At 44.4% G+C, this 72089-nt stretch overlaps 2 protein-coding genes across 3 annotated transcripts in view; both read right to left on the bottom strand.

The window, feature by feature from the left end:
- Nucleotides 1–13537: 13537 nt before the first annotated feature.
- On the bottom strand, nt 13538–38337 carry LOC308082087 (GTPase IMAP family member 8-like). Its single transcript, XM_080423697.1, has 10 exons — nt 38310–38337; nt 22149–22199; nt 20695–21396; nt 19430–20125; nt 18105–18223; nt 15815–16502; nt 15165–15349; nt 14684–14755; nt 14306–14380; nt 13538–14201 (listed from the first exon to the last, which is right to left on the bottom strand). Exons 2-10 carry the CDS (start codon nt 22177–22179, stop codon nt 14154–14156), a joined length of 2616 nt encoding a protein of 871 aa, XP_080279823.1. The 5' UTR covers nt 22180–22199; nt 38310–38337; the 3' UTR covers nt 13538–14153.
- Nucleotides 38338–60711: 22374 nt separating this feature from the next.
- Nucleotides 60712–72089, bottom strand: part of rbl1 (retinoblastoma-like 1 (p107)) — a 34275-nt gene continuing 22897 nt past the window's right edge. The window contains exons 16-23 of one of the 2 annotated variants that reach the window (XM_080423693.1): nt 70082–70281; nt 67848–68024; nt 67496–67567; nt 67238–67328; nt 65029–65177; nt 62594–62758; nt 61916–62296; nt 60712–61818 (exon numbers count right to left, since the gene is read on the bottom strand). In XM_080423693.1, the coding sequence (XP_080279819.1) occupies nt 62090–62296; nt 62594–62758; nt 65029–65177; nt 67238–67328; nt 67496–67567; nt 67848–68024; nt 70082–70281 (1061 nt within the window). In that variant the 3' untranslated portion in view covers nt 60712–61818; nt 61916–62089. The remainder of the gene's footprint in view (nt 61819–61915; nt 62297–62593; nt 62759–65028; nt 65178–67237; nt 67329–67495; nt 67568–67847; nt 68025–70081; nt 70282–72089) is intronic. The other variant, XM_080423694.1, reaches the window with a different exon arrangement.

Genomic DNA, 72089 nt, shown 5'->3' with positions numbered 1-72089 from the left:
TCATGAAACAGTTCGAGAGGCTCATCAAGTCAGAGCTTGTGGCTAAAACTGAGAGCCTTCTAGACCCTTTTCAGTTTGCTTATAGGGAAAGCAGAGGTGTCCAGGACGCAACTGCCACTCTTCTCAACCTAGTTCTTAAGCATCTCGAGGGCAGTAAAAAGCATGCCAGGTTGCTTTTTGTTGATTTCTCTTCAGCGTTCAATACAATCCAGCCCCATGTTCTGGCTGAGAAACTATTGAACACCTTCAGGGTAGACCCATGCCTGGTGGGCTGGATCCTTGATTTCCTAACTAACAGATCCCAATGTGTAAGGGTGAATGAGACAATGTCTAGCCTTTTGTCCACTTCCACTGGTTCGCCACAGGGCTGTGTTCTTTCCGCTTTCTTGTTTATTTTGTACACGGATGACTGTCGCAGTAATCACGACAACCGTTTTATTATAAAATACGCGGATGACTCAGTCATTGTCAGCCTTCTAGACAATGACGAGGTCGGACATGGTCAGGTCACAGAGGACTTCTTGTCCTGCTGTAGTGACGCGTTCCTTGAATTGAACATCTCAAAAACAAAAGAGCTCTGTATTGACTTCAGACGTGGTCCCCATCCCACCCAGAACACTGATATCTGTGGCCAACCGGTGGAAATCGTACCCAGTTACAAATACCTGGGCACGATTATTGACAGCAAACTGAAATTTGATGTAAATACTGACATGCTGTGTAAGAAGGGACAGCAACGCCTTTTCTGCCTAAGGAAATTAGCCAGATTTAATGTTGACAGAGACTTGATGAAATTGTTTTACAGTGCCTATGTACACTCTGTTATCTCCTTCTCTATCATCTGTTGGTATGGTAACCTCGCCATTAAGGATAAAAATTATTTAGGAAGGATAGTGAAAACTGCCTCCAAAATCACTGGCATCCAACTGGAGAGCCTTGACCCCTTCTATAGCAGACAACTGCTCTTGAAGACCAGGTCCATTCGACAAGATAGTGCACACCCACTCGAGCCAGAGTACAGGCTGTTGCCATCGGGCCGTCGTCTGAGTGCCCCTGGTGTCAAAAACAATAGATTCAAGCACTCATTTGTTCCTGCCTCAATTCGGGCAATCAATGTTGCCAGGGACCGATAGAGGATAATGTTACTGATGGTGATGGAGATGATTAAACAAGCACTTTATGCAGGCACCTTATATTTCTGAATGTAGCCCTTTATTTATCTTACCTCTTGCACTTTACTGTGATGATGATGATGATGATGATGAAACAAGCACTTTATCTCTTTATCTCTTGCACTTTACTGTGATGATGATGGTGATGATGATGAAACAAGCACTTTATAATTCCTTTTTATCTCTTGTGATGATGATAATGATGATAATGAAACAAGCACTTTATCTCTTTATCTCTTGCACTTTACTGTGATGATGATGGTGATGATGATGAAACAAGCACTTTATGCCGGCACTTTATAACTCCTTTTTTATTTTACCTATGTTTTTATGCTATGGTGTTTCATGTCTGCTGTTGTCCTGTACTGTCTGTATGTTTTAAACCACTACTCTGGCTGTAAACCCAATTGCCCTTCTGGGACATTAATAAACTTGAACCTTGAACCTTGAACCTTGTGTCATAGTAAATACATACATAGAGTCATAGTAAATACATACATAGTGTCATAGTAAATACATACATAGTGTCATAGTGTCATAGTAAATACATACATAGTGTCATAGTAAATACATACATAGTGTCATAGTAAATACATGCATAGTGTCATAGTGTCATAGTAAATACATACAGTGTCATAGTAAATACATACATAGTGTCATAGTGTCATAGTAAATACATACATAGTGTCATAGTAAATACATACATAGTGTCATAGTGTCATAGTAAATACATACATAGTGTCATAGTAAATACATACATAGTGTCATAGTGTCATAGTAAATACATACATAGTGTCATAGTAAATACATACATAGTGTCATAGTAAATACATACATAGTGTCAAAGTGTCATAGTAAATACATACATAGTGTCATAGTGTCATAGTAAATACATACATAGTGTCATAGTAAATACATAAATAGTGTCATAGTAAATACATACATGGTGTCATAGTAAATACATACATAGTGTGTCATAGTAAATATATACATAATGTCATAGTAAATACATACATAGTGTCATAGTGTCATAGTAAATACATACATAGTGTCATAGTAAATACATACAGAGTGTCATAGTGTCATAGTAAATACATACATAGTGTCATAGTGTCATAGTAAATACATACATAGTGTCATAGTAAATCAGTGTCATACATATTCTGAAGAAAACCTGGAGACTGACACTGTGCTGGTGGACTTGACAGGAAGCAGCGTATTAACCTGCGGCCCCCACCTTCACTTAATGTGGGCCGCAGGTTAATATCGATATATTATTGATTTCAGCTGTTCCAATTCCAAACATGTAAACATGACCCGCTTTAATTACTTAAGTCTATATTATAGTAGCTTAATGACTAGTATTACAATTCTATTGTCTTTTTTATGTCCAATGTATTTGTATTTAAGTTCATAAAGTTAACATAAGTATAACTAAATGCATTTGAAATTAAATAAAACATATTTCAGGATTCCAATTCAAAAACGGCAACAAAAAAAAATCAGGATTCCAATGAAAAAATAGCAGACCTACAAGCTCAAAACGCGTCGCACTGCGACGCGACGCGCGTTGAGCTTGTAGATTGGCTATTTTTGCTACTTTTGTGTGACAGAATGGCGAAGAAAATATGGAGATAAGTAGGTGTGTCTGCCCGACACTATATGCAATGTGGCCATCTGGAGTGAGTGTGGAAATATAGTGGCCCTCTCCATCATCAACGTTGCATCACCCCTGCTGTAGTTTTTTGCAAAGAAGCCATCAATTGTTGAGATGGAATATGGAGTCAGAGTCAGGGGGTAGGACATTGATTGATTGAATACGTTATTTAGAAAGACATGGAAACAGTACATGGAAGTACAATTCACAATACAAGGTCCTCTAAACTGGATCGCTCATAAAAGCACAATGGCTTATTTAAAATGAGATCCCTGTGCACTCACATCATGATGACATTTAAGAAAACAGACAGATATACACTACTATACAGAACATCATACAATCAGCTTGCAGGTTACTGGTACAGTTTGGAATTGCAGCATCAGGTCAGAGATGCTAATTTGTGACCTTAGTAGCTGTGATTTGACGAAGATCTGAAAGATAAATCCACTTGTCGCATTATACTGGCTCACTTTCACCTTGTGTGCCCCATCAAGCTTCTGAATCAGCATTCGAAGTTCATGCCGATCTTTGCTGCAGTGAGGAACTCTTGGGAGCTTGATGAGCTTGTGCTAACTGGTGTTGAAGAGTTTACCTGTCGCCTCTATGGCTCTGGTCCTTGGGTGAAGCATGTGGATGAAGCATGAGAGATTAAGGTGAAGAAAATGTGTGGCTCAAGCCTCGAGCTTCGGCCAGGTCTCTCCATTGACCTCTCAACTTTTCCACCATGCAAGAGGGTCCTCTTTCAGCGATTCAAAAGAGTAAACTTCCGGCCTGGGCGGTTGGCGCACTCCCGATCCCGACGACCTTTGCTGTGTCCCCCCTCCCCATCTCTCTTCCCATTTACTGTCAGTCTACTGTTCCTATCAATAAAGGCAGAAAAACCCCCACAAAATATCTGAAAAAATATGCATCTGGAAGAGGGCTCATGAGAACAACCCAGAAATCTCATCACCTCTTGACCATGGATTTCATCTGAACGCAGAAAATGGCAGACTAGAGCCTCTATGGTTTGAAGGTGACGTTATCCCCAAAGCCCTCATTGATGTATTGTGTGAAGAGGAGACAGATGAGGATGACCTAGAAGAAAATATACACATATGAGGAGGAGGAGGAGGAGGAGGAGGAGGAGGAGGCGGCGGCAGATGAATATGATGATGATGCTTAAAGTAGTTCACAGTAGGGTATGTGGTGAATTTAAGGTGTAAAATTAGATGTGGCAAAACAGTTATTTTGTCACAAGTTGTTTTTTTCTTTTTATGCCAAATGATGAAAAATGTAAAGAAAAGAAAACAAGGACTTTGATGCCCCCCCTGTCCTTGACCTATTCTGTTGTTTCTCCCCTTGTCTATATTTACTATTTTAAATACTTGGTCTGTTGTTAAATTTGGATGCACATTGATTTGCTATATTGTATCTATAACTATTGATATGTATTGCAACAAGCTATATTGTGCATATCCAACATATTTTTATTTATTTTGAATACCATTTAAAAGCATTTGTTTTCCTGCTGTAGTATTCACTTTTCATATTTCAAACTTAAAATAACAGTATTAGCAGTAAATATGAACCTATTGTTAGATAGGCTTCTGGAAAGCTACTGACCATTTTCTCCAATTTGAGGTACAGTGCGAGAATTTTGGCTACAGAAAGAGTAATTTTCAAGATGCAAAGGTCATCTTGGGCTCAAATTGAAGCTTAGGGACATGGGAGGTTTTCTTTATACAAGTGAGGCTGTGATATTCACCATAAAGTGCTTGAAAATAATCATCTTTGTTGTTATTTGTCAAGCGGACAGTATTTTGTTTTTGTGTTTCTGGGGATGTTGTACAGTAGGTCATATTTAAAAATACAATGGTAGCCAGCCCCAAAATCTTAGTCTGCTACTTACCCCCTATGTGTCAGGATACTCCATGCCAAATTTCACACTTCCATGTCTATTTATGTCATTTTAGTGAATTCATATTCTGCACAACGCGTCACGTCGCGATGCGACGCGTTGTGAGCTTGTAGATCTGCTATTTTCAAACATTTTAGTACTTTTACTTTTGGTACTTTAAGTACATTTTGATACCAATACTTTTGTACTTTTACTCAAGTAAATTTTGAATTCCGGACTTTCACTTGTAACAGAGTACTTCTACATTGCAGTATTGATACTTTTACTTAAAGTAAAACATGTGTGTACTTTTTCCACCACTGACTGCACCCTGATTGAGCCTCACGCCCTAGGAATCAGGGGAGGGAGGGTTTAAAGGGAGGGTTTAAACCCTCCAATTGTCGGGTCAGCCTCCCTCTCTCACAAACACCCACCGACAAACACACACTCACACAGCTCTGCAATGTTTGGAAGTAAAAAGAGTGAACTAAACAACTTATAATGTAACGTTACTCGACATGAACGTTGAGCAGAGTTGTCAGTGTTTATCAGGGTGGTAAAAAAAAAGCTGCTAAAACAGTGTGACCGGACTGTCTGTGGAAACACAAAGAATTATCTCCAACCGACACAAACTGAGGTGAGTTTCTACAGTAGCCCTGAAACATGACTCATACCATGACAGTCATGGAACCACTATAGGTCAGTCAAACTTTATTGTCTAATGTTGTTTTGGAGCAGTGGTTCTCAAACATGTTTATGTCGAGGACCCCCAACATGTATATGTATTTGGCCACGGACCCAAAATGGGGGTCCGTATGTGGTACACAGTTACATAACATCACAATGACTCTTCTTTTCTTTTTTAGCAGTGGTGTTGTGAGCTTGTATATCGGCTATTTTCAAATAGAGGGCATTTATAGGGTTTAAGTGAAGTGTTTAACTTCACTTAGAGGAAGCCCAAATTAAGAAACAAGCCCAAAACAACTGCCTACAACCAACCAGTTATTCACAAGCAACTTTACAGGGAAAAAAAACAGGCCCAAAGTCGCTTATAATAAATAGACATGGCAACAGTGACAATTAACACCATCCCATAAGCTGAAGGGACAGGGGAGATTGTAATTGGTTAGTTAGTAAGTAGCCTATAGATCCCATATGCCAGGGGTCTTCATTGTTTTTTCAGCCTATAACTTTCTTTTATACTAACATCAGTGTTGCATACATTCATGTTTGTTTGTTTGTTTGTTTGTTTGTTTGTTTATTTGTTTGTTTACACACTATCTTTGACTTAGTGTATTTTCAGTTGTAACCAGTTACCAGTGGTGAAAAGTAACTAAGTACATTTACTCAAGTACTGTACTTAAGTGCAATTTGAGGTATTGTTTTACTTTCTTCAGTATTTACAATTTTCAATATTTTTTTCTACCCCACTACATCTCAGAGGAAAATATTGTACTTTTACTCCACTACAATTATATGAAAACTTTAGTTACTAGTTACTCTGTAGATTATGATTATTATTACAAAACACACTATCACTTCAGCCTATTTTGGCCATTAGAGAATAGCAGATCTACAAGCTCACAATGCGTCGCATCGTGATGTATTGTGAGCTTGTAGATCTGCTATTTTCTAAATATGTTTTAACTTGTGAAATGGGACAATCTGCACAATGAGCACTTTTACTTTTGGTACTTTATATAATATATTTTGATGCCGATACATTTGTACTTTTACTCAAGTACATATTTAGCAGTATTGACCTTTTTACTTAAAGGTAGGGTAAGTGATTTCTTTTTGTATATATTTTTTTTGTTAAAAAGGTTCAAGTACAATATTTTGATAGTAATCATTGCTACAGACAGAGCATTTGTTCGGTCACAGGGGTCTCTCCAGCTCTTTAGTAAACAGAATATAGTACATTTTCAGGTAGGTGACAACATTTGAGCCAATCAGGAGAGAGCACTGAAAATGCATTTTCTGTTTAATAAAGAGCTGGAGAGACATGGGAGACTCCTTTTATGGACAGGACACTCTATAGTAACGAGTACTATCAGAACATGGACCTATTTTGCAATTATTTGAATAATTGCAAATCACTTACCCTACCTTTAAGTAAAACATTTCAGTACTTTTTCCACCACTGCCAGTTAAGCCTCCATACCTACTGCAGTAAACTTGACATTTGGCTCTGTACTTGGTCTGCTCTTCTTCTCTCAACACCAGATCTCTTTGCTGAAAGTAGTGCTACCACCCCGGTCTTGGTAACACATGCCAGGTTCGGTTCCAACAGAACCCTCCTGTCATCACCAGAGAACCTCAAGCACTCCGAACTCACCGAGAGTGCATGCAGGTCACTAACCCTCTTGGCCGTAGACAGGGCCAAGAGAAGGATAGTTTTAGAACTCACTATTTTCAGGCTCGCAGTCTCGAGAGGCTCAAAAGGAGAGAGGCAAAGTGCCTTAGCACCACCGCCAAATCCCAGGCCGGAAACAGAGGCCTGTTAGTCGGCCTGGCCCGTCTGGCGCCGCCCATAAAATGTCGCACCCTGTGATGTTTGCCAACCGTCCCGACATCGAGACCCTCGTGGCAGGCGGAAATGGCCCCCAGGTACACCTTGGCCGCCGAGAAAGCCAAGCCCCGATTTAACCAGCTTTGCAGGAAAATAAGAATGCTGCGCACCGGAGCCCGAAAAGCCACCACCAATGGTGACTGTTCCCGGCATCATGACACAAAAATATTCCATTTAATGTCATAGGCAGCCCTCGTAGATCCGGCCCTGGCCCCCTGAATGGTAGCTACCACATCAGGGGGCAAACCACACAAGTCTACGTTGGCCGTCTCACGGGCCAGACCCACAGGTCTAGGTCCCGGGGGCTGGGGTGCTTGATCTCGTTCCCTGCTTGTCGCAGCAGGTCCTCGATCGGAGGGAGGCGCCACGGCTCTGCGTAAAGGAGAGGAGTTATCACCGATCTCCAAACGCCTCATGCTGGAGTCACCAGCAGTACAGACAGACCCTGAAGTCTGACCCTCTCTAACGTCGGGCGGATCAGCTCCAGCGGCGGGAATGCGTCCAGCAGTTCCCTCGGCCAGTTGTGAGCCAAAGCATCCAGCCCCAACGAGAAGTCCGTCGCCTTCACTGAGAAAAAGCGAGAGCACGCGTTCTCTGCTGAGGCAAACAAATCGACCCGTGACCGGCCTAACCTGGTCCAAATCATGTCCGCCATTTTCGGATTGAGTGACCAATACGTGTACCCAATCTGCCCCTGGACAGTAGATCTGCCCCGCTGTTCAGGAGGCCTGGGACATGGACCGCCCGGATCGACAGCATGCGCGAGTCGCACCACAGTGTCAGCTCGCGTGCCAGGTTGTCCAACACTCGGGAGCCTAAGCCTCCCTGCTTGTTTACGTAGCACATGGTCAATGGCCCCGATTCATAACGAGGGTCGTATATATGGGGTAAATAAAGTTCGTAAAGGCCGGTCGTATTTTGGTAGTCACAAACGGACGTGCAATTCCCAAAGGGGTTCGTATATCACAGAGACGTGCGTATGACCAGGTGTAGGAGCTGATTAATGTCGAAGTCTGCATCCAACAGCATCCAACTTTAACGTCACTTTACGGCACAGTGTTGCCATGTCCGCTTATTATAAGCGAATTTGCGCTTATTTTTCTGTAAAGTTGCTTGTAAATATTGGTATCAGTGGGGTGCGTTTTTTTTGGCTTGTTTCTAAAGTGTAGTTGGTTATTTGGGCTTGCTTCACAATTGTTCAATTGTTTTAACCGGTGGTTCTCAAATATTTTTATGTCATGGACCCCCAAGTTAATATGTAAGCTAATTTATCCCTATAAGCCCCATCTGAAAAAAAATTGTGCCAGCTGGAGGCAGATTTGTGTTGTTAGAATGTTTAAAAAATCTTCCAAATATTCCACATTTTATTACAAGATTTGTTTTTTAATATAGCAGATCTACAAGCTCACAAAGGTTTAATTAAAGTGCTTATAATGGCCTAAGTGCCAGTTGCTTCTTTTGGGCTTATTTTCATAGACCTGGTTGCTTATTTCTCTCACAAAATCTGGCAACACCGGAGTTTAACTTCTCGTCCAGACTTACAGCTGTCGGCCCGGCCGCAATGCCTTGACACTGACAGAGAACTTGAACACCATTCTGATCTGTCTGAAAGCGAGTCCCACTATTGCACGATGGATCAGCTGAACGTTATGTGTAATGTTTACAAGGTTTAACCCCGCCAGCAAATAATAGACTAATAACCTGGAAAGGATATAACATTGCTCACGTTTACTAGGTAAAAAGTAGCCCTAGAATGTCTGTGATCTTACATACATTTCAAGTATTCCAAATACACAGTCATAGATCTCTCTCGGTCCCCCACTGTGTAGTGCCCATCTGCGCGGCCATAAAAGTGCTCTAAACTCCGTCTGTACTCACCCAATAATTAATTCCTAAGACGTGGAGTCATATTTTGTCCTCTAGTTTCATATCCATGTGAAAGTTCTGCCAGAAAACGTGTGTTTAGTCAAATATCTCCACTTTTTCACGAGCTGCACACGGACGAGTTCTGTGCGACGCGAGGGGCCAGGAATGATTGCAGCACTGAATATACGTAACTTCCATAAGGACGCACAAATGTTTGGGACACACAATTGACAGGTGCTTGTGATTGGTGCGGGGTAATGAATCATCACCTGCCAATAAGATGCTGTCCACCGGTCGCCCTGACGCACCGTGCGTAATAACGTCGCGGTTGTCAGCATGCGAAACCTGAATTTTGTTAGAAATATGTAGAGACCCCTCAGATCCAGGATGGGTCGTATATCCCCCCCCTTTTTCTTGACTAGAACATTTTTCGAGTAGAAAAACCCAGTCGTATCTGGTCGGGAGAAAAATCTCTAATTGCGCCTTTTCTTAGGAGGGAGAGAACCTCCCCTCGTAAGGTTAACGCCGCTCATGATTTGTGTGCATGGGGTTCTCATCTTAAACAAGCTTAGTGCTTAATGAGAGTACCAGTTTAGTAGAACTTGTATTGTGAATTTGTACTTCCATGTACTATTAAGTACTGTCATGTACTATTCTCATGTCTTACTAAATAAACTACATCAATCAATCAATCAATCCGCCCCTCGCCTGTGAAAACAACACCTTGTCTGACATGGGGGGTTTTGCGGAGAATCGCATCTTGTAACCCTTCTGTATGGTGCGAAGCACCCAAGGCGACGGGTGAAAAGCTTTCCATTGCGCCAAGCAGCGAGCTAGAGGGTGGGGGAGGAGTGCTGCTGTCACCTGCCCTACAGACCGGCCGGTCGTTGTCATGGAAACCAGTGACGTGACCGATCGCTCCGGTGGGACCATACGTGAGGTGCCACTAGAGACGGTATAGGCGTTAAATGACTGACTGGGAGATTCAAGGAAGTCACGTGACCCCGCACGCGATGCCTCCCTGACGTCAACCTCCGGCCTGGATGGTTTGTAGTCATTGTAGTCATTCTGTCTACCTTCCGTGCGGCCATTTTGTGGAAACCTCTCACTAAAATGGCGTTTTGGCGCCCTCTCTCGGATGGGAGGATTGGGAGGCAAAAATGGCGTGACCTCTGTAGCAAGGTGCAAAGGCGCCCTCTGGCGGACAGGGGTGATACCGAAATTATTACCTGCATTGGTGATTTTTGCATTGGTGTAGAAACACTCAGTAGGTTTGTCCCACAAGTGTTCGGAAAACCGATAAACGGGTTTACCGAGCACTGTGGGCTCATAGGGGGACCACGAGAACAGGAGGTCGCCAAGTAGGTGGCTCCCGTTCTCCCTGGTCCACATGCAGGGTTGGAACAAGACAAGGTTTTGTAACTTGCGGTCTGGACAGGTTGTAAACATCTTGCCTACCTGCCGTGCGGCCATCTTGTGAAAACCTCTCACTAAAGTGGCGTTTTGGCGCCCTCTCTCGGATGGGAGAATTGGCAGACAAAAACGGCGTTGCAAAGTGTGGTATCAGTAATGACATAATGGCACAATGACAAGTAATATAACAATATATTGACATAGTGACAGGCATTCTATGTTGTATACCAACAGTATATGGAAAACCGAGAGCCGTTTTTCCAAATACTCTTGGGCTTAATTACGTGTAAAAGACATATTGGTACAATGACACGCATTATATAACAATATATTGACACAGTGATGGCATAAGTATTATCCAGCAGTGTTTGGAAGGCCTAGTACCGGCCCATTTCTTAGCATGTGGACTTATTTCAACAGGGTTTGAAAAATGCAAGGTTTGGTTCTTTGTAACAAATTTATTGGCACAAAAAAACAGGCATTATATATTGTACCAACCACAAGAATGTGCAAAAATACCCTCATTTTCCTTGGTTGCAGAGGGGTTGTCCCTGACCCTAACCTCTGAGTCCAGTGAGGGTCACTGTCTTTTCCCCAACGTCAACGGGGGGATCCGCTCCCACCCACTCTGACCTAGCAGACCTGGGTGGGACGGTTGGCAATGCTGTGTCTACTCCTAGTCTGTAGACACTTGGAGGAACAGGGTGGTCAACGTCGCGTACCCCGCCCAAGAGGGGATCGGGTGGCGTCGCTACCCTTCTGAATAATGCAAGGTGTGGCAGGTGTAACAAACATGTAGGCACAATGACAAGCATTATGTAACCTCATATCAACACGATGATAAGCATTATGTGTTGTATTCCAACAGTATTTGGGAAACCGAGTACCGGTCCTTCTCCAAGTACCTTTGATGTTAACTTAGCAGGGCTTGAATAATGCAAGATGTGGCAAGTGTAACAAACATGTTGGCACAATGACAAGCACTACATAACAACATATCAACACGGTGAAAAGCATTATGTGTTGTATTCCAACAGTATTTGGAAAACCGAGTACCGGTCCTTCTCCAGGTACCTTTGGTCTTAACTTGATAGGGCTTGAATAAAGCAAGATGTGGCAAGTGTAACAAACATGTTGGCACAATGACAAGCACTACATAACCACACATCAACATGGCAAAAAACATTATGTGTTGTATTCCAACAGTATCTGGAAAACCGAGTACCGGCCCTTTTCAAGTACCTTTGGGCTTACCTTGAATCAAGCAAGGTGTGGCAAGTGTAACAACCATATTCGCACAATGACCAGCATTATATAACAATATATTGAAGTGTTGTGCCGGTGGAAGCAGCCCGTCCCGGGCTACGCATGGCGACGTCCGAGGAGTCCTGAGCAGATGGGAGCTCCTCATCGTCGTATTCCTCCTTGTAGTAATCGCCCTCCTCGTTGTGGTCCCCCTCCATGTAGTAGTGGTCGTCCTCCAGCTGGAGGTTGCCGCTGAGGAACGGTTGGGGGGAAGAGGTGGGCTAGCCTGGTGCTGTGGGAGCTGAGGTCCAGCTACGAGGACAGCGGCAGCCGCTGCGTGATCAACACGGCCCTGTGTAAAGCTAGTACTGACTGCTACGGGGCCTGGTGTGGTTTGGGAGAGTACCGTGGACCCCGCCGAGTGCTGCGAACGGGGAGCGACCCCGCTAGCAGCAGCCGAGGACGGTTTCGGGATGCGGGAGGGTTTCGGGGGAATCGAGCGATTAACGCCAGTGTCTCCTAAACTACCGGCACAGGCCGTGGCCTGGCCATATCTGTAACGAAGCAGCCTCACCGAGTACCGGGCGCATGCTTCGCAGAAAGACTCGGGGTCGGAGAGCGCGTCGAAAGCGTGCGTGACACCGAGACATCCAACACCTATCGAGTGTGCGTCGTCTCCGTCGATATTGGCAGAGCAGTCGGGTAGGCCGCACTGTCTAGCCGGCAGAGGGCCCAGGGTGTACGGGGTGCCTCTGGGGGCTTTCATCGGAGCGGTCATCGTGGGACAAAGAGAGCGACAAAGTTAGGCTAACAGCCCTATTCGGGGAGTTAGCTAAGCGGGAAAGGGGGGTTAGCGCTGTGGAAGTAGCCAAACAGCTAAGCTAGTAACAGCTAGCGGCTAGGCTAAGAAACAGCTAAGGGCTAACGCTGGCTCACAAAAAGGCTAGGCTAACAGCTCTATTCGGGGGGTTAGCTCAGCAAAACAAAGGGCGGTTAGCGCTGTGGAGGTAGCCAAACAGCTAAGCTAGTAGCAGCTAGCGGCTAGGCTAAGAAGCAGCTAAAGGCTAACGCCGGCTCACCACAAGGTAGATTAAAGTTAGTTTACTGGAGTTTAGTTGAACGAGAAAACCCGTGGGTGACTTATCCTAGCCTCCGCTTTTAGGGCTAAAGCTGGTTTCTCACTTTGGGTCCTGAAGAGTAGAGTAATCGTTGATAAAGGTTGAATTCAGTTTTTAACAAGCGTGTAGCCGTGTTATCATCTGCGAACAGAGGAACTGAAAGAGGAAGTTGACGTCACGGCCGGTGCCTCTTATGCCCTCTGGTGGAGGGGAGGGCTGACCGGTCACGTGACATACCCTCTAGCCCATGGAATGGGCCCCGGGAGCGTATTGTGTAGCTCTGTACTCATCGCCAGATGGCGCTGTTTCCCATAGGGAGTGTCTCACTCCCAAAACGAAGAAGAACCACTGATATAGTCAATAAACAACAAGGTAAAAAGTCACATAAGAGATACCAGGTAAACAATGAACCTATATAGCATCTGTCTGAACAACATGAAACACACACACACACACACACACACACACACACACACACACACACACACACACACATACACACATACACAGGATTACGAACTACACAATGTTTGACGTGTTTTGATTGACGTTGATTGATTGATTGATTGATTGATTGAATACTTTATTAACAGTTTGTCATTTCTACAGAGGTACGTTTACAATGACTGTTAAAAGGATAACACAAAAAGCCCTAGGGGCTTGTTTCCATTGTGGTCCTGTGTATTCAATTCATTAAGAGATTTAATGACATACAATACAATAAACAAGACATAATCAACACCAGTAGCAATGAATGTATAGGCCTATGTACAGTAAACATGGGGTCTTGGGGCACCATGTCTACACATTGCAGACAGGTGCTCTTTTATGGCATTTTACCCCATGTTTGTGCCGAATCTGGGTTGAGCGAGATCAGTGGAGCTCCCTTTCATAACGTATCCATAGATCAGATGATCGGTCATTGGTTGATCGGCTTAGTTACCTTTTCACAATAAGAGTCTTATAAAAAAAACGTAATTCATAAAAAACGATGAAAATGTTAAAAAAAATCTTTTGCTGATTTCAAAAACTGTGACCGTGCTTGTGGACGACCAGAAGTGATCGGTGTGCATGCATAAGTTCATATTTCCTACATACCTACTGTTAGTTTGTTTTTTATTTTATAAAAAAAATACAATGAAAAACAAACAGGATGAGTTGCTCCTGTTGGTGTGGTTTCTCCAGGAGCTTCTAGTTCTCCATGAAGAGACGTTTGTTCTCCTCAGATTCATTCTGCAGTTTCTGCTGCATCATCACCTGTTCTCCTGACTGACACCTGATGGAGACACACAGAGACATGACATGATATGAGAGGGACGTGCGTGCGTGGGTGCGTGGGTGCGTGCGTGCGTGCGTGCGTGCGTGCGTGCGTGTTCTCACCAGTGTGTTCATCTCCATGAGTTCCTTCTCTTTCTGCTGCAGCTTCACCTTCAGACTCTCCACCTGCTGCTCCAACTACAACATATGAGAGAAAGAAAGAAAGAAAGAAAGAAAGAAAGAAAGAAAGAAAGAGAGTAAGTGAGTAAGTTAATATTGTTTCAGGAAAAGTACTGGCTCAGTTTTAGTGAGCCCTCATGTTGTGACCAGCAGAGGGCAGTCATAGACAGCCAGTGTTCAGTGATGTGAATGTTTCTAGTGACAGATGACACACAAACACTCTTTATTTGACTTTGGTCCAATTTCATACAAACTCTTGTAGTATCATCTAACTAAGCAGTGTTTGATATAAAACTACAGGTGTATTGTGTGTTCATTTACCAGACTCTTCTCCTCTTTCTCTGCTTTCAGCTGTTCAATAAAGGCCTCCCTCTCTGATAGAAGCATGTGTTCCTGTTTGGAGGGATGAAAATAATACAAATTTAAAAAAGCAATATCTCTGGAACGCCTGGTTGAAATGTCATAACATCTGGCAAAAATGTGCACTTGAACTCTAGGATGAACTAATTACAATGTGGGGTTCAAATGTGAAAGGTCAAGATAACTGTGAACAGTTTTGATTGAATTGAATTGATTCAAGTCTTCACTGATAGAGGCCCTGGAAAATGAGATGCTGCATGTCAATGGGCTTTCCTTTCAATACATTCTAACACATTATGACTATTACATACATGAATGTACATCAATCTTGCTGGTGGACACAACCAGATAAGAATAACGTATTTATCCATTTGGTAAATTGTCAATCACATTAGCATATTTGCATTTCCACCAGAATAGATGAGTGTGATTGTTATCAAACCATAGTTTCATCTCCGTCTATCACAGTCTTAGCATCATCCTCTGTCTTGCTGGGAGCTTCACTCATGGTACCACGTCCTGAAGAGGACACTATTGGTCCAGAAGGTATCTTCAGCAGCCAATCAGAGACCTTGCCAGGTGACAGGCGGTATGAACTTCCTGTTTCAGAAGGTGTTCCACCGCTCACTGTAACACAAGGCACAGCAAGATCTTTACATTTATTCATTAATTAAGTAATGTAACATTAATTAATTAATTAATTAATTATTATTATTATTATCATAATCATCATCATCATAACAATGCACAATTGCATACTTAAATATTAACAAGAAATACAGTTCATGCACTGTTACTGAAAGAACTTCTATTAAAGTCTAGGTAATTTTTTTTGTTATCTGAAATCTTTAGAACAGTGATTCTCAAACATTTGTAATTTCAAAGACTCCCAGAGTGTACAAATGGAACAGAATGGTCCCTTTTGTTCCATGTGTACACTCTCAGAGTCACAGTCCTGTAAGGGTCCATTTGGTTCCTAACTTTTCCGGTTCAATCATTTAGCTGTGGACCCCCTGGAACCACCTCAAGGACCCCACTTTGAGAACCATTGCTTTAGAAAAATCTGTTATCAGATCAAATCTAATGACTCACTGCTTGGAGGCATATGGGCTATGTCTATGCTGTTCCTTCTCCTCCTGACAGCTGGCAGGGTTGGTTCTTCTGGCTCCTTCACCGCAAACTTCAACACCCTGTCTATCATCTCCTCCTCTCTCCTCCTCCATTGCTCCTCTTTGTCTCTTAATGCCAGGTTCTTATCCAGTCTTTCAGACAGAGTCATCTGTCTTGTCTCACGTTCCACCCTGAAGTGTCCTCTGTTCCTCGTCACCATGTCTTCTAGTTTCTCCATCAGCTCTGTCACTTCTGAAATGTCCCTTTTGAAGAAGTCTAGAACATGGTACCTGTAGCCACATTTATCCAGGATCCACCTCAGAGGTTCTCCTTCAGACTCTATGTACTCCTCAACACGTCTCCCTCCCAGCCACCATCCCCATGTGAACAGAACCAGAGTGTGTCTCCAGACTCTTTCCCCCAGCAGCTCCATTTGTTCCTCCACTGATCTCCTGTCAGCTTCAGAGAAACTGGACCTGACATCAACAGTCACCAGGACAGCGTGGGGTCCAGGAGAACACAGAGTCACACCGTGTAGAAGGACGTCTTTGATCTTCTGTGATGGAGGTGTAGTCGACCAGTCTGGACAGTTCACCACACTCACTTTTCTGTCAGCAACTCGTCTCTGTTGTCTGACACATTGTGTCAGTTTAGTCTGGGTTTTAAACTCCTGGAATATGAGGTTTACTGTATGTTAGTATGTGTCATAATAATCAATACATTTGATTTAGGAGTTAAAAAAAAAAAAAACTTAATTAAGTTCATTTAAATAATTCCGTCCCTATATTGAAGAGTTCCACCTCAAGCTTGACAGAAATGAACACATTGGTTTATTATTCTCCATAACTTTTCTAACAGTGCCACTACAAATTAAACAGTAATGAACTATATGGAATCATTCAACAAAAATATACCTGGATGTGGTAAATACTTATTCAGTAAAGTGCTACTATATGGAAGTATGCAGAACATCAAACTGAACTGTGACAGTTTGCTAAAACAGATCCAAGTGAAATGTGAAAATAAAACAGAATGAAAGATTACAGACAGGATGAAAATCATGTGTTAGATTGTGTGTTAATCTGTCAATCAGTTTTTAACCACTGCATGTAAATCAAACGGGCTAAGGATAAAGACAGTTACCATGGTGATGTGACGGACAACACATCACTCATCATCTAATGCAATATAATTATGATTGGCACACCTGAGTGCAATCATGACTGAGTCAGAGACCAGCAGAGCTTCATTCAATGAGCAGCCCAGACAACCGGGCCAGAGCTGTGCATTTGAAAAAAGAAATCAGTGTTTTGTGTGCGTGCATGATGCAGGGAACTACGTTTATTTTAATGTGACAAAGTTTGTTTCCTTTACAATTAACAAATGTGAATGATGTTTGGTTAAATGAGTGTTTTACTGTAGCCTGTTATGTTAGTGATTTGAAGTGCAGCTTAATTCCATAATGTGCCTGTTATTTATTGATGCTTGTGATGTATGAATCTATGTTGACTGTATTTATTGTGTAAAATTCCAAATCTGTGTTTATTTCATTTGTGTAAAGTAAAGTTAATGAGGTACATGTGCCAGGTGTTGCAGATCTATAGCTAATTAGTGCTCCTTTTCCATTTGAAGAATGTCACTGTGATTATTTCCTAGTATTCTACATGATTGTAAACTGTAATTTGTGTCATTTTATTGTCTTTATATTTCTCTGTATTAGATACCACACACACACAAACGCTGCATTCCTTGTACCATGTGCTTCATCAGTAAAGCCTCCTAAACGAATGCTCTGACAGGAGTCTATTCTTTCATACGTGATTAAAAACCATTGTTGCACCGAGGTCCCATCCTCACACAGTGGTTCTCAAACCTTTTCATGTCAAGTTTGTATTTGGCCACGAACCCCCATCTGAAAATATTGTTCCAGGGACCCATACAAGACAATTGCAGATCTACACGCTCAGAACATGTTGCAATGTGACGCTTGTAGATTGGCTATAGCCAATGTATATAGGATTAAATTGGCTCAACTGATTTTGATGCTAGCTTTGCTGGGGACCCCTTGGAACCTCCTCAAGGACCCCCAGGGGTCCCCGGGCCCCACTTTGAGAACCACTGCTCTAATGACAGAACATTCTGTATTGATCACTGACCATTTATTAGTCACATGATTGTCAATCATTAATGACAGCACATACTGTCACATTATCATCAGACAACATTATATTTGATGTGTGTTTACTTCTTTCCATTTCATGTATTTACTCACCTTCCAGTAAGTGAATGTAAACACATAGTCCTGCAGTATAAAGTTTCCAGCTCTGCTCCTTCCATTCTGCTCTCCTCCAACCAACATCAGCCTGACATCTGGAACACTCTGATGTTCTCCTGGAACAAACTCTACATTAGTTCACTGAACACTGATGTGACTGTTTATTATTATATACAGTAGATACAGTACAATGAACACTGATGTGACTGTTTATCATTATATAGAGTAAATACAGTACAATGAACACTGTTTAGGACCTGGATTCACATTCAGCTTTATTAATTATTATTTATAAAACATTCTGACTGAACTAATGTATCACTCAGGATACACAGAATGTTACCATGAGATCAGTTATGTAAATGTGTTGAACATTAATAAACAGATCTCTGAATATGTCATTCCATCAGCATAATGTCTCATATAGAACATGTCATTGTTCTAAATGATGTCCTGTGGAATCTTTTATGTTCAAAATCATTCCTTTTTAATAATCATTTTAAAACATTTTAAAATAGTGAAAATAGCCGATCTACAAGCTCACAACGTTTCGCGATGCGTTGTGAGCTTTTAGATCGGGTATTTTCAATACTTTTGTGCAACACTCTTGTATGATGAAGTACACCATTCATTTATGAAAAAGAGTTGGAATATGAAGGTATAAGGTCTCTGCCTGACAGCAATCATATGAAGATTTAATATGAAAATAATAAGTAATTAATTTAATTATATAACAAAATATTTATAAAACCCACAGACAGACCTAATCACTTTCACTTTTACTTAAAAAAAGAAATCTAGAATAGAAGATCTACAAGTTTGTAGTGAGACTTTTGTGTGAGACTAAAGTAGGGCATTGTTTTATGAACAAAAAATACATAAAATGTTGAAATAAGGAGATACAAGGTTTCTGCCTGACAGCAACAATATGAACAATGCTAAGAATATAAAAGTCCCTCTAGCGGCCCCTAGAGGCCGTTGTACTCCTTACACCCAAGGACTGTAAATGAAGGCCAACATATACTAAAGTAAAGGTCATGGGGTCACACAAATCTATAGGGTTCATCCAGGAATCTGTCTATTAGTTTATGAGATATTTAATGTGTCTATTAGTTTATGAGATATTTAATGTGTCTATTAGTTTATGAGATATTTAATGTGCAAAATTGACATTTTGGCTTGAGGGTTGCTCCAGAGAAAAGGTCATGGGGTCACTAATAGGGGGCATCCTCTGAGGGGCATGAATGTTCTCAGCAACTTACATGATAAAACACCCATTAGATATAAATACATGAATATAAGGAAATCACTGCCACACTCACCTTCAAACAGAGCTTTCAGAGCAGCTCTCTGTCTGTGTGTCCTGGTCATGAATGTCTGGACGTGTTCCTCTATGTTCCTCTTCCTCTCTGACAACTTCTCTGAAACATCTCCATCATCTTCATGGTGTCCACCTCTGTTTCCTGACACCATCTCCTCTATCTTCACGAGCAGCTCTGTGACCTGAGTGTCATCTCTCTTCTGATTGTTGAAGACATGATACCTGTTCCCACATTTGGCAACAAGCCAGCGGAGGTCTTCCCCTTCAGCCTCAATGTGCTGCTCAATGCTTCTGTCTCCCAGCAGGTCTCCGTAGGTGAACAGTACCATAGCGTGACTCCAGAGTCTCTGTGGCAGCAGTGTCATGTGTTCCTCTACTGCTACTCTCTGTGCTTTGGTGAATGCTGCATAAAGAGGAACCATCAGAAGAGCAGCATGTGGTCCAGTAGGACAGAGACACACAATGTTCTGGATCTCCAGTTTGTCCATCTCTGAGGTGTCCTGTAGTGGACTGTTGTAGAACCAGCCTGGTGAGTCCACCACTCTCACATGTCTCCCTGCTACTTCACCCTGTCTCACCTCACACTGCACTGACCTCTGACTAGCTTTAAAAACACTTCCTCCCAGAATGGTGTTTCCTGCTGATGTCTTCCCAGACCCAAACGATCCCATCAACAGAATCCTGAGGTCAGGCAGTCCTGTCAGAGAAAACATTGTTTAAGGCCTTGGTTCTCAAAGTGTGGTCCGGTGACCCCCGGGGGTCCTTGGAGGGATACCAGGGGGTCCCCAGCAAAATTAGTTAATATAATGTCATAATCGTTTTAACCACTTTAACCATACTTTCTAGTTTGGCTATTCAAAAATAGCAGATCTACAAGCTCATAGCGCGGCACCAAGTGCCGCACTATGAGCTTGTAGATCAGCTATTTTTTTTTAATCGTGAAAACTTGTGCAAATCTTTGAATATACTGTATATATATTTTTAAAGCGAACATTTTTAACTCAAATCTTTGCTTCTGGGGGTCCCTGGAACACAATATTTTGAGATGGGGGTCCGCAGCCAAATATTTATCATTTTGGGGGTCCTTGACATGAAAAGGTTTGAGAACCACAGGTTTAAGTAACAAAGCTACAATGTCCATACTGTATACTGTGCGTGCGTGCGTGCGTGTGCGAGTATACAAATGATCAATAAAATGTATCAAAATGAAATACACTGAAAGGTAACCTGAAATATGATTTTGTGTCACAGTAAAACAAAACATACCAATATGTTTTGGAAGTCTAGTTGTTTGTTTCTGAGCATCAGCCCTCCTTTGTTCTGCTCCTCTTCTGATAGTTCTCTCCATCTCCTTCAGTTCCTCTGAGACGTGTTTTTCTGTCTCATAGTGACAACCATTACTAGTCACCATCTGATCTATCTTCTCCAGCAGCTCTGTGACCTGACTTTCATCTCCTCTGTCAGTGATGTTAAGGACATGGAAGCGCCCTTCACATTTATCAGTAAGAGATCTTAAGTCAGAGTCAGATCTAATGAGATCAGGTCTCATGTTGTTTTTATCAGCTACAGTGAACACCACAATAGTGTGTTTCCACACTCTGTAACTGAGGAGAAACCTCACATGCTCCTCTACTGACATCCCTGTTCCTACATGTGGGACGTCCAATGGCATCACTAGGACAAAGGCATGTGGTCCTGGAGGACATAGATTCACACTCTGTTGGATTTCTAACTGAATCAGTTTTGGGGTCAGATCTAGAGGATGATTAGACCTCCATCCTGGAGTATCGACCACAGTGACCTGTCTCCCTGACACTTCCTCTTGTCTCATGACACTCTTATATGTCCTTCTGTTTGTGTGAAAAACATCTCTGCCCAGGATGATGTTTCCTACTGAACTCTTTCCACAGGGATTAAGTCTTCCCCCAATCAGAACTATTCTCAGTTCTGTTGGATTATACTTCTTCCCTGGTTGGAAACATACATGCATTATTCATAAAGATTACAGATATGACCAAACCAGTTGTCATTTTGTCATTTCATGTTTTAGTCATGTATTTAGTGCTACATGAGAGAATCAGAGTGCAATTCTTTTTAAATGATCAACAATTGTCAATATGTCACATGAAGAACAATGACTATAATTTAGGCTATAGGCCTATTAAAATACAACAATTACAAGGGAAAGACATCATCATCATCATGCATTAAAAAAGTACTACTAACTTGTACTGTAGTTCAAAAGGGGTGCAAAAGATTATACGTTTTAGTCTTATAAAGTAGTAAAAATTGTTCTATATGATGGACAACAAAAGGCTAGTGTTTTAATACATATTTATATTTTCTACAGAGGTGAACAGAGACAGAAGGTAATTAACATTAATTACACACACACACACACACACACACACACACACACACACACACACACACACACACACACACACACACACACACACACACACACACACACACAGACAGAGTTGTGTGTTTCATTTGATCACAGAAGTGACACATTGTATTCCGTTTTTAAATCCACTCTTCTGCTGGTCTCACCCACAGCACAGCTTGTCTTATATCATAGACTGATAAGATACCTTTATTGTAGAGTGTAGATTAGCTATTTTTCATCGATGTGAGTTTAAAGAGTTTATAATACTGCACTCTGGGACCTAATTCAGAATATTAACTGATCATCACTGTGTTTTAATAGAACTCACCTCTGATGGAAGCTGAGGTAACTCTGTACATCTTCTCTGCTGTTGTTTCAACTGTAAAACAATCAAATAAAGAGTCAAATGCTATTTTCTTCTTGTCTTTATTGCGAACGCTATAGTAATGACGAAGCCGCGCCTCCGACCAAGTAGAGCTTACTATGTAACTGTGCTTGGGTTGTGTGTGTGTCTCTGTCCGTGTGTGTCTCCGTGTGTGTCTCTGTGTTCACGCTCTCATTGGCTCGCGCCCCCATGTGACTCACGCTCTCATTGCCTCGCGCCCCCATGTGACTCACGTGCGTGCACTGCCTATTTGCAGCCGCCAGAGTGCGCCAGAGTGCAGGAATTTAGACAATGCTCTGCACACACACACACACACACACATACACGGATTACAAGTCCGTAAATACACAATATTTTCGAGCTGCGTTCGCTTCCAGCGTTCGCGCGTCTTACTTGTGAATAAATAAAGGTATAGATATGTGTAGGTGATCAATCAATCAATCATCACTCAGGCATGTGTCAGTGATTTTAGTGTGTTCATAAAAAACATTCAGCCAACAGGTAAAGTTCAGGTGCATTAAAAGAAGATTAAACTTCAACACAATATCCCTGACAGTGTTTTTACACAATACAATCTACCTGTGACTTTGTACTGCTATTTAAACATGTCACTGCTATTATGAGACTCATAAAATGTTCTGTTTATTATGTAGCAGTGAGTTAAAGGTAGAGTAAGTTATATTTTTGGGTTAAAAGGTTAAAGCTCTATATTGTGATAGTAATCATTACTATAGAGTGTTTGTTCAGTAACAGTATTAAATAGCTCTTTATTGTGATAGTAATCATTACTATAGACTGTTTGTTCAGTAACAGTGTTAAATAGCTCTATATTGTGATAGTAATCATTGTGAATATAGTGTTTGTTCAGTAACAGTGTTAAATAGCTCTATATTGTGATAGTAATCATTACTATAGAGTGTTTGTTCAGTAACAGTGTTAAATAGCTCTATATTGTGATAGTAATCATTGCTATAGAGTGTTTGTTCAGTAACAGTGTTAAATAGCTCTATATTGTGATAGTAATCATTGCTATAGAGTGTTTGTTCAGTAACAGTGTTAAATAGCTCTATATTGTGATAGTAATCATTACTATAGAGTGTTTGTTTGTTCAGTAACAGGGGTCTCACTGTCTCTCCAACTCTTTAATAAACACAAAATACAATTTCATCCAATCATGAGAGAGAATCCATTTATCAGTCTTCTCATTTATTTGTGTCATCACTTCCAATTTCACTTGTTTTACATGTATCCTGTGTGAGTTCTCGATCCTGATTGGATGAGATTGGTATCCCGACCTGAAAATGAATTTTCTGTTTACTAAAGAGCTGGAGAGACAGGAAGACCCCAGTTACTGAACAAACACTCTATAGTAATGATTACTATGTGGAGGATGAAACAGCGAGACAGGAGACGTAGGCACGTTGAGGTAGTTTTCTTAAACACCGTGAGCAGTACACACATTTCATTCATTCACTGCGAGCAGCATAATAACACTACATTAACCCGGAACCGGAAGTGTCTATATTCCCTTGAGCCTCGCTCTTAAAGGGACAAGCCCCCTTTGGTGAATGTCTCTCAATGTCTCTCAATGTGGGTCACCACACAGGCCCCCCCAGAATTCACCAATACAAAAAGTGCAACCACATAATTAGTCAACGTGGTGGGGGACGGATCAAGCGGCCGAAACGACTGCGCTTAACAGGAGGGGAATCATGGGCAAGAAGTGGCCCCTTCCCTGCCACGGAAGGGGCCAGGGCAGGGACAGAGGTGGGGGCTGAAAGCAGAGGGCGCCCCGTACACCGTAGTGCGGTGGATCTTCACCCCCAGGTGCTCAGCTACCGCACTCCAGAGCTACGAAGTAAACTGGGGGGCCCTGTCGCTCGTGATGTCCCCTGGTGTGCCGAAGCGGGCCACCCAGCACCCGATGAACGCCCGAGCCACCTCCGCCACCGTAGTGGAGGATAGCGGAACAGCCTCCGGCCACCTGGTGGTCCTGTCCACCATGGTGAAGAGGTGAGTATATCCGTGGGAGGGGGGCAGTGGGCCCACCAGGTCCACATTCACATGATCGAAACGCCTATCTGGCACTATAAACGGTGCTAAAGGGGCTTTGGTATGGCGGTGCACCTTGGCCCGCTGGCACGCCACACACGAACCAGCCCAGGTCCTAACATCCTTCCGGAGGCCAGGCCAAACAAACTTGACCCCCACCAGCTTAGTCGAGGCCTTCACACCCGGGTGGGAAAGGCTGTGGATGGTGTCAAAAACCTGGCGCCGCCAGGCAGCAGGCACCATAGGGTGTGGTTGGCCGGTGGAGATGTTGCAGAGGAGAGTGGTGTTGGCTTTGTCGAACACCACCTCCTCCAGCTGCAGTGCAGTAGGGCCCGTCCGGTAGGCTTTAATGTCTGAGTCTTGCGGCCTGGTCCACCGCCATGGCAGCATAATCGAGTCCCAAGTGGACTGACCGACGACCGCCCGAGAGAGGCAGTCGGCGACGGAGTTGTCCTTGTCCGCCACATGCTGGATGTCCGTAGTGAACTCGGAGATCGCCGAGAGCTGACGCTGTAGACGCCCCGACCACGGCTCCGAGGTCTTGGCCATGGAGAATGTCAGCGGCTTGTGGTCCACGAAGGCAGTGAACTGGCGGCCCTCTAACAGAAATCTAAAGTGTCTAGTGGCGAGGAACAGACCCAGCAGTTCTCTGTCGAAGGTGCTGTATTTGCGCTCGTTGTCGCGGAGCTGTTTGCTGAAAAAGGCCAGTGGCTGCCAGGCACCGCCCACCCACTGCTCGCACACCGCTCCCACCGCGTAGTCAGATGCGTCTGTCGTAACGGCGACCGGGGCAGTGGGAGAAGGGTGCGCCAGGAGAGCAGCGTTGGCCAGTGCGGTCTTGGCCCCACAGAAGGCTTTGTCCATCACCGGGGACCAGTCCAACTCGTCCTTGGGCCCATTTCCCCGCAGGGCTTCGTACAAGGGGCGCATGAGGTGTGCAGCATGGGGGAGGAACCGGTTGTAAAAGTTCACCATGCCCAGAAACTCCTGTAGAGACTGTACTGTGCGAGGACGCGGAAAACTGGAGACGGCATCCACCCTGGCGGGAAGTGGGACGGCTCCCGGTGGGGCGACGTGGTGTCCGAGGAAGGTGATGGCGGACTGTCCGAACTGGCACTTGGCCGGGTTGACAATGAGGCCGGGTTCGCTGAGCCGCTCAAACATCTGCCGGAGGTGCGTCATGTGCTCCTCTACCGACGCACTGGCTACCAGAATGTCATCTAGATAGACAAATAAGAACGGCATGTCTCGGAGCACAGAGTCCATCAGGCGCTGAAACGTCTGCGCTGCCCCCATAAGGTCAAAAGGCATCCGCAGGAACTCGAAAAGGCCAAAGGGTGTGATGACAGCTCTTTTTGGCACGTCCAGTGGATGGACCGGCACCTGGTGGTACCCTCGCACCAGGTCCACCTTAGAGAAGATGATGGCCCCCGCCAGGTGGGCAGAGAAGTCCTGTATGTGCGGGCCGGGGTACCGGACGGCGGTTGTGGCGTTATTCAGGCGACGGAAATCGCCGCAGGGGCGCCAACCCCCGCCAGCCTTAGCAACCATGTGTAGGGGGGAAGCCCACGGGCTGTTCGAGCGGCGCACAATGCGCTCCATGGTGGAAAACTCCCCTTTAGCGATTGCCAGCTTGGCCGAGTCGAGGCGCCGGGCCCGGGCATAGACTGGAGGGCCCTCGGTGGTAATATGGTGTTCCACGCCGTGCTTCGCCACTGCCGACGAGAACGTGGGTGTGGTAAGGTCAGGGAACCCGGCAAGCAGGCGTTGATACGGATCCCCGGTGGCCAGCGTGTTTAACAGGCAGAGAGCTCCGCCCCCACCAAGCGTACAGCGGTACGAAGCGAAGAAGAGGGCATCGATCAGGCGACAGTTCTTTACATCAACCAGTAAGCACAGAGAAAGTCCGCGCCCAGAAGCGGTGTGGACACAGCAGCCATAACGAAGTCCCAGCCGAAACGGAGCCCGCCAAAACACACCTCCACATACCTGGTGCCATAAGTACATATGGGCGTGCCGTTAGCGGCGTCCATCTGGGGCCCGTGTCCGCCGGCGATGGTGTCCACGGCCCGTGCTGGCAGGATGCTGCGTTGAGTGCCCGAGTCCACCAGCAGCCGCCGACCAGACACAGAGTCGGTGATGAACAACAGCTAGCAGTCTTGGCCAGCGCCCATAGCCGCTAATGAGTGCTGGCCCTGGCGTTTCCCTGCCCCCTGAAACTGCATGGCTTGCGACACTGCTTGGCCTTGGCCCCAAACCTGGCATGGTAATAGCAAAGCCCGTCGTCGGGTTGGCGTCGGGCTGTCACCGCAGCCGCGGTGTCTGTATAGTCCTCCAGGGATGGATTTGATGTGTCCTGGTGGGGCAGCAGCGCATGGACAAATTGCTGCCGGTTGGCCAAGAATACCCTGTCTGCTTCTGCAGCCAGACCTCAATAGTCCTTGGTGGAGGAGTGGGGGGAACTGGCTAATGCTGTGCGCACCGGCACCGGTAGCTGCCGCAGGAAAAGATGAGTAAACAGAAAGGAGGGATCAGCTGATCCCAGCACAGCTAGCATCTTCTCCATTAACTCTGACGGTCTGCGATCGCCAAGGCCGTTGAGGGACAGCAAGTGATCCGCTTTCTCCAGTTCTGACAGTTCGTACAGCTTCAGAAGGAATGTCTTTAGTGCCTCGTACTTGCCGGCTGCCGGTGGATCCTCCAACAGCATCATCGCTCGTGCCGTCGTCGAAGCATCCAACGCCGCCACAACATGGATGTATTTCGTTATATCCTGTGTTATTCCTCTCAGCTGGAATTGGGCTTCGATATGCTGAAACCACGGGCGTGGGTTATGCTGCCAAAAGTCGGGCAGCTTGACGGTGGCGGCGTATATATTAGCCTGCATGTTAGCTCCGTTCGGTGCGGGAGCTGCTGCGTCCGCTGCGGGGGCGTCGTCGCCTAACATGTTCGTTTTTTCACAGGGTCAAAAATGTGGAGGGTGAAACAGCGAGACAGGAGACGTAGGCACGTTGAGGTAGTTTACTTAAACACCGTGAGCAGTACACACATTTCATTCATTCACTGCGAGCAGCATAATACCACTACATTAACCCGGAACCGGAAGTGTCTATATTCCCTTGAGCCTCGCTCTTAAAGGGACAAGCCCACACACACACAGACAGACACACACACAGGAAATAAGCCATTGGATTCTTGGTGCTTTTATCATTTTGATAATGTTGTGATAATATATGTATTCTACTTGTTTTATTATCAATAAAGAGCTACATTATTGATAGCCAGGTACCAAATGGACCCTTACGGGTCTGTAACTCAGATAATGTACAAATGGTTTGAGCTAGTGTTAGCTAGCCAAGGGACTAGTCTAAGGTTCACACCTTTCTGTCACTGTCATCTCATTATTGTGTGTGTGTGTGTGTGTGTGTGTGTGTGTGTGTGTGTGTGTGTGTGTGTGTGTGTGTGTGTGTGTGTGTGTGTGTGTGTGTGTGTGTGTGTGTGTGTATATATATTTATTAAGCCTGCAACGATACATGTATTCGTATTGAACCGTTCGATACGAGGGTCTTGGTTCGGTATGCGCTACGAACCGAACGATATAATATACTTTTTTTCCACAGACGACTTCAGACGATGCGCTCTGTGCTCAAACTACTAACCTACCCTGCTAGTCTCAATGGATTACGGGTCTGTAACTCAGATAATGTACAAATGGAACCCCATGGGTTCATTTGGTTTGAGCTAGTGTTAGCTAGCCAAGGGACTAGTCTAAGGTTCACACCTTTCTGTCACTGTCATCTCATTATTGTGTGTGTGTGTGTGTGTGTGTGTGTGTGTGTGTGTGTGTGTGTGTGTGTGTGTGTGTGTGTGTGTGTGTGTGTGTGTGTGTGTGTGCGTGCGTGCGTGCGTGCGTGCGTGCGCGCGTGCGTGTGTTTGTGTGTGTATATATATTTATTAAAGGTTTCATGACGTTCAGTTTTACCACACATTAAAAGTCTTTGTCATGGTCCTTCAAACGTGTATAGAAAGTTTTAACAAAAAATTCCACTCCATTGATCCATGGCAGGTGTTTTTCTCTCACATTTCTAAAGCCTTTTCAACTGCAATGAAAAAAAGAAATCTTTGCCTGCGGGTGTCGCTGGTGAGGGATTTTGCCTGTCAATCATCGCCTCTGCTCCGCCCCCCCAAAGGAAAGGATAGGGGAGGGGAGGGGCGAGGAGCAGAGTGGGCGGGATTAATCGGCTGTGACCTCACTGCCGAAGGGCCAAGCTCAGATTACTTTTCAGCCTAATTATTCAGAAAACCCCAGACCACAGAAAATCCACTGAATGTTCAAAGTTCAGATTTTTTGGTGTAATTGAGGTCATAAAACCCCCAAAAAAACATAGAAAATAAAAAAAGTGAAAATGAATGTCATAGAACCTCTAAGCCTGCAACGATACATGTATTCGTATTGAACCGTTCGATACGAGGGTCTTGGTTCGGTACGCGCTACGAACCGAACGATATAATATCCTTTTTTTCCCCAGACGACTTCTCTGTGCTCAACCTACTAACCTACCCTGCTAGTCTCAATGGATCTGCGCTCAACAGTGCAACTTAGAGCCAGAGTTGCCTCCCCCCGCTCCCCCACACACAGAGTAAACAAGGTCACGCCGTGGGGTGGAAATTTGAAAGCTGCCTTAAGAGAAGACACGCTGAATACTACACTGTAAAGTTAAACTGTTGCAGAGCTGCCAAGTCTCACCCTTTGAGAGTGAGAGTCACGTAATTTAACCTGTTCTCACGCCACACTTGCCATTTCTCACACTTTTTCCCCCTCTCACAGCAAAAAAAAAAAAAAACGGCAACCGGGTGGAAAACGGAACGCTCGTCCTTAAACACACTGCCCCATTTTTTTCGCGGACCGTGGCCGCCAGATTAGACCCGAGGTGAGGGTGTTTTAGGACGACGGTTGAACTGTCGTCCTTAAACACCCTCGCATTGACGTGAAACGCAGCCCCAAAACACACTCACCCCCATTTTTTTCCGCCGACCGAGCCCGCCGGATATACCCGGGGCGAGCGTGTTTTGGGACCAGGCGTTCTTGCATTCCATCACACCCATTCACTGGCTTGTTTACAAGTCGAATTTGGGGAAATAAAATAAGCTCAAAAACATAATGAGAGGATACAAGAGCTATCTGTGCAAAAGCTGCAAAGTGTACAGATTTAAGCAAGTCTTTTAAAACAGTGAAAGCTACCGAGGAAAAAGAAACAGAAAGTGTTTAGACGACTCAAACTAGCGACCACAGGAGTCGCTAGTTTGAGTCGTCCAAAGTTTGACCAAAACCGAAGGTATTGAAGAGGAGGACACACACAGAGAATGTTGCGGTCATCAGAGGTCAAAGGATTTAGCTGCTGCCATTCAGCTAAAACCAGACAACACTACGACCAGGTAGGGTCCATGTTAGCCCTGGTCCAGAGCGTTAGTGAGTTAGAGAGAACTCACTAACGTTCTGGACCAGGGCTAAGTCCAAGTGTTTCCAAATGGACTGCAGTCTGCACAGAACCCTATCCATCAGATCCAAAGTAGACTAGGTTTTTTGCGACCAAAAGACTATGTATTATGCAAGTACATAATGAGGTTGACCAAAGTTTCTCAGCTGCATTATATTTGTTATTAGTGTCTATATGTCCTCTGAAACAAAGGGGTTTATAGTGAAAACTTACTTAAGCTGCTTTAAAAATAAAATCACTGAAGATGATGGCCAATGTTGATGATAATTGATTGATACAAAATAAATAAGCCCCCCCCTGCAACGTTTCCTTTTTGCCACACATCTACACTTCATGGAGTACATTTTTTGTACCGAATTAACCGAATTAAAGTAAAAACGGAAATAAAAGGGGAATAACCGCGAACCGAACCGAACTGAACCGAACCGAACCAAACCGCGAACCGAAAATGTTGCGGTTATTTCGCGGTTATTACATTTCCGCGCGCGTGCAATGGTCACACATGTGTGACCATGCAACGTGCAATGGTCACACATGCACGCGTGCTGCGCGCGAGTGCATGTGCTTTTGTATCGAAAAAGATCGAACCCTGACCCCAAAATATTGAACTGAACCGAACCGTGGATTTTGTGAACTGTTGCAGGCTTAATATATATATATATATATATATATATATATATATATATATATATATATATATATTGTGGAGTGTCGCTGTCTAGAACGCCAGGTGAGTGCTTCCACCAGGTTAGCCCAAGTTCAGCACCAAGGCCAGGTCCGGCCCCTGGGCCGGCTCATTGAGGGGAGGTATGTACCTAGGTCTGTTTTTAATCAGTTTGATGTGATGACACCTGCCCTCCAACTAACAGGCTGGAGACAGCTGCACTGAGTTGGGTCTGATCAAGCTCTAGCTATAAAGGTGCTCACACTCCCTCAGTTCTGGCTGGCTCTCCTTGGTGGAAGGACTCTGCTCGGGCGGTAAGCGACATACTCCACTTCCTCAATATTAGTTATGTAGTTAAGACATGAAACTAATTTGATGTTTTCTATTTGTTTGTAGGCAACGTCTATGCTCATACCTAATTGGAACGATACCCCGATCCGGGAAGAAGTTTTGTTGGAATTGTTTGATTAATCCCCCCCCCCCACCCTGCTGTTGTAAGGAATCCCCCCAATAAATCTATTATTTTGTGCACTCAAAACCCTCTGCCTCTGTCTTGGTTCGTTCAGTCTTTACATTATGGTGGAGAATACGGGTAAAGACTGATTGCCGCCAACCCCAGACAGCATGGAACACGCACACGCCCTCACCGCTCTGCTAAAAAGTCAGACTGAACTACAAAATGCGGTGCAGGAATTGTTAAAGAAAATTGACAGAGACAATAGAACCCCACGAGCCCCTGTTGATGTGCTCACCAAGTTATCACCTGAGGACGATGTCGAGGCCTACTTAGAGGTGTTCGAGTGCACAGCTGCACGAGAGCGATGGCCAGCGGCCGACTGGGCCGTTATAATTGCCCCGTTCCTGACCGGGGACACCCAGCGAGTTTCCCGTGACCTACCGGTGGCCGACGCAAGGGACTACCCCAAGCTGAAAGCGGCCATCCTTGCCCGACACGGGTATAGTCTGCCGGCCCGGGCCCAACGCTACCATAGCTGGACCTACGACCCCGCTCAGGCCCCACGGGCCCAGGTAGCCGCCCTGGTGCGGCACGCCCAAAGTTGGCTCACGCATCCGGGGGAGCCTCCGTGGATAGAGAGGTTGATTATTGACAGATGTATAAGAGCGTTGCCGCCCGATGCCCGAAAATATGCTGCCCAAGTCAGCCCTGGGTCCGTAGAAGACCTAGTTGCCCTGTTGGAGTACTACCAGGTCAGCCTGGAAATGATGAAGACGATGAAAGTGGAGGCCCCTCGGGGGGGCGCTGAGGAGAGGACCAGCCGAGAACGTAGGCGGGGGACGCCGCCTGCACAGCCACCGCCCTCCTTTAGACCTGCGCCACCGACCAACCGACCGGTCCGGTCATCGCCGAGATGACCGTGGTCAGGAGGACCATATATCGTGGGCCTGCCCAGAGCGAGATGTCACCATGGCCTCCGCAGCGAGCTCCGATACACCACGACGCAGCCTACACACCTCCTCCTCCAACACTCCGGTGGGCCACCGACACGCCTTGCTCCCGGTGAAGGTGGATGGCACCGACGCCCTTGCACTGTTGGACTCGGGCAGTGCGGTCACGCTGGTCCGGGCGGACCTGGCGGGCCCGGCTGGGACCACCACCCTCCCGGTGACATGTGGCAGTATCCGGTCACTCAGGTTCGCATCCAGACGCCCAGAGATGCCACCGTGCCGACTGGTGTGGTGCCAAACCTACCAGTGCCACTCCTCATCGGCTCCGATTGTATCCTCTTTGACCGGTATTGGTCGGCTGGAGTGCGTCGGGAGACTCCAAGGCCCCAGAGACGACGGGCCAGACGGGCGTCCCAAGTCACAGCCATACCTGCCTGCCCCGTGTTCCAGCCGGATTCGGAGGCTTCACGTACTGAAAGTTCAGAGGGAGATGGTGCTGCCAGTGAGGAGGAAGGGGCGACGCCCGCAGCGAACGAGGCGGGGGACCCCTCCGAGAACACAGAGACTGAACCCTTCTCTGAGTTTCCCCGCCTGGAGACGGCGGGCCCAACTCATGCTGGGGGCTTCGCCAGCGCCCAATGGGGCGACCCCAACTTGGAGACCGCGAGACAGAATGTGTCGGCAGTGGATGGCCGACTCGGCGAGGGGGTGAGTGAACTTTCCTCTCCTTATTTTGTTGTGAAAAATTGCCTTTTATATCGGGGAGTGAAAGCTAAGGGGGGGGGACATAATTGAACAGCTGTTGGTACCAAATTCTTACGTCTCTCGAGTCCTCTACCTAGCCCACACTCACCAGCTGGGGGCCCACCTGGGAGTCCAAAAGACGTATGACCGCATCCTGGGCCGTTTCTATTGGCCTGGGGTGAAAAGAGCGGTGGAGGATTTCTGCAGGGGCTGTGCGGAATGCCAGAAGTCCGCCCCACGGCCGAACCAGCGTAATCCACTCATACCACTGCCCATTATTGGGACCCCATTCACCCGACTGGCTATGGACATCGTCGGACCCCTCCCGAAGTCTGCCCGGGGCCACAGGTTCATTCTAGTCATATTGGATTACGCCACACGATACCGTGAGGCCATCCCCCTTCGACTGCCACGGCCAAGAACGTGGCCAGAGAGATGTTCCTATTGTTTAGCCGGGTTGGGATAGCAGAGGAAGTTTTAACAGACCAGGGAAGCTGCTTCATGTCACGAATCATGGCCGCCCTGTGTAAGTGGTTAAAAGTGAGACAGGTGCGTACCTCCGTCTACCATCCCCAGACGGACGGATTAGTAGAGCGGTTCAACAAGACTTTAAAGCAGATGCTCACCAAGCTGACAGACGTAGACGGAAAGAAATGGGACCAGTTATTGCCGTTTGTTCTCTTTGCTATCCGAGAAGTACCCCAGGCCTCCACAGGGTTTTCACCCTTTGAACTGTTGTATGGTCGAAACCCCAGGGGTCTTCCGGACCTAGCTAAGGAAGCCTGGGCAAGCCAACCGTCTCCCCACCGAAGCATTATTGAGCATGTGGACCAGATGCAGACCAGGATGAAGAACGTCTGGCCAGTGGTGCGGGAGCATATGGAGAAGGCTCAAGCGGCCCAATGCCGAACCTACAACAGAGGTGCCCGCCTTCGTGAGTTCCAGGTGGGCGAGAAGGTTCTGGTGCTCGTGCCGAGTCACGAATGTAAATTCCTTGCCAAGTGGCAGGGGCCTTATGAGGTGGTCGGAAAGGTGGGGCCAGTGAACTACCGGGTAAGCCAGCCGGGCCGGCGAAAGGGCCATCAAATATACCACATTAACACTCTGAAAAAGTGGCATGCTGCAGAAGTCCCACCCAACCCGCACTTGTTAACTACTGTGTCTCCTCAGACTCCACCTCCTCCTGTCAGAGGCACTGACCTCTCGCCCCCACAGCAGCAGGACCTGAAAGAACTCATAAGCCGAAGCCGAGATGTGTTCTCGGAACTGCCGGGACGAACGACTGTCATCAAGCATGACATACAAAGCCCCCGGGGGACAGTGGTCCGACAGCGTCCATACCGGATACCTGAGGCCAGGCGAGAGGCAATACGAGAAGAGGTGAAAAAGATGTTGGAGCTGGGGGTGATTGAGGAGTCGTACAGCCCCTGGTCCAGCCCTATTGTAATTGTCCCGAAGCCGGATGGGATATTACGCTTCTGTAATGATTTTAGGAACGTCAATGACGTCTCTCTTTTCGATGCCTATCCGATGCCACGCGTCGACGAGCTCATCGAACGACTGGGGCCCGTTCGCTTTGTCAGCACACTAGATCTGACAAAAGGGTACTGGCAGGTCCCCTTGACGGAGAGAGCCAAGCCAAAGACCGCCTTCGCAACCCCTGACGGGCTTTTCCAGTACACTGTCCTCCCCTTCGGCGTCCATGGCGCCCCCGCCACCTTTCAACGTCTGATGGACCGTGTCCTCCGGCCCCACCAACAATATGCTGCGGCCTACCTGGACGACATTGTGATCCACAGCTCCACCTGGACCGACCACCTGCAGCATCTGGAGGCCGTTCTGGGGGGCGCTACGGCAGGCGGGGCTCACGGCGAACGCCAGGAAGTGTCGCCTAGGGCTGAATGAGACCGACTACCTTGGCTACACCATTGGGAGGGGGTGTGTGAAGCCACAGACGCAGAAAGTTGAGAGAATCCGGAACTGGCCAAGGCCAGTTACAAAAAAGCAGGTAAAATCTTTTCTCGGCCTGGTGTCCGACTATCAGAAATTCATTGCAAATTTTGCTACTGTGGCAGCACCCCTCTATGACTTAACCCGAAACTGCCTGCCCCACCATGTTAAGTGGTCGGAAGAGATGGAGGCTGTCTTCCAGACACTGAGACGGGCCCTGTGTGAGGAGCCGGTCTTGGTGGCCCCCGACTTCACTAAACCCTTCGTTCTACTCACGGATGCATCGGGCACTGGCATAGGGGCGGTCTTGGCAAAGGTCATTGAGGGAGAAGAACATCCCTTAACATTCATCAGCCGGAAGCTGCTGAAACACGAGAAGAACTACTCGACTGTGGAAAAGGAGTGCCTGGCGGTAAAGTGGGCCATACACCACTTGAGGTACTACCTATGGGGCCGGGAGTTCACCCTCGTGACAGACCACGCACCACTGAGGTGGATGTCCACAAATAAAGATAAGAACGACAGAGTCACCCGCTGGTTCCTTGAGTTACAGGACTACAAGTTCAAAGTGGAGCATCAACCAGGAAAGGACATCCAGCATGCAGATGCCATGTCCCGGTTGTACGAAGAGGAAGGACTTGAAGCTCCCACCCCAGGCGGCGAGCTTAGGGGGAGGGTATGTGGAGTGTCGCTGTCTAGAACGCCAGGTGAGCGCTTCCACCAGGTTAGCCAGAGCTCTGAGGGAGGAGTTCAGCACCAGGTCCGGCCCCTGGGCCGGCTCATTGAGGGGAGGTATGTACCTAGGTCTGTTCTTAATCAGTTTGATGTGATGACACCTGCCCTCCAACTAACAGGCTGGAGACAGCTGCACTGAGTTGGGTCTGATCAAGCTCTAGCTATAAAGGTGCTCACACTCCCTCAGTTCTGGCTGGCTCTCCTTGGTGGAAGGACTCTGCTCGGGCGGTACAGTAAGCGACACACTTCACTTCCTCAATATTAGTTATGTAGTTAATGTCACTCCCTCCAGTAGTCATAAACGACACAGTGGTTCTGCATACTGACAGTTTATTAAACCACTCTTGCGGCTCTAATACACCAATGTCGAACTACATAAAACAAAGCATAAACAAACAAACACTTGCATTAACAACAGAAACATGACGTAAACATTGTACAAATAAACAAACACATAACAAACTAAAGCAAATACAAACAAACACACCTTGCTGGCTGCATATAGACTTTAAGAAGGGAATGAGTCCTTGTGCCCACGACAGACTCACAACAGCAACACAACTGCAATACAAATCATTTCATTAACCAAACGTTCAAACCCAAGATCCAGGACACAAACATACCTGTCTCACACTCTCCCTGTCCCTGTCTCACCTCAAGGGAGGAAGTGCCACCACTAACGTGTCCGTGTCCCAGCTCCCTTATAAGGAGTTCCAGGCATTTAACTTACAGTTTCCGGTACAAAATACTACTTCAAATAAAGCGACTCAACAAAATGGGCATGGATAATGGGCATAAATAATTATATTAAATAAGAGCAAAAATAAGAAATAAAAATGATTACAGTTAAGACATGAAACTAATTTGATGTTTTCTATTTGTTTGTAGGCAACATAGGACGCTCATACCTAATTGGAACGATACCCCGATCCGGGAAGAAGTTTTGTTGGAATTGTTTGATTAATCCCCCCCCCCCCCACCCTGCTGTTGTAAGGAATCCCCCCAATAAATCTATTATTTTGTGCACTGAAAACCCTCTGCCTCTGTCTTGGTTCGTTCAGTCTTTACAATATATATATATACATACATATAGCGTACACATATATATACACATATAGCAGTTCCGGTAAGAGACACAAAGGAGACTATTTGTGTCTCCGACCGGAACCGCTGCCGGTCATCAAATTATTGGCTTAGGAATGAGACAAAAATAAAAAAAATATCCATGAAGTCAAGGCTCCATGGGGGGACTAGGAAAAAAGTCATTTTGGGGGTGAACTATTCCTATAAGTCAGTGAGGGTATAGGGTTTGAGGGCTTCGGGCGGACATTGGAATTGAACCATTTTAATGAAGCAGCACACAGAGAAAAACTCAATGGCGCCGCCCTGTAGGGGATGGCAGTGTCCTGGAAAAAGCACCAGGATGATTCATGGTTGGCAAAAATAATAAATAAAAGAGAGGGAGAGTGTGTGGGTGATCGACATACTTATAAAGTGACCTCACAGCTGTGATTAATTTGGTATAACACTCCTTATCACATATGGTTACAGGTTCACCTCCATTCATAAAACCATGTTGACATGCATACACATTCAATTGATATCCAGACAGACATAAAGAACTTTAGATTCTGTGTCATTTGTTAATAGAAATTAATTCAACATCCACCCATAGCAATTCACACAGAACATAAACGAAGGAAGACAGACAGACAGACAGACAGACAGACAGAGCTTCCTCTACCAGCTGAATGGAGAGATAATCATTCATACATTCAAGTGGTTTGATTAATAGTTGATTAAAAGTGATTTTCATAAAAAATATATATATCAGTGTACCCTTCCCCTCCCCCCTCCCCTCCCCTCCCCTCTCCCCTCTCCTCTCCCCTCCCCTCTCCTAACCAGGGCCCATTGAATGTGGAAGGCAATTGAATGGAATCTGAATAATGTGACCGATACATCGTGATCACATGACCACAGAGATGATGGGGCATGATGTGTTTGTGGGAGGTGACGTCACTCACCTGACAACATTCTGAACATAGCACAACGTGTTCTTAGATGAGACAAAGATGGTGTGTGTGTGTGTGTGTGTGTGTGTGTGTGTGTGTGTGTGTGTGTGTGTGTGTGTGTGTGTGTGTGTGTGTGTGTGTGTGTGTGTGTGTGTGTGTGTGTGTGTGTGTGTCTTCTTCTTCTGTCGTATGTCCTTAGACCTTCAGCTCCGTTGCAGCAAGCCAGTCCAGTGTCATTGTCTAGGTCAATTAAACCACGATCACCATTAGTGGCCTGTGTGTGTGTGTGTGTGTGTGTGTGTGTGTGTGTGTGTGTGTGTGTGTGTGTGTGTGTGTGTGTGTGTGTGTGTGTGTGTGTGTGTGTGTGACAGAGGCCGGGTGGGGGGCCGCTCCCACCCAGTACTTTTCCACTCAATGACACTTGTAGTAAGTATGTAGTTGGCCGAATTAAAGTATCTCTGTGTGTGTGTGGGGGGGGGCCAACAACTCCAATTGGAGATCCACTTGGGACCAGCAGGACTGTCCAGTGATCCAGACCCACATCAGGACACCCCTGTCTGCCTGACGCATAGCCATGCATCACATGGAAGTCTTAGAACCACCATCACTGAGGACCAACTCACATAAATATTAAAAACACGGCCCACTCTCTCTAAACGCCTGTGAGAACTCCTGCTGGGACACGGACAGAAAATATATGCAAAACATATAGTCTCGGCCACGCCTTCGGCCTGGTGGAGACAATAATAGAAATCGGAGCGACATAACTAATCACAGGTTGAAACCGTCACCTTAGAATGGCTGCCTGCCAGCTGTGCGTGTGTGTGTGTCTAGCTATAGCATAAATAGTAGTATAATAGTAGTATAAAAATGTTGATTAAACCTGAGCTGCTGAACCATATTTATCAATAAGTATTTAAACATCACTCAACTCCCCCACGTTCACTCATAGTTTAAACAATACAGAACCAGGTTGAATATAAACATGAATCATGTTGTGCATTTATTCCATATTTTCCATTCCAAGCACATCAAGTCTTACCTGTGTTCTTGTGTCGTAAGAAGTGTGTATAGCAGTGTGTCAGCGCATGTATGTAGAAACTGACACTTTTATACTGAAGCTCTCACATGATTGGACACAGGACCTGTCAATAAAGACAACATGTTATCAGTTGAGATTTTGATTGGTTTAGAGCACTGATCAGGCGTGCAGAGTGCGTTCAGGTAGGCATGATGCAACCATAACCTGTTTATAAAAAATAGAAAATAAAACAATAGGGCAAGTAGAATGGGGCGTGTCATCGTGGTATTTATATACACATGCTATTAAAAAGAATCATAAACAATGTTGAATACCTAAAATAGCCGATCTCAAAGCGTTGCATCGCAACACTTAGTGAGCTTGTAGATCGGCTATTTTCGATGTGAGTTTAGATTGTTTATAATACTGCAATACTCTGGAACCTGAATCAGAATAGCAACTGCTCACCAACTGTGTTTTACACATAACTCACCTCTGATAGAAGCTGACGTTCCCACTGTACATCTTCTCTACTGCTGTTTTTTTTAACTGTAAAACCATTTAAAAAAAGTGTTGATCAAAATATATTGTATTCTTGTCTTTGTGAATAAATAAATGTATAGATATGTGGGTACGTAGGTAATCAATAAATCAATACATTATTTTAGTGTGCTCATAAAAAACATTCAGTCTACAGGTAAAGTCCAGGTGCATTAAAAGAAGATTTCCCAGCTGAGGTCTAGTTAAGATGTCTCCCTGATTAACCTTTTATCATTTTTAATCTAGCGCTTATCTTTTATTGTTTTGGGGTTTTTTCTTGGTAAAGTTGGTTGTAAAGCAACTCATAGTGCTCATAGCGCGGCACTCTGAGCTTGTAGATCTGCTATTTTTGAATAGCCAAAGAAATCTAAAATGACACAGATGCGTCCCCGAATTGAATTGAGTCCAGTTTTTTTCGAGGGAGTTTACTGGAGAAATGATTACGAGCATCACTTCCTGTTGTCAGTCATTCAGTTCATTTGAGTGATCAGTGTCAGTCAACAATAATGTGGAAACACAACCTGACAGAAACAAAGAGGTCATACTATTATCTGCCTATGTGGGCGCAGACAGGTCGTGACTTATGACCCTGGCCTGCTAAACTAAATTGTATTACTAGAGAAGGTACTGGAAGAAGTGGACTTCCATTTCAGTTCCAGTCCATGTCCAGTTCCAGTTGATTTGTCAGTAAATCGAGATAAGCTGCCCACTCCTCTGCCCAGAAGTGGGTGTAAACCAAAAGAATACTATATGCCCAGAATGGGAGGTAAATCAGGCAGAGGAATCTCTCTACTGACAGCGAGCATCCCTACTGACAGCGTATGACGAACAAGGTCCACAGCTGAGCACAGCTGGTTGGCGCTTGATTAGGGGGCAACCAAGGAGCGCTCGTGGCCCAGTAACCTTAGGCCTATAAGAAACAACGTAGAAACAACTAGAAGAACACATAAGGGAGGGGGAATGCCTCGACACGGAGGATCAATTACTCGTTAAAAGATACGAGTCATGTCAAGATGACTTGACAACTAAGCAAGCAAACAACAGGTGGTGTTCGACACTGTGGTCCCATGTGGGACACAGTGGAGAGATAACAAATATTTGTATGATGAGAGGATTACGGGTGATGCCCAGTGATGACGATGGTGCCCAGATATATTAGTAAGATAGACGGAAAAGGGGCAGAGATATTAGGGAGACCTGCGAGTGAACATCGTTGCTATACAGATGCTGCTTTGCTGTACTTATGCTGTAATAAACCACTTCTACTGATATAACTAACTTCAAGTTTGATAGTGCTTCATTCTACCAATCCATCACTGGGAAGACTTAAAGATCCCAAGGTACTATATACTCACACCTACTTACCCCACAAGATCTCCCTCCACACAGCTGATTCTAATTAATGATCAATGCTTATTCTCAATCACAGAACTGTTTACTGTACATATTATAGTTTTTGTTTTCTAACTGTCTATATGATGTTTTGCATAGTAGCATTTGTCTCTCATTAAATGTTTCGATGAATTGAGTACAAAGGACCCCAATGGAAACAAGCCATAGGCTTTCTTGGGTTTAAAATCCTCTGCTGACCTTTATTGACCTGTACTTTACTGTGCTTTTTTTTGCAAACTGCTAATAAAGTATTCAATCAATCAATCAATCAATCAATCAATCAATCAAAACTTAACAACAGCAGCCAGTAAGAATGAAACACAGGACAGAAGTGAGGCTACTGCTAAGAGCAAGTGTGAAGACATAGAGAGACTGAAACAGACAGACAGACAGACAGACAGACTAGCCTCGGAAACCCAGGCTTTTTTTTTTGTTACAAAAGAAAAAAAGCCTGGGGGAGCGATGCAAGAACGATGGTCTTGGACCTTGTTATCTCCTAACCAATCAGAGTGCAGAGGGGCGTCGCTCTAAATTTGGTGACGTCAGCGTGCTCCGTGCATAGGCCGAGGGGGGGAGGGGAGGGGAGGCGGGGACATAGATTGGTGAAGCAATAGGAAGCCACGCACAAATCCAGGCGGCTGTGTTTGGGTCCGCCCTTCAAGACCATGGATTGAGCTCGTAGCCTCAGGCTACAGACAGACAGACAGACAGACAGACAGACAGACAGACAGACAGACAGACAGACAGACAGACAGACAGACAGACAGACAGACAGACAGACAGACATGCCAGTGAGCAGACCCTGCACCGGGTGAAGGTACCAGATTAGAACACCAAAATTGCCCCCTACTGGCTAGAAGGTGCCAGAGTATGTCCATAATTTTCTACATAATGTGAGATATCATAATCTCTGACACAGACATTTATCTGCCTTCATTCCAGAGTCATGTCATGTAATGTCACCAAAAGCACCCAGGAATGTAACGTGGTCATCACCATTCTACCTTAACCCTTTTTTTAAAAAATATTTTTAGTGTGAGAATGAGCCAGATATCATGGGGGGACCCTATAAAAAAGCAGCAAAATTGGTGAAAAATGTAGGTATTGTTAAAAAACTATTAATGAAAAAAAGAAATGGAACTAGAGATTTTCCTTTGGTTCACCCATTCCTGAGCCTTGTGCAGTGAAGGCACAGTCTAATTGCATCAGCTGACCATTAATTTTTTACCGTCTATCACTAACGTTGGGTGAAATTCAACCGAAGACCTGCCTGTAGAAAAATAAATCAATCTTCTATGACATCAATGAGCATCCTGAAGGTACATAAGGACCCACCCACCTCAGACATCAGCATCATTATCACATAATTGCAATTGTTCGGGTGAAATTCTAGCCTGGTAAACCCCCCTCCCTCCGGAAATCTCATTTGCATTTGATTTCAGGTAGGCTGTGAAACAAAATGTGTGTCGCAAGCTTCTTCCATTTGACGGAGTGAGGTTAGTGAAATTCACCCATGATTAGTGTTCTAAGGTTAAGCACTATTTTCATTTTGACTTTTCTTTCTTTTCTTTTCTTTTTAGAAACAGAGAAATGTTTTTTAAAAAATCTTTCTTTTTTATGGCCTATAATGTTCTGGTTGGTGGAAAAATAAACAACTATAATTCACAGATGGATTGCACTAGTTAGTTAGCCTGGTAAACCCTCCCTCCGGAAATCTGAGGGAGGGTTTACCAGGCTAGAGCAAACTCTGATTTTAAGAGCAAGTCAGATCTCTAGTGGACAAAAGGAGAAAAGACATGAGGAAATGTTAATAAAGGCAGCAAGTTGCCCTCATTTCAGTCAATGGAGATGAACTCAAATCGGATTAATGATAATAATATCATTATTATACAACTATCCTGAAAAGGAGCCCAGACTAAGTATTGAGTGCATAAATTAACATACTATTCAGAAGTTGATATTTCTGTATAAATCCTTGTTTTGATTCATGTTATCTTGTAATATTATGAGCTACTGGATTTCTTAACATTTTAAATCAATACAAAAAAGGCTTTAAATATTTCACTTCATGTGTAATGAATGTAGGATACTGGACCAGGAACCGATCTACTCAGGAACGATGCAAATTGTGAACGCTAAGAAACTTGCTAGGTCTACTTAGACGACCAAAAGGGTCAGGCTGTAATCGTTTAAGCTATGTAGCCTAGTTTCTTGTCAAATTCTCCGTAACATACTCACTATGGGATATCAGCGCCTCCTGGCGATGAACAGAGCTACATACCATAAACTCCCGGGCCATTCATTGGTATGTCACGTGTCCGGTAGACCGGAAGAGGTATAAAACCTCTTGCGTGACGTGGCTCATCCTCTTTCGCTTCTCTGCATGGCAGATGCAACAGCTCAAGACATACCTTAATAATAACAAACGTAACTTTGATCAGGACAGAAACCAGCTTTAGCCCACTCGGTGGTACTAGTACCAACCAACGGGTTTTCCTCCTATTAAAAAATAAATAAAAAAACGTATTATTATTTCCGCTCCCGCGGCTATCTTCTGTTTCTTTCTTTTACTTCTAAAAGCAAGTTTTCCTCCTTTGAGTTTTCCACGCTCTTAGCCTTGCGGCTGAAAGCTAACAGGTTAGCTCGAGATGGAGGTTCCACGTCCCTGCGGATTGCTGCTCTGCCGCTTGATGATCGCCGGGGATGACCCTCATGGGTTCTGCATCTCGTGCCTCGGACTCCACATGGACGAGGCATTTCCGAGATGCACAACACATTCCGAGATAATAACAACACATTGCAGTGTTGTTTTTTGGTGCAGCACGTAGCCAGCCCGCTAAAGCAACACCACGGTGGCCACCTACCACCGCTACCCTTCCACGGTCTCTAACAACCCCGCACGTGCGGGTCCGCTGGATCACGTGGCGACATCACCGGTCCAGTTGGAAACGTGTGAGTTGTCCGCACTGGGTGACATCAGAGCCCCTCCTAACTCGCTGGCTGAGTGCGCAGCTTGTTGGAGAGTTTGCAGTCCGGAACTGTTTACTATCCCGGTACATCAGTGGTACACTTTGTGTGTACGGGTTTTTTTCGGTACAGCAGTGACACACTGTGGTTGTACTGGTCAGCTCCCCTGATCCACAACAACACACTGTGGTTGTACTGGGGTGTTTTCCACGTGCCTTTATGCATAAACCTCCTATGTCAGACACAGTGTGGTTTCTCTCATGCGGATGGTAATGCGGCCATGTCTCTGAGAGAGGAGGTTCTCTCTCCTGAGCAAGGGCGCTGCCAGGAAACTATCTATGAATCAGAACCAACTGGGCTTCTATTCATAACTTTTTCTGGTGGAAAAGAAGGGGGGGGGGGCGTATGACCCTCTCTGCGGACGGTGCATCAAGGAGATGGGTGGACCAGCTTTGTTTCAAGGATGCTTATTTCCACGTTCCTTTCTGTCCACCACAGTCAGGAGGTGGCGTGGCACACAGACGTGGCCGTTTCCCCACTTGACGTCGCGGGGTTTTCGCCGTCACCGTCCGTCGAGCGTCTTGGTCCCGTCTCAGCAGACCACCTTCATAGGGGATCTCGCTGGGCTAGACCAGGCTCACGGCGCGTCTGTCCCGGGCGGGATAGACAGCGTTTCGGCCTATGGTCTTCTCGCGTGAGGCGACAAGTCACATACAGGCTATGCGTGCAGGCGACGGGTCTCATGGCTTCGGCCTTACACCTGTTTCGTTTGGACAAGCCCCACATGTGACCTTTTTTTCCCGGAGGTGGATGTGGGCTCTTGGAGCCCCGTCCACCTGAGGTTATCGGAAGGTCCGGGTATCCCCACGGTGCGTGGACACGCTTAGATCGTGGTCAGATGCAGCCCTTCTGTCCAAGGGGTCAGAATGGGGGCTGTGGTCTCGCGGAAGGTCATTACCACGGACGCCAGCCTCACAGGTAAGTTCGGAGTGCATGAGGTTCTTGGGAGACGACAGCAGGGTTTGGTTAAGCCCAACATGGCGTTTGTTCCCAAGAACGGAATGGTGACCCAGACACCGGTTGAGCTGGTAGTTTTTCATCCGCCTCCTTTCGCTTCAGCAGAGGATAGGCGGCTGCACTGTCTCTGCCCAGTGAGGGCGTTGAAGCTCTACTGCCAGAGGACGGCGGTCGGCCGGTCGTCGTCGCAACTTTTTGTCTCCTTCGGCCCAGATGGTCGGAGGAAGGCAGTGACTAAGGCGACGCTTTCTAGATGGAGTTTGGATGCCATTAGGCTGGCCTACGTCAGTAGTGGCGCTCCAGTTCCAGAAGGACTGAAGGCTCACTCTACTAGAGGCGTGGCTACTTCCTGGGCCCTCTCCAGGGGAATGTCGGTCCAGGAGGTGTGCGCGGCCGCAAACTGGTCGTCTCCATCGACTTTTGCGGCCTTCTACAGCCTGGATGTGGCAGCGGCGTCAGTGGCGCACGCTGTACTGGACATAGCGGCTGTCTCTAGTTAGGGTAGGGGAGGTTAGGCAGGTTTTTTGTGTAACCCGCCTTTTTTCCCTTCTCTACCTTCCTTCTCTTGAGTCCCCTCGGAACCACCGTTGGTAGGTTTCCAGGGGAGGCCCTGTTTCCTTGTTTTCACTTATGGGTCAGACTTGTGTCTGTTCATTAGATGAATAGGCAGACTTGGTCTGTCAGGGTCTTCTTTCTTTCAATATCCCGCACCCCGGCCCGGAGGGTTGGGGCGCCCAGGAGGCCAAAGGTCACGCCCGTGGGGGCGGAACCTTGCGGCTAGGGGGCGTGCAGACCTGAGAGGGTTTTCGGTATGGCTATAAGCCCCAGGGGGGTTTATGTATCCCATAGTGAGTATGTTACGGAGAATTTGACAAGAAACTCGAGGTTACAGATGTAACCCCGGTTTCTTTAGAATTCGGAGTAACATACTCACCTAACACCCCTGTTTGTGTGCATCTGCATGCAGAGAGCGGTTGTTAAAGAGGATGAGCCACGTCACGCAAGAGGTTTTATACCTCTTCCGGTCTACCGGACACGTGACATACCCTTCTCAGCCAATGAATGGCCCGGGAGTTTATGGTATGTAGCTCTGTTCATCGCCAGGAGGCGCTGATATCCCATAGTGAGTATGTTACTCCGAATTCTAAAGAAACCGGGGTTACATCCGTAACCTCGAGTTTTTCAGCTGATTGCCATACAGACTTGTATCGTGGACCGAGTTTCGAGGGCCCGTTCATCGCTGCTTGCAGCTTTAATTTGTGTTAAAATGTTTATCCTAGTGCCAATTGTCTAAGTAATCCTGGGCGCTACACTCCCTCTGCCAGCCTAGGGAGAGCCCAGAGACAAGCTCATGCCTCCTTCAATGCATGAAACAAGCCTTCTTATCACCTGACAGGGGGGAGTTTCCCCGGTAGGACGTAGCTTCTTATCACCTGACAGGGCGGAGTTTCCCCGGTAGGACATAGCTTCTTATCACCTGACAGGGGGGAGTTTCCCCGGTAGGACGTAGCGCGTGGAAGGAACACGCTATTCCAACCAGTTCCTTTCCCCTCCATCAGGCGCCCGGCTGGCCAGGGCTCCGCCTGGTCAGCAGTATAGAGACCCGGTGTACCTACCCTAGGGGACACAGGGAGAACATGCAAACTCCACACAGAAAGGCCCTTTCACCAACCCCACAGGGTGTGGAGAGGACACGCCCACAGCGTCCCCGCGGGAATTGAACCCAGGACCTTCTAGCTGTGAGGCAGGGGCGCCGTTTTTTGTGCGCGGCCATGGGCTGCGCACAAAAAAAACGGTACATAGTTACCATTCAATTTTCGTTGCTGTCCGGCAGGAACCAGCTAACTCAATATTTTCGCTTTTGCATTTTTTTCAGTGCTATTGAACACCCTTTACGTCTGTGTGTTGGTAAAAAAAATATTGAACCAATGTAGTATTAAAAAGTGCTTCTGACAAAACCAGCTAACTCCGTTGGATCCTCAAACTGTCTGCTAAACCAGCTAACTCCAGCAAACGGGGGTGGAGTTAGCTGGTTTTGCTGACTCCAGGCTCCACCGCTGACAAACCGCTGACAACCGGTTCCCCCGGACCGTTTTGTCAGTAGCCGCTGCTTCTAAATTTTTAGAACTTTTCGGCGATAATTCTGTCTTCTTTCACTTTCTACACGCTGTTTGGTGCCCCCCCTGCCCTGTGCTTCAGCACCTAAAGCCATAGATATAGAAACCTAGATACCTCATTGGCCTCTGCAGTTCATTGGAGCGACTGGTATCTCAATACAAGGCTCTTCCGCAGGGCTGTTTGACTACTGACCAATCACATCGCGTTGACTACTGGCCAATCACAGCGCGTCTAACTGACTAGTTGCTGCGCGGCTGCCTCTTAAGAAAAGACCCGCCCCACCTGCCTCTGATTGGCCTACCGAACACCCCCTGCTGAAGCGGAAGGAAGTGATAGGCTAGCCCTGCGGAACAAGGAAGCGCGCCCGAGATACGAACGCTTCAGAGCCGAAGGAGGCGTCTACCTTTATATGTCTGCCTAAAGCCCTTCCATTACGCTGGCACTGGCTCTTACTTCCGAGTCAAAGTGTTTCACACATGCTCAGTAAATGGTTGCCCCCTGGTGGAGGAGGGGTATAACTGTCATTGAAGAAAGAAAGAAATGTATAAATGTCAGTGAAGATGGATGGACAGACAGACAGACAGACAGACAGACAGACAGACAGACAGACAGACAGACAGACAGACAGACAGACAGACAGACAGACAGACAGACAGACAGACAGACAGACAGACAGAACCCCTTGGGGAAATGTAGGTGTCGTAGCAGCAAATGCTGAGTAGAAAAATTAAATAAACAGAATTAGATTCTGACTCTAAACTTTACACAGTCTGACTGATTTAACACGTGTATACAATATCAAATATAGAAGAAGTATAAATGTACAATCTATCAACATTGACAGATCACCAGTGACTGTAAATTGATTGAATATTAAAGGATATATACACAGCCTGTCAGTGAATATGAGACTGTTTTTCATCTATAATGACATGGCCAACAGACACACCAGGTTGAAAGTGATTTAGTACAGCAAGGATGAGTGTAGTTAAAGTGTTTATTTAAACAGACATGATAAAAACGCCACAAGGCCTCAGTCTTGTGTGTGTGTGTGTGTGTGTGTGTGTGTGTGTGTGTGTGTGTGTGTGTGTGTGTGTGTGTGTGTGTGTGTGTGTGTGTGTGTGTGTGTGTGTGTGTGTGTGTGTGTGTATGCTGTAAATATGTTGTGAAAGCAGCAATATTCACAATATTTTCAAATATTTGGTCAAGCAAATATTGTTACATTTGATTTGTCCATATCACCCAGCCCTCTTTTGTACAATAAAAAGGGAACAATTTATCCTTCATCATTACAAATGTATTCAAATAAACAGTGAATATAAACCTCATCTATACTGTAATACAATAATCTCACTACCAACTCTTTAAATTACATAAATAAGACACGAAGTTAGCAACAAAAAAGAAAATTGCAGTGTTTGTCATGACGTCGGAAAAGTCAAATCACATATAGCAAGTAAGACTGATATAAACTAGTGTAGAACAAAAGGTTTTAAGGATACCATTCCTTTTTTTATGTGTAAAACTGACATTTATGACAAAAATAGGTCACTTATGTAGCTGTAACATGTCTATGTTGTTGACACTAGAGCAGTGGTTCCCAAACTGGGGGTCGGGATCCCCAGATGATTAGCTTAACGTGCAACATTGTTTTCTCACTCAACAGTAAACAAATCAACATACAGTAGAAGTGTATACAGGGTATCTGCACACTTCTAGTTATAATTTAATGACGTAGAGGAGACCGGGAATGGTTGTCACACTTTTTACTCTGACTTGAATTGCTCATCAACAACACATCTGATGATAATCACTCCTACATTAGAAGGAAGCAACTCATTCAGTGCCATTGACGTTGCCGATGTCACGTTTTTCATAAACCCAGAGTGCCAATGACGTCGCCGACGTCATAATTTTTTTTTTTTTTCAGAACCCAAGATATGATGATTTGAAGATTTGCTGCTCCATTCACTTCTTGTTTAACTTCTTAATGAAAAAGGCTGTATCTCGACTCCTAAGCACTTTTTTTTTACAATGTATTTTTGGCCTTGGCACAGGGGTGATAAAGCCAGAAATAAGTTTGGCACTGAATGAGTTAAGTACAGTACTTGACTAAATGTACTTAATTATTTTACACCACTGCTCAACTGTGCATTAAGGACAGATTGGAGCTGCTTGATTGGACTGTAGAGAAACGGATTGACACCAACATTTTTAGGTTAAAACAAAAAGTAAAAAAAAAAAGGTTAAAGCACTATATTTTGATAGTAATAATAATTAATATAGTGTTTGTTCAGTAACAGGAGTCTCCATGTCTCTCCAGCTCTTTAATAAACAGAAAATACATGCAATACATGAAAATACAATACACAAAATATCAGCCAATCAGGAGAGAGTATCCATTTATCAGCATCATTTATAAAGTGTTCCAGTTCCAATTTTGTATCTGCTCATTTCTTTGTGTCATCACTTCAATTTCACTTGTTAAATCTGTATCCTGACTGAGTTCTCTATCCTGATTGGATAAAATTGGCATCCTGACCTGAAAATTCATTTTCTATTTAATAAAGAGGCGGAGAGACGTGGAGACTCCTGTTACTGAACAAACACTCTATAGCAATTATTACCATAATATATAGAGCTATTTAACACTTATTTTAACCAAATAAAATCACTTACCCTAAAAAGTGCCAAAACCCAATTTTTATTTTGTCAAGGTGCACTAATGTTTTCATATTGCTGGATAATATTAATATTTAATATTGCACATGTATAATGTTTTCATGTTGAGTAGTGTTATGTATTCCTCTATCCTCACTTGTACAAATAGCACTAGTCAAAGAACTACACTTCCGGAAAAACTGACACCGGAACAAGGGCTTACGACACTAGCGTCAACTTGTATCTCATGTGTGGATGCACCCTTAATGGGATAAATATAGTAAATGCATGCTTCCTGGTGTGAGGGTATATTCACAGGAAGAGACACACTTGTGAGATTCTCCTTCAAGTGCCTTAACCAAGCCCCCAGAACCCAGTGGTTTCATTGAAGCCAAATGGACATGGTGGCCATTCATGGTAGTGCAGGCACGTGCAGGCCTGGGGCTTCAACACATGAACGAGAAAACGGTTTCGACCAATGGGCTCGACTCACGAGCATGCGCACGAGCTTGCGCACGGGGCTGCGCGCTTCTGTGACGCAAAACGCGTCACTGTGACGCAAAACGCGTCACCGAAGTGACGCGTTTGGAGCCCCAAATAGGCCTCGCCCACCAAATTTCCAACCCGGAAGAAGGGTTCAAACAGGCCCATGCCAAGCCCCCAGAACCCAGTGGTTTCATTGAAGCCAATTGAACATGCTGGCCATTCATGGTAGTGCAGGCGCGTGCAGGCCTGGGGCTTCAACACATGAACGCGAAAACGGTTTCGACCAATGGGCTCGACTCACGAGCATGCGCACGAGCTTGCGCACGGGGCTGCATGCTTCTGTGACACAAAACGCATCACTGTGACGCAAAACGCGTCACAGAAGTGACGTGTTTGGAGCCCCAAATAGGCCTCGCCCACCAAATTTCCAACCCGGAAGAAGCGTTCAAATAGGCACATGCGCTGGGTGAGCAACTCAATGCAAGTGGATGGGAGGAGAATTCGGGTGCCCTCTCTATTATTTTTAACTCTATGGCCCATGCGCTGGGTGAGCAACTCAATGCAAGTGGATGGGAGGAGAATTCGGGTGCCCTCTCTATTATTTTTAACTCTATGGCCTTAACCCATTTAAACCAGGAAAGAATCTGTGTCATTTTAAGATTTCTTTGGGCTATTTTCTTTTTTGAAAAATTGTGAAAAAATGTGCAAATCTTTTAATACATTTCAACTCAAATCTTTGCTTTTGGGGGTCCCTGAAACTAAATATTTTCAGATGGTTTTTTTTCTCATTTTGGGAGGTCCTTGACATGAAAAAGTTGACGAGCCATTGATATATTAGTCCGGAGGATAGAGACGAGATTTTAGGTGAATCGTTCACTTTTTCATAAAAGCATGAAACTTGGTACACTTGTACAGTTTGGGGCCCTGAACATTTTCAGATATGGAGCCATCGCAAATACGCCCCCTGGTGGCCATTTTACTCTCCGCCATCACCAAATAATGTATTTTGCATCATAACTCCTGAACCAAAGATGATAATACAGAATAGGTGATGTCTACACCTATGTTTTGATGGTAACTGATTACAATAATATCAAGTACAACATCATAAACTGTTCAGGTGAATAGTTAATGGTCAATTCAGGGATTTTGTGAGGTAGTCCGGTGGTTTTGTCCAAAAATCTTTCACTTTTCCATGAAAATATGAAACTTGGTACAATTGTACAGTTTGGGACCCCGAACATTTTCAGATATGGGGCCATCGCAAAAACGCCCCCTAGTGGCCATGTTGGCCATTTTACTGAGGAGAGGTTTTAGCACCAAAGACAAAGGGGCAAGTAGTGGAAGGAAAGTATATGCCTATTTCATCCTCACTCAACATGATATGATGACACCTGGGGTCTGATTGCCAGAATGGTGACAGCCCTGGTCTGATCAGCCCAGCCCTACAAATGTTTGCTGAACCTCTCCTCAGATGAAAATCACTCCCTTGGTGAATGGACGCAGGCTCGGGCGGTAAGCAAAACACACTCCAACATTTATCCTTAAATGGGTTGTTTTAAGACTGAATATAACTAATTGTGGTTTCTACTCCCATCCCTAGGCACCATAGGGCTCTTCAAGTGACTCTGTGGTTGGTTTGGGTTTCTAGATGATATGTCTTTCAAATGTAAATTCCTGTACCTGTACATTCACTATATTCCACTCAATATGCATGTTGACTGGGGAATGCTATCTCTCATAGATTCATGTTTATTCCCCTTTTCATGCAGAGATGGCAGATGATAACTGTCAAGATCTTCAAAATGACACTGGCCAATGTACGAACACACTGGCCAATGTACGAACATGGCTAGGACCACAACACAAGATGTTGTGGTCCTAGCCATTGCACATGTGTCAGAGCTGAACATTGAGGAGCTATGGTTGGCATTTGGGACTGGCAAGAACTTCAGACATATTCCTGCCCATGAGATTGCCAAGACTCTGGGTCCTGACAAATCCAAGGCCCTTCCTGTGTTCCATGCCTTCACTGGCTGTGACACAGTATCTGCATTTGCAACCAGGGGCAAGAAGAAAGCCTGGGAAACCTGGAATGCCTATGACATGGCAACAGAGGCCTTCATGGCTCTGTCAAAGGCTCCAAAACAAATTCCAGAGGAAGTCATTTCCATTGTGGAACGCTTCACAATTCTCCTCTATGATCGCACCAGCAGCCAACTAAACATAAATCAAACTCGTCTGGAGTTATTCACAAAAAAAGGAAAAGGGATGGAGCAAATACCCCCAACTAGGGATGTACTGGTGCAGCACCTCAAAAGAGCAGTGTACCAAGGAGGACACTGTTGGGGACAAGCACTTGAGGTGGCACCACATATGCCATCTCCAACAGACTGGGGTTGGACAGACCCAAGTAATTGGAGACCATTGTGGTCAACTCTGCCACAGGCAAGCCAATCCCTCCTTGAGCTATTAAGTTGTGGCTGCAAGAAAGGCTGCAAGGGGCATTGCAAATGCAAAAAAAGCGTCCTTAAAGTGCACAGCACTGTGTCAATGTGGAACAGACTGTGAAGGAGGCAGTGAAGAATAAGGTCATCATCAACAACAACGACAACATATATGAAATATGTTCCAACAACAGTAAAACATTTTTTTCTGAAATAAAATCTTTATCTGTGATACATTATGTTTATGCTAATTTGTTATTGTCATATTGAATATAGTTCTGTTCTTTTAGTCACTGTTTTAGCAGGGGCAATGAACCAAAGGCTTATGTTTCTAAACATAAAATACTGTGATTTCCTTCTCACAACATCACTGAATTGACCATTAACTATTCACCTGAACAGTTTGTGATACTGTACATGATATCATTGTAATCCTTGACCATCAAAACATAGGTGTCTGTATCATATATACTGTCTTATCATGTATGGTTCAGGAGATATGATGCAAAATACATTATTTGGTTATGGTGTAAAGTCAAATGGCCACCGTGGCCACCAGGGGGCGTTTTTGCGATGGCTCCATATCTGAAAATGTTCAGGGGCCCAAACTGTACAAGTGTACCAAGTTTCATGCTTTTATGAAAAAGTGAACGATTTTCGTCTCTATCCTCCGGACTATATAGCAACATAAGTAAAAGAGAAAAAAAAAAAAACTGTTAGGATTTAGGAGACATTTGTAGAATCCCCAGAAGCAATAAGATTTTACTTACAAATGTTTGCTTTAAAAATATATATATATTGAAAGATTTTCAAGATTTTTCAAAAATAGCAGATCAAGCTCAGTGCCGCGCTATGAGCTTGTAGATCTGCTATTTTTGAATAGCCAAAGGAATCTATAAATGTCACACATGATGCGTCCCCGGCAGGGCTGCCAACATTGGACTGTCAGAATCCAGGAGATTGGTTGGGGGCGTGGTTAGCAGGGGGTCTGGGGGTCCCCGCCCCCCCCCCCCCCCGATTTTTTTTAACAGATATGTAATTTCCTGTGTTTTGGTGAGTTTGATACTTTAATCAGGCTTGCTTTACTAGCATTGGAAAATAATGGGTACAATTTCATCCATTAAAAAAGTAGGCCTACAGAAATTGATTTGATGACTGAAGCAATGTATCTTTAGTAATAACCATTCATTACTTAAAAGTTCATATCTCTGTATAATGGCATGCACTGACCACACCCCCGAACCGGGGGGTCTGGGGGTCCTCCCCCATAAACTTTTGAACATAGTAGATGTCATTTCCTGTGTTCTGGTGAATTTTGGGAGTTGGATACCAAATCCAGGAGAAAACCAGAAGAAATGACGATCCAGGAGTGCCAGGAGATGTGGTCAAAAACCAGGAGACACCTGCGGGATCCAGGAGTGTTGGCAGTCCTGGTCCCCGGTCTTAATGGGTTAACCTCCTGCAGCCCAGGTGGCTGGTCATGGTGATGGTGTCCAGTATCACTGACACCATGCTGTGATCATAGCAGCCGGCCATCAGAATATCCTCTGTAGAACCTTTCACCATTCATTGCATTGTTCTTAATTAACCCATTAAGACCGGGAACGCATCCATGTCATTTTTAGATTTCTTTGGCTAAATGGTAAAAGGTAAATGGACAAAATGGTAAATGGTGCATTTATATAGCGCTTTTATCCAAAGCGCTTTACATAGATTGTGCATTACATTACATTCACTCATTCACACACACACACACACACACACACACACACACACACACACACACACACACACACACACACACACACACACACACACACACTCACACACATTCACACAGCGATGGAGGAGGAAACCATGCAAGGCACCAACCTGCTCATCGGGAGCAATTAGGGGTTCAGCGTCTTGCTCAAGGACACTTCCACACTAACTCTGGGGGAACCCGGGATCCAACTGAGAACCTCACGGTTCTCATCCTGCCACTCTACCCTAGCCTGGTAAACCCTCCCTCCGGAAATCTCAATTCCATTTCATTTCAGGAGTGAAATGAAATGGAATTGAGATTTCCGGTGTGGGAGGGTTTACCAGGCTAACTCTACCCCTGAGCCACTGCCGCTACTCAAAAATAGCAAATCTACAAGCTCATAGCGGGAGCTTGTAGATCTGCTATTTTAGAAGAACTGTGAAAAAAATTGCAAATATTTTAAAGCGAACATTTTTAACTCAAATCTTTGCTTCTGGGGGGTCCCAGGAACAACGTATTTTGAGATGGGGGTCCGCGGCCAAATACATATAATTTTGGGGGTCCTTGACATGAAATAAGAACCACTGATATTATAGCAACATACGTTTTTTCAGGATTTAGAAGACATTTGTAGAATTCTCAGAATAATCCCTAAAAAAGATTTGAGTTACAAATGATTGCTTTAAAAATCTATATATCTATATATATTCAAAGATTTGCACACATTTTCATGATTAAAAAAATCAAAGCATCCCCTTGCTTGACACCAGATGGCGTTGGGAACCACCCTGAACAGTAATCATTAACTCTATCACATGCCTGGGGGGCTTTATACAAAGATTGTATGGCCCAGTAAAACTTTCCGTGTATAGATGGGTTTCCGCGCGACGTCATCACAGAGCAGAGTGTGCATTCTGCGCATGCGGGAGGTAGAACGACCCGGAAGTGCCATTCACTCTATTGTTATTTTCGGGATTTAGATAGGCATAATGCTGCTATTATAGGCAGAATAGGCATAATGCTGCTATTATATACAGACAGATCCAACTTCCGACAAATCATTTTTATTGAGTAAAGAAGATATTACAAACTGCATCATTTAATCTACTTTCATTAAACCCGGTGAAGACCATTTATTTTATCAATGTACAGTGGCCAGAGATGCTGCGGGTAATAGCGCCCTCTACAGGCTCTTCCCTCCACTGCGCGCGCATCATCCTCAATGTTTACAAACGGGAAACCCATCTATACACTCTTCCAGAAGATGGTAGTAGATCGCGATTGACAAAATATAACGGGCAAAGGATGACTTGTTATGCATGATACTGTTGTAAACTACTCTAGGCTAGCTAGTAATGGAAAATACATGATCAATACAGGCTCTAGTCTTTCTAAAACCATTCTGTTCTTCTACTAAACGGTTATTTTCTTCTTTCTTCTTCGATATACTGTGCTCAAAATACTAATACCTCGATAATTTAAGGGTATTCTAGGGTCGTTTTTGGTGGATTTTGGTATTGGACTTACACAATAGATTTACACCAAACTGAAGGAATAGTCCCAGTTTCAAAACAAAAATCTAATAAAACATAGAGTTCACCTCTGTGAACCAGGTACTTTTGAGTATTTCATTTGTTATTTCGTCAAAACCTGAGGCTTTGCCCACCTAGCAATAGCTATTTTCACCTCCTCAATATTAGGGGAGAACGGGGTAAGATGAACCACTTTTTACTTATGTTGACCTCTAGGCAAGGAAAAATGAGATGGAAGTAAAATCTAAGCATCTACTAAAACTTCAAGATGTCTTCCATCAATTGAAATAATGAGTGTGCATCCATGACAAATGGTTGTAAAAATATGGGTTCTCAAAAAAAAGTGGTCATGTGGTTCAATTTGCCCCAGGTAAGGGGTAAGTTGATCCTAGTCAAGGGGTAAATTTACCCATATGATATTTTGCATTTTCAAGTTTAAACTTGAACAAATAATGTATTCACGTATCAACAATAATTTAATAACACATTTCCCTTTTGCAAATGGTCTTATTTATGTTCTTAATGGTATGTAAACAATATAAAACTAATTAAATAATGTTTGTTATTCAGAACCTTTTAATATTTGCAATTGTTAATACAATATTGAAAACTTCTCTTAAATGAGTGTATTCATCCAAATGAAAGGTCATACAGCATAATTTGAGAAGAAAAGACATAATAAAAAATATGAATGGTATTGAAAATGCTATTGAAAATATTAGGATAATTGGCTCAATTTACCCCAAGGCATTTGGTTCATCTTGCCCCATGGCCACCATTTTGACAAATCTGGCTAGCTTTATGCTTCAGGCTAAGCTTTAGTTAAATGATTCACATGGTTTCATACATAAGAATATCACCAACATGCATGATATATAAGTTTAGGCCTGGGTACATTTGCTTTAAAATAAACATCATTATACCAGAAAAGTAAAAATTTAACTTTGACCAGCACAAAACACTTTTTTATGTAAAAATATGCTTATCACAGTGCCCATGTGTGTCTCCCCTTCACTGCCAGGTAGAAATGATGGGTGTGTCCTGATTTTAAGGTCACATGACCACTCATGTGTATAGTTTTAAAGATACAGGGGGTGGTTCAACTTACCCGGCGGCTGATCTTACCCCGTTCTCCCCTACCTTATTAAGAATATTTCCATGATTAAGAGTGAGGTGAGGTGATTGATTTTCTAGCTGGGATTTAAGTAAACAAATATTATCAGCAAATACTGCATCAAAATAGTCTCCCTCTTGGTTCCCTGAAAACAAATCCATAAAGCACCTTTCCCATTCATCTAAAACCTTTGGAATGTCACTAACTCATTGACCATACACCTCCAATGGTATTTTATTCTGCCTTTTTGGAACAAGTACATTTATCTGATCCCATCCCAGAAACGTTGTGGATTGGCTGCGTGTGTTTCTTCAAAATGTAAAATATATCCTTTATTATACTGCCTTTTAAAATAACCTAACCTTTTATCAAACATATTTTTTATAGAGTTAAAACATATTTTAACTCTATAATGTTCTCTCTGAATCTTATCTTCTTTATATTCCAAGTAAATATGTTCTGCTTTACGCATTGCCTTCCACAAACCATTTAACTCTTGATTCCAAAACGGTTTATTTGAGTTTTTTGAATTTTATTTTGAAAGTTAGACCGGCCCTCATGCCTTTGGCCATTCCCCAACTCCCCATACAAAAGTTCACAGATTCCGCTATAACCAGTTATCAAGTTCAAGCTGTGTTTTTTGCATTGTCTGCATCTTATTGACCTGTTCGTTTAAACATTTTTCCATTTTAGATGAACAAAATTAATTGGTACACATCTGCACATTCTACGTTTAAATTAATTACTCACTTCTATTTGGAACATGGTTGATTTCATCAATACTACCAACTTGTGGCCGCGTGATAAAATTAGGTAGGGTAAGTGATTTTCTTTGGTTAAAATAAGTGTTAAATAGCTCTATATTCTGATAGTACTCATTGCTATAGAGTGTTTGTTCAGTAAAAGGAGTCTCCTTGTCGCTCTTTATAAAATAGAAAATGCATTTTCGTTTCAGTTTCAGTTTCATTTCCAATTTTATCCAATCAGGATAGAGAACTCAATCAGGATATAGATTAAACAAGTGAAATTGGAAGTGATGACACTAAGAAATGAGCAGGCAAAATTGGAACTGGAACACTATAAAAGTGAAGCTTAAAAATGGGTACTTTCTCCTGATTGGCTGAGATTTTGACACTTACCGGAAAATGTATTTTCTGTTTATTAAAGAGCTGGAGAGACGGGGAGACTCCTGTTACTGAACAAACACTCTATAGCAATATAGTGCTTTAACCTTTTAACAAAATACTTTTTGTTTTAACCAAAAAAATATCACTTACCCTACCTTTTTACTTTTATTTTTATCCCGCGATTTTGTAACCCTATTTTTTACACCCAGTGCCAATTGTCTATGTAATCCTGGGCACTACCTTCCCTCTGCCAACCTAGGGAGGCCAGGGCCGAGCTCATGCCTCCTTCAATGCATGAGAGCCAACTGACCTTCTTGTCACCTGACAGGGGAGAGTTTCCCTGGTTGGACGTAGCGCGTGGAAGGAACACGTTATTCCAACCAGTTCCCTTCCCCTCCATCAGGCGCCCCGGCTGGCCAGGGGGAGGCAGTATAGTGACCAGGATTACTGCATGTTTTTGTGAGGGTACCTACCCTAGGAGACACGGGGAGAACATGCATACTTACCTTTAAAAAATGATAGTGAGTGGTCTGGAACACGTCACCAATTAAATCAAAACATTGGCAATCTGAAATAACTTTAGTTGAGCACCTTAAAATCTAAGCAAGTCCCCAGACAGTCAAATGGTTCAGCTATATAAATCAACTGCGGCCCTTCCTTTCGTTGAGATTGATGTAAAGTTATCTTCAAGGGGGTTTAGACGCACATTTTAGACTCAAGTGGAAATTCTAGAAAGGCTTCGCCGTGTCGATTCACACAGTCATCAATAGAGTGACGTAGGGGGATGTTATCCACTTCATTTAAATGGTCTGGTTGTCCAGTGTTGATTTCGTCGACTAAAACTATGACAAAAAATGTTCGTCGACTACCTTTTTTCACTGACTAAACAAAAACTAAAAACGAAATCAAAGCTAAGGTATGACTAAAACTAAGACTAATATACTGACAATTTCGTCAACAAATAAAAACTAGACTAAAATGTTAGTGAGGGATCTAGTGGAGAAGAGATCCAGTAGAACTAAAAGACAAGACATTTTGTTTGGTTGTGCTCAGGTGTTGCGCTCTGAAAATGGCAGATCTACAAGCTCACGTAGATGATAAAAGATCTTTATGGGCTTTGCCCGCTCCTATATATATATATATATATATATATATATATTTATATTTATATTTATATATATATATACATATAGTCAACCTGGCCGTCTCGCAGCGACGGCTGTGTTGTTGTCTGTTCATTCTATCTGCAAACCGACCTCGGTAAGCGCAGATTCCTCGTGACTATGTTGGTATTAGTCATCCAGGTGTTGCAAACACTGCCTCTGGCGGTCAGAAGGAATGAAGTAGAACGAGAGTTATGCATATAACTACGAATTCCGGATGACCGCCAGAGTTGACTGTCACTCGGAATCTCATTCTCGACGAAAAGATTTCAGGAGGATGATCGCTGTGCACCCCACCTATATAGGTGGCGTGCGTGCACACAGGTCACGAGTGACTTTGTTGGTATTAATACTCGTTTCATTTCCAATTTTATCCAATCAGGATAGAGAACTCAATCAGGATATAGATTAAACAAGTGAAATTGGAAGTGATGACACTAAGAAATGAGCAGGCAAAATTGGAACTGGAACACTATAAAAGTGAAGCTTAAAAATGGGTACTTTCTCCTGATTGGCTGAGATTTTGACACTTACCGGAAAATGTATTTTCTGTTTATTAAAGAGCTGGAGAGACGGGGAGACTCCTGTTACTGAACAAACACTCTATAGCAATATAGTGCTTTAACCTTTTAACAAAATACTTTTTGTTTTAACCAAAAAATATCACTTACCCTACCTTTTTACTTTTAAATTTTTATCCCGCGATTTTGTAACCCTATTTTTTACACCCAGTGCCAATTGTCTATGTAATCCTGGGCACTACCTTCCCTCTGCCAACCTAGGGAGGCCAGGGCCGAGCTCATGCCTCCTTCAATGCATGAGAGCCAACTGACCTTCTTGTCACCTGACAGGGGAGAGTTTCCCTGGTTGGACGTAGCACGTGGAAGGAACACGTTATTCCAACCAGTTCCCTTCCCCTCCATCAGGCGCCCCGGCTGGCCAGGGGGAGGCAGTATAGTGACCAGGATTACTGCATGTTTTTGTGAGGGTACCTACCCTAGGAGACACGGGGAGAACATGCATACTTACCTTTAAAAAATGATAGTGAGTGGTCTGGAACACGTCACCAATTAAATCAAAACATTGGCAATCTGAAATAACTTTAGTTGAGCACCTTAAAATCTAAGCAAGTCCCCAGACAGTCAAATGGTACAGCTATATAAATCAACTGCGGCCCTTCCTTTCGTTGAGATTGATGTAAAGTTATCTTCAAGGGGGTTTAGACGCACATTTTAGACTCAAGTGGAAATTCTAGAAAGGCTTCGCCGTGTCGATTCACACAGTCATCAATAGAGTGACGTAGGGGGATGTTATCCACTTCATTTAAATGGTCTGGTTGTCCAGTGTTGATTTCGTCGACTAAAACTATGACAAAAAATGTTCGTCGACTACCTTTTTTCACTGACTAAACAAAAACTAAAAACGAAATCAAAGCTAAGGTATGACTAAAACTAAGACTAATATACTGACAATTTCGTCAACAAATAAAAACTAGACTAAAATGTTAGTGAGGGATCTAGTGGAGAAGAGATCCAGTAGAACTAAAAGACAAGACATTTTGTTTGGTTGTGCTCAGGTGTTGCGCTCTGAAAATGGCAGATCTACAAGCTCACAACGCGTCACAGTAGAGCTGCTATTTTCAGCATGCAACCAAGTGTAAAGTCAGCCATTACGACGCCATCAAGGCACCGCCAAAATACATTTTAGTCGACTAAATCAACTGTAGATTTAGTCGACTAAAACTAGACGAACAGCTAAACATTTCAGATGACTAAAACGAAATAAAAATGTGCTGTCAAAATCAGCACTAGTTGTCCACCGATTCGGCTGTTGACATGGGTTTGTATAGGAAGGGGGCGTGTCTGATAAATTCTGAATCAGGGGAGCTCACTAAAGCCTGAGATCATGTTAAAATGAGCTCACTAAAGCCTGAGTCCATGTTAAAATGAGCTCAAACACGTTTGAAAGTGAAAGTTGAGCACAGAGCAGGTTTACCTTCAATCTCGACATGTTCTTAACTGTTCAGGAGGATTCAAACTGGCAACCTTCCAAAACATGCCTATAGTTCTCTTACCGTCAGTCTTGCATACATTTCAACCATTAAATAACACATGGTGATAAAACAACCCAATGTTTTATTATTGTACAAATTGCAATGACCAAATCGGCAGAATATGTTCCACTGATGAGAAATAATAGTTATGTCTCCGTTAAAACAGTCACAACGATACTGATTGTATTCAGTTTAGTCATTTTAGAAAAATATGATCTTTGAACATAATTGTTATTAGAAACTCAGTTGAGACATTATTTACATACAAGATGATTGAGTGTCTCCATATTAACCCCTCGAACCCTATTATACTTGCTGACTGGAGTCCCCCAGGGGTCTATACTAGTCTTTCCCCCCCCCCCCCTCTACACTAAATATCTTTGCAGAAAATAGCCGAAACCAGACTCGTCTTGTCGTGGCGTGTCTCTCTTCTTTAGCTTTCCTGTCTCAAAAAAAGCTTTCCTGTCTCACGGAACTGTCTGACATTAAGCATTCAATGACTAAAAGAAACCTTAAAGAATAAAAAAAAAAAAGGTAAAACATGGCAAACAATCATAAAATGTGGACATTCCTATATTGGAGAAATATGTTCAGTATTTCAAAGGCTGAAGTGTATTCTTCAAATGTCACTTTGAATAAATTGTCCGTTAGTGTACGGTCTGTCTGTCTGTCTGTCTGTCTATTGTGAAAATATAAGAGTACACAGGATTCATATCACCTCCTAGGACACAGATTTGTGTTCATAACTTTGTTATGGCTTTTAGCAGAATGAGCAACACTAATGTTTTGTCTGTGACAGGCAAGACATAAGATAAAGAATCCTATCGCTAATTTTTATGAGACTGAATCATTGAAAAGTTGTTGCTGTGTGTTACTTTGTATCGTTTTACTGTTGCTTTGGCAAAACATGCCAATAAATTATAAATCAATGCTTTTCCTTTTCATCATCACAAACAGGAACATAAGTTAAATGTGGTTAATTATAATGATGTGATTTATCATCACAACACCTTTAAGATGATTGAAGAATGAAGGCAGTGTAATGCTCCAACCTGTGTCCTTTTCATTAATGTGTGTGTGTGTGTGTGTGTGTGTGTGTGTGTGTGTAATATATACGGTTTGCGTCTGTCTGTACCAACACACTTGTGTGTTTTGGACATGCAGTGTCTCTGTGTGTGTGTGTGTGTGTGTGTGTGTGTGTGTGTGTGTGTGTGTGTGTGTGTGTGTGTGTGTGTGTGTGTGTGTGTGTGTGTGTGTCACACACACACACACACGTTTCTCATCAGAATACTTGTGTTGTTCCAACAGATGATTAACTGTGTTTTAAATGTCCCGCTAAAAGTTTGTCCACTTCAACATTTCGCTCAACCAGAGATCTCTGGTCCGCCCGCCCGTACGTCTGTCTGTCAGAGACTGTCTGTCTGTCTGTCTGTCTGTCTGTCAGAGACTCTGTCTCTCAGACACGACGTCCTGCAGTCGTTTGAGCAGCACGTCTGGGCCGCCTCCCCCTCCCCCATTCTCGGGACACGCCCTCTTGCTGGGCGAGTCGCAGCCTGGCGGTGACATCATTACGTCTCCCTCCATGGTGAACGCCCTCTTCCTGCTCACACAGCCCTGCCGGATCATCCGGTTGATGTCCGTCAGCTCCTGTAGAGAGGAGAAGAAAGCATGAAGAACAATACTGGGTCAAAACCAGTGTTGATTTCGTCGACTAAAACTATGACGTAAAATGTTTGTCGACCACCTTTTTTCACTGACGAATCGATCTACAAGCTCACAACGCATCGCAGCGCGACGCGTTGTGAGCTTGTAGATCAGCCATTTTCAGCATGCAACCAAGTGCCCGGGCCGGGCTTAATACCACGGGCTAGGGCCCACATTTTTGGCCCGTGCAGGGCTCTACTAAGAATAGAGGGTTCAAGTGGTGTGTGTGTGTGTGTTCACCTTAGAGGGGCTCCCGTTGATCCTGTAGGTGTAGGACCCGGGGGTCAGGTGACCCGGGGACGACTTGTGAGGAGAGACGTACAGAGAATGTCTCTGAGAGACACGCCGAGGAGACAGAGGCTGAGACCTGACTGACGGGAAGGGCGAGAGAGGAGGGGCGTCCATCTGAGAGAGACAGAGAGACAGAGAGAGAGAGAGAGAGAGAGAGAGAGAGAGAGACAGAGACACAGAGAGAGAGAGACAGACAGAGAGGTTAGAAACCCATACAAATTGTGAAACCTATTATATCATTGTCAGGCAGGAACCTCTTATCATAATTTTTACACCCTACTTGATCATACTACAGCGTCACACAAAAGTAGCAGATCTAAAAGCTCGAAACATGGTGCGAAGTGACGCGTTTTGAGCTTGTAGATCTGTTATTTCTTTGTTTGAATAGGTATGGCAGAGCGGTAGTACCGTTGGCCTTGAGGGCATACCGCATTGTTGACCGTAGGTCTCCCTTCCGGGACAGACCAGTCCGCTAGGGCAGGATGCTCTCACAGTTTGGGGGGGGAGGTGCATGTGGCATCCTCACTCCTAACCTTCGGCTGCGTCATTGACCACTGAAACTCAAAACTATTGTCCGAACATTACTGGATTTTCGTACATCGTACGCCAGGGCGTTGAACGCCAGCAAGTGTAAACTGTGCTCTAGTTGGGACAAGGGCCACTGTATAGGTTGGAGCGTTGCTCTGTGCTTATGCTGCTCTAGATATCTGCGGATGATGTTAAGTAGAGGGTTCAGCCTCTCTACCATTGAGATGCTCTCCGCGTGTGGCCCCCACAGGTTGCATGGGTGCCATCATGATGCTTGCCTGTGGTATTGGAAGCATTGTCCCCAGCCGGTACATCGGGCTGCTCTCAGATGGCTATCTGCTAGTGCTCTTGTCCTCACTGCTTCATCTGCAAAAGTGAGTAGGTGCCTAGGTGGGCTTCATGCCCTGCCCATTGCCAGAGACTGTTAAAGTGGGATTCCGATGGGTCGGGGTTTACCATATGGCCGACCCCTCCTTACGTCCTCAGAGGCTTTCTGCCTTTCACGTCAGCTAGCCTATTGATTTTGTTAGTTTGCTCCTCAACCAGGGGTGGATCAACTGCATTCTAGTACCTGCCTATTGTGTCCCGTCCGGGCTCTGTGGCAGGACATAGCTGTGATGGCTGGAGTTTGGTTGTACTTGTCTGTGATGAAGGGCACAGCTGTGCCTTGGCTTAATGGAGACTTTCATTACTGCTTTCAGGCAAATGTACGTCTTCAGCGGACCTCTAGGTTTCCCCCAAGGCATTTTTTGACCGGGGGTGTTGGCAGAGGGGCGGCCATAGCTGAGTGGTTAGTGAGCCCGCCTAGGGAACCAGAGGCCCTGGTTGCCCCAGGTTCGATTCCAGGCTATCCCAGCATATGTGCCGATGATATGAAATTTGTCCCTGAGCAAGACTCTTAACCCCAATTGCTCACAGGTTCTCATTGGAAACAAGACCGCAAGGACTTTCATGAACGACCTGTTAAAAGGAATTATCCTTAGAGCCTCTCCCTCAGTGATACAGGCTTAGAGCAGGCCAGGAGATGCAGCCGAATGGGCTTCATCTTTATGGGCTTTGCCCGCTCCTATATATATATATATATATATATATATATATATATATATATATATATATATATATATATATATATATATATATATATATATATATATATATATATATATATATATATATATATATATATATATATATATATATATATATATATATATATATATATATATATATATATATATATATATATATATATATATATATATATATATATTTATATTTATATTTATATATATATATACATATAGTCAACCTGGCCGTCTCGCAGCGACGGCTGTGTTGTTGTCTGTTCATTCTATCTGCAAACCGACCTCGGTAAGCGCAGATTCCTCGTGACTATGTTGGTATTAGTCATCCAGGTGTTGCAAACACTGCCTCTGGCGGTCAGAAGGAATGAAGTAGAACGAGAGTTATGCATATAACTACGAATTCCGGATGACCGCCAGAGTTGACGGTCACTCGGAATCTCATTCTCGACGAAAAGATTTCAGGAGGATGATCGCTGTGTGCACCCCACCTATATAGGTGGCGTGCGTGCACACAGGTCACGAGTGACTTTGTTGGTATTAATATTCGACCTATGCGCGAGCGCGCGATGAATATCCAGGTGTTGAAAACACTGCCTCTGGCGGTCATCCGGAATTCGTAGAACCTTAGTTATATGCATAACTCTCGGTTCCACCTGACAGAGATGATATGTCATTTGTGGTTTATCTGTGTGTGTGTGTGTGTGTGTGTGTGTGTGTGTGTGTGTGTGTGTGTGTGTGTGTGTGTGTGTGTGTGTGTGTGTGTGTGTGTACCTTGGTATCCATGGTAACGTATCTCAGGGCAAAACTCTTCATCTTGAGGACAAAGACTGAGTTGTAGAACTGGATGAGGTCACCGCGATCCTCCTCTACCGATTGGCCGGAACCAGCTCCGCCTTCACCCTGATTGGCCTTTTCTGCAGCTGAGGATTCAGATAAATAAATATACCTATAAATATACTCGGTGTCTCCCAGGGCTCTACACTAGAGCCCCTGGTATTTCCCTCTACACCAAACGGCCTTCTTCAACGTCAACTCTCACGCTGGACGCTAACCAATGTGCGACCCCAACGGCACCTTCCCGCGACCCCATTTTGGGTCGCGACACATAGTTTGAGAACCGCTGTTACATTACATCACAGTCATCTAGCAGACGCTTTTATCCAAAGAGACTTACAATAAGTGCATTCAACATAGTTAGGGAAGAAAACTACTAATCACCAGAAGCCAGTTGCACCACCTCACACTAAGTTCAAACTTAGCCTAGTTATAGCTTAATCCATTCAATCCGGGGACGCATCTCTGTCATTTTAGATTTCTTTGGCTATATAAAATAGCAGATATACAAGCTCATAGCGCGGCAGAGCTTGTACATCTGCAATTTTTTTTAAATCGTGAAAATGCGTGCAAATCTTTGAATATATATATTTTAAAAAAATACATATATTTAAAGATTTGCACACATTTTCACATTTAAAAAAAGAAAAAGCAGATCTACAAGCTCATGGCGCGGCACTCGGTGCCGCGCTATGAGCTTGTATATCTGCTATTTTTGAATAGCCAAAGAAATCTAAAATGACAGAGATACTTTCCCGGCTAAATGGGTTAAATGGCTTTTTAAAAGCCATTTAAGCTATAACTAGGCTAAGTTTGAACTTAGTATGAGGTGGTGCAACTGACTTAAGTGCATTCTCTTCCAAAACAAGCAACTAAGAGCATACCTAGCGCTAAGGTAAAAGTGCAATATATCAGCTACCTACTTTCATAAACAGATGAGACAAATAGGAAAATCAAATGAGCAAGAGCTAAAACAAATAAGTGTATCGAATAAACAAGATCCAATAAGACAAGAGCTCAAACAAATAATTGACAACAAGTAGGCCAGGCTAAGAGGAAGGGTCAGGTAGTGTTTCCTGAAGAGGTGGGTTTTCAGCCTGCGGTGAAAGATGGGCAGTGACTCTGCTGTCCTGACATCAGTGGGGAGTTCATTCCACCACTGTGGGCCCAGAACAGAGAAAAGCTGTGACCGTGTAGATCGGCCAGAAGGACCACTGAGCGACGAGGCAACCAGTCGCCCCGAGGTGGCAGACTGAAGTGGTCGGGCAGGGGTGTAAACATCGACCATAGCCTGGAGGTAAGAAGGAGCTGTTCTTTCACTGCCCTATAGGCTAGCACCAGGGTTTTAAACTGGATGCGAGCCGCTACGGGGAGCCAGTGTAGAGAACGGAGATGGGGAGTTGTGTGGGAGAACGGTTGAACACCAGACGAGCCGCAGCTTTCTGAATAAGCTCCAGAGGTCTGATGGCAGATGCCGGGGCACCAGCAAGGAGGGAGTTGCTGTTCTACAACATTCTGTAGACCAACTTCACTCTCCAGATGCTCTAGAACAATGTCATGGTAGATTGTGTCACTTTAGATTGAGCTCAGTTCAAGTGTAGAAACCATCATGGAGTGTATTTTAAACAAACACACCTCAGGTACAGATAACTTACATCATCGCTCAGCATGCATGGACACAAAGATACACACTCCATCCAAACACACACACACACACACACACACACACACACACACACACTCCAAACAAAAGATACACACACTCCATCAAGAACAATGTGATGGTAGATTGTGTCAAATGTGTCACTTTACATTGAGCTCAGTTCAAGTGTAGAAACCATCATGGAGTGTATTTAAACAAACACACCTCAGGTACAGATAACTTACATCATCGCTCAGTATGGACGGACACAACAGTGTCCATTTTGTTGACGATTTTTTTTTTCCACTGATGAAAAATAAATACAAACTAAGCTATGATGACAACTATGAAACTACTAGATATACTGACCATATATATCATCAACAAATAAAAACTAGGAGAAGAGAAGTTCAAAAGAGAGAGTGTGTGTGTGTGTGTGTGTGTGTGTGTGTGTGTGTGTGTGTGTGTGTGTGTGTGTGTGTGTGTGTGTGTGTGTGTTCTTACATTCACCTCCTGAAGCAGGATCCACCTCCATATTCTCATCTGACGTCTGTTCTCTGTTCTCTCTTCTCCGAAGCAGAACACTGCGATACACCTACACACACACACACCTCAAGAATTAATACAATTCAATGTTTTCATCAGGCGGTGTGTGTGTGTGTGTGTGTGTGTGTGTGTGTGTGTGTGTGTGTGTGTGTGTGTGTGTGTGTGTGTGTGTGTGTGTGTGTGTGTGTGTGTGTGTGTGTGTGTGTGTTCTCTCACATGGCTGCTGGCCTGCGGTTGGCTGCGGTAACACTTCATAATGTCCTGGAAGGTGTGTGTCTCCTTTGTGATCTGAGAAACACAGTTTATTAATGGAAACATTACAGTGTGTTTAACCTAGAATATACTATAAATACACCTAGAATATACTATAAATACACCTAGGATATACTATAAATACACCTAGAATATACTATAAATACACCTAGAATATACTATAAATACAGAGTGTGTTTACTTTTATAATAAAATAATATAATGTTAATATAAAGTAATACCTTGGATATAATATAAATACTACAGAGTACTTTTTACCTTGGATATAATATAAATACTACAGAGTATTTTTTACCTTGGATATAATATAAATACTACAGAGCAGTATCTGGTCCAGGTGTCGGTCCTTCATCAGGTCGGTACAGTGGACCACAGCGTGTTCGAAACACGTCCAGATCTTCCCTCTGAGCTCTGAAGAGATGTCCAGCTTCACACACAGGTCTCTGAGACGCACACTGGCCAGGTGGTACACCTGTGGGGGGGGGGGGGGGGGGGGGGAAGAGAGAGAGAGAGAGAGAGAGAGAGAGAGAGAGAGAGAGAGAGAGAGAGAGAGAGAGAGAGAGAGAGAGAGAGAGAGAGAGAGAGAGAGAGAGAGAGAGAGAGAGAGACACACACACACACAGGGTGAGTGTCTGGGACAGGACTTGACAAAGGGTGAATTATTGGTCTAGGAATCTCTCAAATCTGACCCAAAAACCTGCATGGATTAAAGCTAAAATAAAATCTAACGACTGAAACATTTTGTTTAGGCCAAGATTTGTGAAACAGCGTGAAAAGAGGCCCCTCCCTCTTATAGTTAGTGTTTTCCCTCCTCCCCCCCATACCAAATCCCTTCCCGCGAACAACACGAGATCTACAAGCTCACAACTTGTCACTTTAGATTGAGCTCAGTTCAAGTGTAGAAACCATCATCAAGTGTATTTTCAATAAATACACTTCAAGTACAGAAAGTTTACATCATCGCTCAACATGCATGGACACAAAGACACATAAAGACACAAAGACACACACTCCATCCAAACAGCTACCTCCCCTTAACCCTCTATACCAAATTCACAACTTCGCAACACAACTTTTATGGCATGAAGAGAATTAGAGACGCTCATGTGGATAAAGGTGAATATTGTAAGACAGACAGAGAGAGACATTATTGTAAGAGACAGAGAGAGAGAGAGAGAGACAGAGACATGTTTTACCTTCCTTTTCTTTTCACCCAGTGCCAATTGCCTAAACTGCAATCCTGGGCGCTAGAGCTCTTCACGGGCAACCCGATTCCGAAAATACCTGAGAGGACCCGTGACCCGTACGGGTCTGATCCGTGTTTTATCATAATCACTCGGTACGGGGTCGGAATCGGTCAGTATTACCTTGGAACTCGGGTCTGTCTATCATTATGTGTAATACCCGAGTGGATCCGAGAAGACCCGTAGTATGCCTACTGTGTGTGTGTGTGTGTGTGTGTGTGTGTGAGTGTGTGTGTTACCCGTAGTATGCCTACTGTGTGTGTGTGTGTGTGTGTGTGTGTGTGTGTGTGTGTGTGTGTGTGTGTGTGTGTGTGTGTGTGTGTAGACCCGTAGTATGCCTACTGTGTGCGCGCGGCTGCACCAATCAGGAGAGAAACACAATGAAGTGCTGTTTAACCTGTGTGTGATGTTTTAGACTGACCTGGGATCAGGTTTAGTGCAGCAGCAGACGTGAAAATGGCTGTGCATCTTGCACGATCAGCGGTGTTTACTTAAGTAAAAGTATCAATACTGCAATGTAGAAATACTCTATTACAAGCAAAAGTCCGGAACGACGTGACGCAGTGTGAGCTTGTAGATCGGCTATTAGTAGCCCACATCACTGATGCGCACCGCACCATACTGCAAGGCAAGCCAGCTGCCAGGCTGATTTGAAAACACCGGCGTGCATTCATGGATTCCTCCGACACCGTTGTCCTCAATGAACGAGGTGAAAGCAAAGCTTTAATCATAAAATGGTCAGTGGTCAATAGGTCTGCTATTATTTCATAAAGTCCATATTTATTTACAAAGAAAACCTTTTGTCACCCATATTACATTAATACCTCTGCGCATATTTTTGTATTGTTTCATATGCGCTTTTTTTAAGGGGTGTCTGCAGGGTCGGGGTCTGTAAAATCTCGGAAATAATCGAGTTTCGGAACAAATTTCACCAGTCCAATTAGGGTCCAGGTCCGTAAAAAAAAGAAAAAAGTCGGAACGGGTCGGAATCGGACGAAACTGTCACAGGTCCACTCGGGTTTGGTTTTGTTATTTGAATATTTTTTCGGTATTAACAACCCTAGGAGACACGGGGAGAACATGCAAACTCCACACAGAAAGGCCCTTTTACCAACCCCACCTACTAGGGTATGGGCACTGATGACACGGAGGAGAGGACACGCCCCCAGCGTGAATCAAAATGTCTTACCTTCCTGAAGAACAGACAGACAGACAGAGACATGTCTTACCTTCCTGAAGAACAGACAGACAGACAGAGAGACAGACAGACAGAGACATGTCTCACCTTCCTGAAGAACAGAGACAGGGACCCGGTGCGTCGAGGCTTGTTGCTTCCAGGCTGGGGGTCAGAGGTCACAGGTGCGGGGCGGGAGGGGGCGGGGCGGCTAGGAGAGGTCAGCAGGAACTGGGCTGTGATTGGTCCATTGGGGTCACATGGGCCCGGCTGAACCTGGATCAGCGTAAAGCCACCGTCATTCTTTATGCCTGGAGAGAGAGAGAGACAGAGAGACATAGAGAGAGAGAGAGAGAGAGAGACAGAGACACAGAGAGAGAGACACAAGTGTCACGTTTTTGTTTCCCCTAAAGTTTAAAATAATGGAAATAGATCTACAGAAGGTGTTAACCTAATTCGTACATCAGGGGTTCTCAAACTTTTTTATACCACGACCCCATATTACGAGGGATTTTTTGGGCGACCCCATCAATCCCCCCCCCGCGATCTAAATGTAACTTCGCAAGGGTACAGATGGAACCAAATGGACCCGCGGTTCATGTATTTGTACCACCGCCGATAAGCATTTAGCTAACATAAGTTGCTAGAAGTTCTAGCAACATGTTACAACTGGTGGTTGTCCTACCATAGAATCACCAGAGTTTCTTCATCCGGCTCTTGATTTTATCTTTGACCACCGAACGTGTTTTTCTCTATCATGTTTTTTTATTGGTCCTAAATAAATCATTTATGAACGGCTAAATCGGTTTGTGTGTGTGTGTGTGTGTGTGTGTGTGTGTGTGTGTGTGTGTGTGTGTGTGTGTGTGTGTGTGTTGTCTTGTGTTGCTGCTTGTTCTCGGTCGGTGTTGGAGGCGGAGCCGAGTGTGTAGGAGGAGTCAAGCGGCCGTCCTCTTCACGTTGGTTTTCTTTATGTTTTTTACCGTTTCTGGATTTTTTTTTTGGTTGTCAATGAGCGACCCATAGTTTGAGAACCGCTGTCGTACAGGAACATTGTGTGTCTCAGCTTCTGTCAGATATAAAATAGATAAAACTAAGTTCAAACTTGGCCTAGTTATAGCTTTTAAACTATAACCATTTAAGCTATAACTAGGCTAAGTTTGAACTTAGTGTGAGGTGGTGCAACTGGCTCCAGGTGTGTAGTATGTTTAGTGTACCTTGCAGTATAGTGTGTGTGTGTGTGTGTGTGTGTGTGTGTGTGTGTAGTACATGTTGTGTACCTTGCAGAGGGATGGTCAGCTGCTGTCCGTTAGCAGTGTTAACGGTCAGCAGGGTGTGTGTAGTGTGTAGTACATGTTGTGTACCTTGCATAGGGATAGTGTATAGTGTGTGTGTGTGTGTGTGTGTGTGTGTGTGTGTGTGTGTAGTACATGTTGTGTACCTTGCAGAGGGATAGTGTATAGTGTGTGTGTGTAGTACATGTTGTGTACCTTGCAGAGGGATAGTGTATAGTGTGTAGTACATGTTGTGTACCTTGCAGAGGGATAGTGTATAGTGTGTGTGTGTGTAGTACATAGTGTGTAGTATATGTTGTGTACCTTGCAGAGGGATAGTGTATAGTGTGTGTGTGTGTAGTACATAGTGTGTAGTATATGTTGTGTACCTTGCAGAGGGATAGTGTATAGTGTGTGTGTGTGTGTGTGTGTGTGTGTGTGTGTGTGTGTGTAGTACATGTTGTGTACCTTGCAGAGGGATAGTGTATAGTGTGTGTGTGTAGTACATGTTGTGTACCTTGCAGAGGGATAGTGTATAGTGTGTAGTACATGTTGTGTACCTTGCAGAGGGATAGTGTATAGTGTGTGTGTGTGTAGTACATAGTGTGTAGTACATGTTGTGTACCTTGCAGAGGGATGGTCAGCTGCTGTCGGTTAGCTGTGTTAACGGTCAGCAGGGTGTATAGTGTGTGTTGTGTAGTGTGTAGTACATGTTGTGTACCTTGCAGAGGGATGGTGTATAGTGTGTGTTGTGTAGTGTGTAGTACATGTTGTGTACCTTGCAGAGGGATAGTGTATAGTGTGTAGTACATGTTGTGTACCTTGCAGAGGGATAGTGTATAGTGTGT

Source organism: Gymnoscopelus braueri (genome assembly GCF_963280865.1).
Source record: "Gymnoscopelus braueri genome assembly, chromosome: 3".
NCBI lineage: Eukaryota > Metazoa > Chordata > Actinopteri > Myctophiformes > Myctophidae > Gymnoscopelus > Gymnoscopelus braueri.
The sequence above is the reverse complement of the archived record's forward strand: the minus strand, read 5'-3'. Positions and strand labels throughout refer to the sequence as shown.

Coding starts and splice junctions, on each gene's coding strand:
- LOC308082087 (XM_080423697.1), bottom strand. CDS start 22,179: ATGTACAGAGTTACCTCAGCTTCCATCAGAG. Junction 21,397..22,148: donor TACCTCAGCTTCCATCAGAG/GTGAGTTCTATT, acceptor GTTTCCAACCAG/GGAAGAAGTATAATCCAACA. Junction 14,381..14,683: donor AGAAAGAGGAGAAGAGTCTG/GTAAATGAACAC, acceptor CATATGTTGTAG/TTGGAGCAGCAGGTGGAGAG.